Below are 71221 nucleotides of genomic sequence, written 5' to 3'. Positions count from 1 at the left end.
GTGAAGGATCTGGTAACAGAAGCATCCATGAGGCATCCAGGGAGCCGCATTGTAGCAGGTCCACCATTACCCACTGTGCCCCATTCAATGTATCTAATATAGATAATACTCCATGAGCTAAATAGCCAGGACTCCATCTCTCACCTCCACTGATACATTGTAACAAACTGGCACTTCTCATTATATAACCATTAAAGTTGTCGTCTGGTTTGGAAAGCTCAAGAGGACCCAACACGTTCATGCGTTACATATACAGCACAGAAATTTAGTTGGAACTGTGTAATAATTTATTTCCCCTTTAGAGGTGCTGTAGGCAAATGAAACACTTGTAGCCGGGTTTCCCCACAAATTACGGGGCTCCTCTAACAAAAACAGATTGTAAAAAGCTGACCACTCCTGTAAGGCTCTGTTTCCACCACATTTGGGCTTTACATCTGACACAGTGGCGTAGCTATAGGGGTCGCAGCGGTCGAAGTTGCGACCGGGCCCGTAAGCCAGGGGGGCCCGTAGGCCCCCTCGCCACACTAACGCTAACTGCAGGGCCGGGCAGCCTATCTGGCAAATGCCAGATGCCGGTGTATGTAGTGTGCTGCTGCTGCTGCCCGCCCACCTATTTATCCCCAGCGGCGGGCCCTGCCCTGTAGTCTGACACATTTCCCCACCCTGAGCAGCGCACAGCCCACTTGCTGGACGCTATACTACGCAGCCTGCTGCAGTCCAGCCAATTAGCGTGGGTCATACTGATTGGCTGGGCTGCACTAGGCTGTGTACACAGCGGCCAGCATGTAGACTGTGCACTGCATAGGGGGGAATTGTCGTGGTCCTAGGAGCAGCAGGAGGTGCCTCATGAGTCGTCGACTGACCTTTACCACTTCCACTCCCCCGGCCCCATCATATTACATCTTGTACCTGCTCTGCATAAGTAGGTATGTCCAGCCACCCGCCCACATTCATCCTCGGGGGACAGAGTGCCGGCTACATCATGGCTCACAGAGCTGAGCAGAGACATAGGCAGCACTGCAGCAGCTAATAAGAAAAAAGTGTGTCCCCAGTACTTTGCAAAGAAACTACTGTCTGTTATGCCCTTCCCCTGCATGGGGAACTATAACTCTAATCCTATCATGTGTGATACTGTCTGCTGAGCCTTATATCTAATCCAATCATGTGTGATACTGTCTGCTGAGCCTTATATCTAATCCAATCATGTGTGATACTGCCTGCTGAGCTGCTGTATCTAATCCTATCATGTGTGATACTGTCTGCTGAGCTGCTGTATCTAATCCTATCATGTGTGATACTGTCTGCTGAGCCTTATATCTAATCCAATCATGTGTGATACTGTCTGCTGAGCCTTATATCTAATCCAATCATGTGTGATACTGCCTGCTGAGCTGCTGTATCTAATCCTATCATGTGTGATACTGTCTGCTGAGCTACTGTATCTAATCCAATCATGTGTGATACTGTCTGCTGAGCTACTGTATCTAATCCTATCATGTGTGATACTGTCTGCTGAGCCGCTGTATCTAATCCTATCATGTGTGGTACTGTCTGCTGAGCCACTGTATCTAATCCAATCATGTATGATACTGTCTGCTGAGCCTTATATCTAATCCAATCATGTGTGATACTGCCTGCTGAGCTGCTGTATCTAATCCTATCATGTGTGATACTGTCTGCTGAGCCTTATATCTAATCCAATCATGTGTGATACTGTCTGCTGAGCTGCTGTATCTAATCCTATCATGTGTGATACTGTCTGCTGAGCTACTGTATCTAATCCTATCATGTGTGATACTGTCTGCTGAGCCACTGTATCTAATCCTATCATGTGTGATACTGTCTGCTGAGCTACTGTATCTAATCCTATCATGTGTGATACTGTCTGCTGAGCCTTATATCTAATCCAATCATGTGTGATACTGTCTGCTGAGCCTTATATCTAATCCTATCATGTGTGATACTGTCTGCTGGGCCACTGTATCTAATCCTATCATGTGTGATACTGTCTGCTCAGCCACTGTATCTAATCCTATCATGTGTGATACTGTCTGCTCAGCCACTGTATCTAATCCTATCATGTGTGATACTGTCTGCTCAGCCACTGTATCTAATCCTATCATGTGTGATACTGTCTGCTCAGCCACTGTATCTAATCCTATCATGTGTGATACTGTCTGCTGGGCCACTGTATCTAATCCTATCATGTGTGATACTGTCTGCTCAGCCACTGTATCTAATCCTATCATGTGTGATACTGTCTGCTGGGCCACTGTATCTAATCCTATCATGTGTGATACTGTCTGCTCAGCCACTGTATCTAATCCTATCATGTGTGATACTGTCTGCTCAGCCACTGTATCTAATCCTATCATGTGTGATACTGTCCGCTGAGCAAATGTATCTAATCCTATCCATAGTTTATAGGGTCGTAGCGCTATAGATATGCTATGCTGTCTCCTATACACACATATTTTTTTTGGGGGGGACGACGACGACACATATGTATTGGGGCTATTTCCCCTGACATTTTAAGCCCTTAGTGACGCCCCTGGCTGCTAGTGCTGCATTGTTGGGTCACTTAGGTGACCCAGCGATGCAGCTGAAGGCTGCGGACCATCGGCCATGAGAAGTTTGCGGGGGGGGACCCAATAAGAACTTTTGCATCGGGGCCCCTGAGCCTTTAGCTACGCCCCTGATCTGACAAATACCTTTGAATGGGTAAAACCTGGAGAATATACAACATTTATTACATAGACGTCCAATGGGAATAAAAACAAGCACAAAGATGTAGGGGGTAAAAGGAGAATTTTATTTATAGATAAGCGGGGAAATTATATTTTATTATTAGGAAATTATTATATAAGTATTGAGATTACTATTATTATTATTATTATTATTATATACTGTGTATATGTGTCATCTATTTATCTATTATACTAAACCTAGCTAAAGGCCGTGTTGATCCAGAGGAAGGCGAAAACCCCCTGTGAGGAATGAGCCAATTGTCCTCATATTAGGGGGGGAAATTCCTTCCTGACCCCAAATATGGCGGTCGGCATAAATCCCAGGATCAAAGGCTGATGTGTAATATAGGGAAAAATTCTTAGGTTTTTTTTTTATTATTATTTTTAATTAACTACTGTATTTATATATGTGTAAACTATAAATTGTATTAAATTAAGAATTATTTTTGTTAAATTATTTTTCTATATTTATATTATGTTACTTATGTGTGTTACTACTTATTACTCTATAATCCTAAACCTATTTAAGGCCGTGTTGATCCAGAGGAAGGCGAAAACCCCCTTTGAGGAATGAGCCAATTGTCCTCATATTAAGGGGGGAAAATTCCTTCCTGACCCCAAATATGGCGATCAGAATAATCCCAGGATCAAAGGCTAAAGTCTAATCTAAATGTACTATGTGTCTATATGGGGGTGTCTATACTTATCATGTAGTGCGGTGTCTATACATATTATGTAGTGCGGTGTCTAATCTTATCATGTAGTGTGGTGTCTATACTTAATATGTAGTGTGGTGATGTAGGTGATGTGGGTGATGAGGGTGGTGTGGGTGCATTACTTACCTGGCCTGTGCTGAGGTGAGATCAGGTATAATGGCCGCTCCGGCCCCAGGACTACAACATGCGGCTATTATTCCTGATCTCTACAGATGGAAACTAAGCACAGGCCGCTCCTGGGGGGTGTAGAGGATCTTCAGGCTGGAGTGATGTCAGATGCCAGCCCGGGATTGGAGGATGGCAAGTCAAGGCCCTGGTGCAGCAGCAAGATGGCAGAGGTGCGGCATGAAGATGTTACGGAGAGAGATGATGGTCTGGGCAGCCGAGGTGACATACAGCAGCAGAGACATGAGGCGCGGGTCAGGAGGCGTGAAGTTCTGGGCCCTTGTCCTAAGATCTTATAGGGTCCAGCTTGGTGACATGAAGCTGAACCCGGCCAAGGGGTGAAGGGCTTTGTTATTCTCTGGCCACTTCAGATGTTGGTTCTCCAGAACGGGCACAAATGGTGTAAAAGGTGGCCGTGCCCTCCTCTCCTGCAGTTCCTCCCAGCCGATGGTGGAGAAGAATGGATGCGCTCTGATGTTCCCGCACACACCGAGGCGCCTCTCAGAATTTTTACGGACCAGTCTCTTGGTCAGATGTTTCACGTCAGGATTAAGCCAAGTTGGAAATTTAGGCTTCGCGGTGGTGATGGCTTTGAAAGCCATTCGACTGACGGGGCCGCTGTAAAAGGGGGAGCGTCCTGCTGCCATCCTGGACACCACAATCCCCAGGCTCCACCAGTCAACTGCCGTGCCGTATTTTTTTCTAAGAAGCACCTCGGGGGCCATGTAATCCAACGTTCCCGTCACTCCACTGATCTTATTGGAGGCGGTGACGCCATCTTGGGCCAGTCCCAGGTCGATGATACGGACGTGGCCATCTGCATCCAACATTATATTCTCCGGCTTTAGATCTCTGCAAAGAAATAAGACGAGAGAATGACAAATCCGCCCAGTGATCCAGGAGACGGGGGATGAATCACTGCACCTACAAGCAGAATAGCCACTCAGGAGTGTAGGAAAGCTGGGTGCATTATTTATAGCATGTAATGGAGACGGAGAAAATGGGGAAGTTCTGCTTACCGGTGGACGATGTTGTGTCCATGGAGGAACTGGAGGCCACATATCATCTCTGCTGTGTAGAATCTGATGGGGAGAACAGAGCGGAGTCTCAATGTCATGAAATCTTCCTCTATCAATTCCCTAATATCATGTTATGATGGAGTGTGTGTGGTCTCTATCAGAGAAGAGGCGCTGATTATGGCAGCCTGTATTCTGCATTCTCTGCATTGTCCTTCATCTGACCTCTCCCTCACCTTTTCTTCTGTCCACCCCCCTCAGTCTCCTGATTATTTACTCGCCTTACGTTGCCGATGTTCAAGCAGCCGCACATCCTGATCAAAGCCTCCAGGCTGCCACCGGACAGATACTCCGTGATAAAATATGCCCGTTCCTCAGACTGATGTGCGGCATAGAGGTGGCATAGGAACGGGCAGTGTCTGGCCGCCAGGAGTATCCGCCGCTCTCTCATAATTTCGTCCGCATTGTCCCGTTTGGTGATAATTTTTACGGCCATGTAGGTGTTTCGGCCGGGGACTGATGCCAGTACCACCTGAGGAAAACAAATGGAGAATCTTTATGAGAAGTAGAAGGAAAATGAGTGGACTTAGAGGTCGGTCAGCCGGGTAGTGCCCAGGACCCTACAGCAGAACAAAGCTGAGCTACCGGCATAATGCAGTAATGCAGTGTCTGCTGTTGGGTGCTGTATGGAGAGGTCTTCACGTCTTACTGACATCTGACGTAAATGTACATTTGAGCGCATAGATGTCGCGTCAATAGAGACTAGAAGCTCAATATAGAGTGAGATGTAACTATCACAGTGTATTGTACCAGCAATCAAATGATCACAAGTTCAAGTCTCCTAGTGGGACTAAAAAATAAAAAGTAAATGTTTAAACTAATATACAAAATAAAATATTAAGGCGGGATTCACACGACAGGGTTTCCCGGCCGGGTGCCGGCCGTTCATAAATCGGCCGGCACCCGGCTGCATTAGGAATAATAGACCCCTAATGGGGCTATTCACACGACCGATTTTTTGACGGCCGGGAAAACCGGCCGTCAAAAAATAGGACATGCTCTATTTTCGCCCGGGTGCCCGGCCGCCCGGCTCCCATAGAAGTCTATGGGGCCGGGTAACACCCGGCCATCACCGGAATGTGTCCCGAGTGATGGCCGGGTCTACCGTCGCTCGCGCACTCTCTCTCCTCCTCCTCACAGTGCAGAGTGCATGTGAGGAGGAGGAGGAGGGTCTTTTATTGCTCGCTGTAGGAGTCGGAATCCCCAATCCCCGGCCGGGGATTGGGGATTCCGCTACAGGAGAAGTGCGTGACTACACTGTCCAGATATGGACACAGCGAAGTCACTCACTTCTGCAGCGGAATCCCCGACTCTATGGCCGGGGATGCCGCTACAGGAGAAGTGCATGACTACACTGTCCATATATGGACACAGCGAAGTCACGCACTTCTGCAGCGGAATCCCCGACTCTATGGCCGGGGATGCCGCTACAGGAGAAGTGCATGACTACATTGTCCATATATGGACACAGCGAAGTCACGCACTTCTGCAGCGGAATCCCCGACTCAATGGACGGGGATGCCGCTACAGGAGAAGTGCATGACTACACTGTCCATATATGGACACAGCGAAGTCACGCACTTCTGCAGCGGAATCCCCGACTCTATGGCCGGGGATGCCGCTACAGGAGAAGTGAGTGACTACACTGTCCATATATGGACATTGAAGTCAGTGACTTCTCCTGGAAGGGGGGGGGATGGGTGTAACCTACAGGGGGCTGTGTGGGATCACCTACAGGGGGCAGGGTGGCATCACCTACAGGGGGCAGGGTGGCATCACCTACAGGGGGCAGGGTGGCATCACCTACAGGGGGCAGGGTGGCATCACCTACAGGGGGGCTGGGTGGCATCGCCTACAGGGGGCTGGGTGGAATCACCTACAGGGGGCAGGGTGGCATCACCTACAGGGGGCTGGGTGGCATCACCTACAGGGGGCTGGTGGGTGGCATTACCTACAGGGGGCTGGGTGGCATTACTTACAGGGGGCTGGGTGGCATTACCTACAGGGGGCTGTGTGGCATCACCAGCAGGGGGCTGGGTGGCATTACCTACCAGGGGGGCTGTGGCATTATCTACAAAGGGCTGTGTGTGGCAACAAATTTAAATGAAATTCATCCGATTTTAAAACGGACAGGGAAAAAAACGGATGCAAATCGGCCAGTAAAAACGGCAACTCGGCCCGGAACGGAATCGGAACGGATGCAAATCGGATGCAAACCGGCCGGGAAAATCGGCCAAAAACGGCCAATTTTCCCGGCCGGCACTCGGACCCTGTCGTGTGAATGAGGCCTAAAAGCTTATTTTTCTTAATGTATAAAAAATATAAAATAAATAAACATAATGAATGTAGCAGCGTCTGTAAAAGTCCGAACTATATAACATTATTTACCCGCAGGGTGAGCACCGTAAAAAATAAAAATAAAGCTAGAACTACTGATTTAATGGGACCAATAAAATCTGCAGCTCGTCCCCCCAAAAAACAAGTCCTCACACCGCTCCACCATCCAAAAAGTCATTGGTCTCAGAATATGGAGACACAAAACCCAGAAGTTTTTTTTACAAATTGTTTTTATTTTATAAATGTAGTAAAAGGAACAATATAAACTTGGTATCGTTGTATTCGGACTGATCCGCAGGATAAAGTTCATATGTTGTTTTTACTGCTCCATAAACGCCAATAAAACGAAACCCAAAAAATAATGCATGAATTGCTATTTTTTTCCCAATTCTACAACAGAAAATAATTTGTAATGTTTCCCAGTACATTATATTGGCACATACATTAAATGGTGCCGTCAGATCAGGCATCGCATAGAAGAACACTACACCCATCATCCATCCAGCATAACATGGTGATAGCAGAGAACAATTGATGGAGATAAAATGGAAACTTTAGGTTTACTGCCCCTTTAAAATGTAATATTTAGATATTATACTCACTTTGCCAAAGCTGCCCCTACCCAGGACCTGGTGGATGGTAAAGCGGCTGATGGTAAGCCTGGCATAGGGGCTGGATGTTCCAGGGTCTCCGCTGCTCCCAGGTCTTGGCTCCTCATCCTCCAATCCCCTGTCCTTGGCTCCTCTCCTCTTCTTCGTGATCTTCTTGAATCCGGTGACGCTGTCCTCCTCCCTCTTCCTCTTCTCGTCTTCTCTCTTCTCACTGTCTTCTCCATGTCCATTGGACGCCATTTTCTCCAATATCTTCCTACCTGTAGACTCCAGTCCGATCGCTGCCGTCGACAGTTGAAAGTAAACGGCAGTTGGTCGCGTGCAGGTCACATGATGTCAGAGGTCATGGAATCCTCAGGTGGCACCAGCCTGGCAGTAACCTGCTCTGCCATGTCTGATGTGGGCATCATGAGAGCCAGTCTAGTTTCAAGAGAAATGAGCGAGAGCTTCATGGCGGATCTTCTATTGCTGGATTATTAGTAGATGGGGGATGGGGCAGGTGATGGGACAGGTATATCGGGGCTGGCAGTGGTGCCCATAGTTCATCAGAAACTGTACTGTAATGTTCTAATAAGCGCAGTTGTTCGTAAATTCTAGCGAATGGGGGAGGGGAGAAACTATTAATTGTACCTGCTGGTAATGGATGAGTTGATAATAACTCGTGAGGGGCAGATTTCTCCGATATTCAGATGATATTGTATAATTCATGTTCCTGGGTTTTTTCTACTTTCGTATCTGTAATTAATATATTTATAATCGGTACATGGAAATATCAGAATGCACAGATTATACTGAGATAAGCGGCGCCACATCTACACCACTTATCCCTCTTATAACAGAAGTAAACTCTTACACTCCTAATGGGGGCACTGACTAGTTGCCACTTTTTATAGGGGCGCTGGACCAGATTGTTGTAAATATTGGAAAGAGGTTGCTTTGCTGCTGTCCCCAGCTGGTCTCTTTAAAGGGCCAACAAACGTTCTGTGTATACTGTGCTATATATCTGCTGTGTAGTGATATTCCCATGGGCCGTGATCCAAAGGGCAAAAGAAGGCCAGCGTCTCATGACTATTGACCACAGAGGGATCTAGAAGGTAAAAGGTAATGACCAGCCTCCGCTAATACCCGCCGGTGCCCGTAGGGAAGGGGAAAGGTATTGAGTAAGGTGCAGCAGGAACAGGGTGCTACCTCAAAGCCCTATTGGGGGTGGTAGTGGTGGTCTTCATAGTGACCCCAATATGCAGAAGTTGCTGACAACCTTGGTTGTATTGTGCGCTAGATCTAGGGGACTCCGGCATGGTTGAGGTTTCCTTCCTCGCTGCTGAACATTCCCCCACGTCCGATTGTTAATGGTGTGTCATGCAGACATATAAGAAGATAAGAAGTAGTAGCGGTTTTCCCACTGAAAGTTATCCGTAGATTGAGCAATCAGATTTGATATCAAAATGTAGATTACCAGAAAATCATCATAATTTTTATCCGGGATGAAGTTGAGCTAGGGCAGTTTTTGTCAACCGCCAGGCCATGGGTGGGTGATCTGAATAGAGGTTCCCTCCGCCCTGGATGTGTATAGGCGTCATTGACTACTGTACACGCAATTTCACGCTTATGTATATTTCTATTCATAAGACTAAATCGAAACACCACAACGCTACACTAAAAAGCCGCCTGAACAGGAGAGTTAATTAAAAAGCTCCTTACTCGCAGCCAATGGTACGCGACGACAAGTAAGGTGTTTTCTATTTGACAAGCAGAAGATTGGACAGTTTGAGCAGACTGCCAGAGAATAAGCATTGAGGCGAGAGAGAGTTGTTGAGAACATCGCGGTGCCATGATCAATGTTCTTGCTGGTGACCGGTAAGCAGCCTCCTGTAAGCCTGACTGTCACAATGCGGGGTGTGGACCCACTGGGTCAATTAGTTCAGTGAGGGTACCTGAGGCAATCGTAGGCAGAAGCGAGGCAGGCACGTCCAGGACCAGGCGGCGGGAAGTCGTCAGGTGAGGCGTGGCAGATCAAGCGTAGACTGGAGCACAGCACGACAATAGCACAGCACGGCAATAGCAATAGGTAGCGCGGAAACAGAATACGGGATACAGGAGCAAGGTACACTGGGAGACTGGAAGACACTGGGAGACCATAAGCATGACAAACAACGCTCTGGCAAAGAGCAAGAGGACAGAGCCCTTTTTATAGCCCAGGGCATCCTGGGCTAGATTGCAGACTTCCTGCAAAAATGTGCTCACTGGCCCTCTAAGGCCGTGTACGTGCGGGCGCGCTCACCCGCCGGAGACACTCGAGGTCCGGAAGTGAGTGCCGGCGCCTGACAGAAGGACAATGCTGCAGCGAGGTAAGATGTCCATGGCCACGGCCGTCGAGGTTAACGATCGAACGACGGACCATGGCCATACACGTTACACTGACACTGTATATATCTTGGCCATAGCGGTGTCTGCGTCCATGATTCACCTCTGACTACCACATACAGTATTTTGGGCTTTGTGGTTGGATGATACTGTATTGGGGACACTTTATCTAAATGTTAGTGTATTGAGGGCATTGGGGCTGAGTTATACTGTATTGGGTTCACTGTGGCTGAATGATGCTGTATTGGGGTACTATGGCTTAATTGTACTATATTATAGTCCCTGTGGCTTGAAGCCAATGTTTTAGGGGGACTGTGGCTGAAATATACTATAGTATGGTCTCTATGGCTGAAATATATTGTATTATGGTCCCTGCGGTTGGATGATACTGTATTGGGATCACTGTGTCTGGATGCTAGTAGATTTGGGGCACTGTGGCTGGATGATACTGCATTGGGGCCACTATGGCTGTATGCTTTTTTTCTTGGGGGCATAGTGGTTGGATTATATTATATTTGGGTCACTGTGGCTGGATTATTCTGTGCTAGGGTCCCTGTGGCTAGATGTTAGTGTATTTAAGTCATTGCGGTTGGATGATGTTGTTTTGGGGTCAGTGTGGCTGGATGCTAGTGTCTTGGGGGCACTGCAGCTAGATGATACTCTATTGGGGGCATTGTTGCTGGATACTAATATGTTAAGGTCATTGTTGCTGAATTATACTGTTGTAAAGGATCTACCAGTGTTAGGGATCTGCCAGGTACTTCATCTAGGTATACTCCTGGGATTAATCAATCCACACCTGAGGCCAGACCTGTTCGACTGACACCATCTCCCACCAACCAGGGTGGCAGGCTTCGGAGTGGGAGAGCCTATCGCGGCCTGGTCTGTCGGAGTTAGCTCCGCCCCCTGTCCTTTATTACCTGCCCTGTTCTCTCCCTCAGCGCTTGTAATTCGTTTGGATTCCTGGCCCCACTGCTGCTTGCTCCAGCCTGCTTCTGCCGTGCTTCTGCCTTGCTGCAGTTCTGCTTGACCTGCTTTGCTTTGCCCCTGGCTTGCTTCTGTCTCCGTGCCCGCTTGGGTGTACTCACTTCGTCCTGGTCCTGACTGTTCGTTCGCCGCTCCGTTTCCTCGTGGCGTTCCGTGGCTACTGCCCCTTCCCTTGCGTGTTCCCTGTTTGTTTTCCTGTGCACTTAGACAGCGTAGGGACCGCCGCCCAGTTGTACCTCGTCGCCTAGGGCGGGTCGTTGCAAGTAGGCAGGGACAGGGCGGTGGGTAGATTAGGGCTCACTTTCCCTTCACCTCCTTCCTGCCATTACAACCAGACACAGCTTCTGTGTCGACACCCGTGGGTAATCAGTCTGCGCCTGCTCCTAAGTCTGAGAGAGTGACACGATCTTCTACCAGTCAGGCTGGGAGGCTGAGGAGTGGTAGAGCCTATCACAGCCTGGCCAGATGGAGCTAGCTCCCGCCCTCTGTCTATTTATTTATACCTGCATTTCCTGCTCCTCCTTTGCCTGTGATTCTTTTCTGTTTCCTGGCTCTGCTGCTCCTGCTATGATTATTGAACTTGCTTCTTTTTTGACCCTGGCTTTACTGACTACGCTCCTGCTCTGCGATTTGTACCTCGTGCACTCCTGGTTTTACTCGGCTCGTTCACTACTCTTGTTGCTCACTGTGTTGCCGTGGGCAACTGCCCCATTTCCCTTAGCTTCTGTGTACCCTTGTCTGTTTGTCTGTCGTGCACTTATTGAGCGTAGGGACCGTCGCCCAGTTGTACGCCGTCGCCTAGGACGGGCCGTTGCAAGTAGGCAGGGACTGAGTGGCGGGTAGATTAGGGCTCACCTGTCTGTCTCCCTACCCCGTCGTTACAACTGTATTGGGGTCAATGTAACTAAATGCTAGTGTATTGAGAGCACTGTGGCTGGATGATACTGTATTGTGAGCACTGTGGCTGAATGCTACTCTAACATGGTCACTGTGGCTGAATGCTAGTTTATTGAGGCCACTGTCGCTGAATTATACTGTATAGGAGTCATTGTGGCTGGATGCTGCTGTATTGGAGCACAGTGGCTAAATCACTGATCACCAGACTCTAGATGCTATATGTACCACTGACCACCAGACTCTGGATAATATAGGTACCACTGGCCACCAGACTCAGGACACTATATGTACCGCTAACCACAAGAGTCTAGATACTATATGTACCACTGTCCACCAGACTCTGGATTCTATATATACCACTGTTTTCCAGACTCTGGATTCTATATGTACCACTGTCCACCATACTCTGGATACTAAGTGTAGCACTGGCAACCAGACTATGGATACTATGTGTATTACCGACCACCAGAATCTGGATACTATATGTACCACTGACCACCAGACTCTGGATAAAATATGTACCACTGACCACCAGACTCTGGATATTAACTGTACCACTGACCACCAGACTCTGGATACTATGTGTACCACTGACCACCAGACTCTGGATACTATGTGTACCACTGACCAGACTATGGATACTATATATGCCACTGACAACCAGATTCTGGATACTATCTGTACTACTGACCACCAGACTTTGGATACTATCTATACGAATGACCACAAGACTCTGGATACTATATGTACAACTGACCAGCAGACTCTGGATACTATAGGTATTACTGACCACCAGACTCTGAATACTATAGGTATTACCGACCACCAGACTCAGGACACTATATGTACCACTAACCACAAGATTCTGGATACTATATGTACCACTGGCCACCAGACTCTGGATATTAACCGTACCACTGACCACCAGACTCTGGATACTATGTATACCACTGACCACCAGACTCTGGATACTATATATACCACTGACCAGACTGGATACTATATATGCCACTGACAACCAGACTCTGGATACTATCTGTACCACTGACCACAAGACTGTGGATACTATATGTACCACTGACCAGCAGACTCTGGATACTATAGGTATTACTGACCACTAGACTTTGGATACTATATATACCACTGACCACAAAACTCTGGATACTATCTGTACCACTGACCACCAGGCTCTGGATACTTTATGTACCACTGACCACCAGACTCTGAATACTTTAGGTATTACTGACCACCATACTCTGGATACTATATGTACCACTGACCACAAGACTTTGGATACTATATGTACCACTGACCACCAGACGCTGGATACTATATGTACCACTGACCACCAGACGCTGGATACTATAGGTATTACTGACCACTAGACTCTGAATTCTATAGGTATTACTGACCACCAAACTTTGGATACTATCGTTACCACTGACCACCAGATGCTGGATACTATATGTACCACTGACCACCAGACTCTGGATACTATGTGTACGACTGACCACCAGGGAATGTAGATAGTATTGTTCCATAAGTGTACCATATAGATAAAGTGGGGGAGTATTCATCCTCAGTGCGCAGGGTGGCATGGACTATAAATATGCCACCGGATATGAAGACTCCTTGTATAGACCATTCCTATTGGATCTCCCGGTGTGGATGTCTCTACAGGGGTTTATCCTTCTTCATGAATGTTGCTCCCTGATGTGACGTATCCATGAGGTGATGGCCCTGACTGCAGGGGGAAGCATTGTAGCAGATCCACCTTCCCTCACTGTGACCCATTCAGTGTATCCAGTCTAGATAATCCTCCATGAACTAAATGGTCTGGACTCTAGCTCTCACCTGCACTGATACATTGTAACAAACTATTCACATTGTTTAACACCATTTAACCATTAAAGTTGTTGTGTGGTTTGCAAAGCCCAGGAGGACCCAACATGTTCAGGCATTACATAGATAACCCCAAAAAAATTGTTGGAATTGTGTAATGCTTCATTTTCCCTTTAGAGACGCTGTAGGGAAATTAAACACTTGCAGCTGGGTTTCTCCACAGATTACGAGGCCCCTCTAAGAAAAATGGATTGTAAAAAGCTAACAACCCCTGTAAGGCTCTTATTACAATACAACCTTTGGGCTTTACATCTGACATATACCTTTGAATGCGTAAAACCTGGAGAATATAAAACATTTATTGAGGCGAGAGAGAGTTGTGGAGAACACCGCGGTGCCATGATCAATGTTCTTGCTGGTGACCGGTAAGCAGCCTCCTGTAAGCCTGACACTGTACATATCTTGACCATAGCGGTGTCTGCGTCCATGATTCACCCAAGATCTGACTACCACATACAGTATTTTTGGCTTTGTGGTTGGATGATACTGTATTGGGGATACTTTGGCTAAATGTTAGTGTATTGAGGGCACTGTGGCTCAGTTATACTGTATTGGAGTCACTGTGGCTGAATGATACTGTATTGGGGCACTGTGGCTTAATTGTACTATATTATAGTCCCTGTGGCTTGAAGCCAATGTTTTAGGGGGACTGTGGCTGAAATATACTGTAGTATGGTTCCTGTGGCTGAAATATATTGTATTATGGTCTCTGCTGTTGGATGATATTGTATTGGGGTCACTGTGTCTGGATGCTAGTAGATTTGGGGCACTGTGGCTGGATGATACTGCATTGGGGCCACTGTGGCTGAATGCTTTTTTATTGGGGGCATAGTGGTTGGATTATATTATATTAGGGTCACTGTGGCTGGATTATTCTGTGCTAGGCTCCCAGTGGCTAGATGTTAGTGTATTTCAGTCATTGCGGTTGGATGATGTTGGTTTGGGGTCAGTGTGGCTGGATGCTAGTGTTTTGGGGCACTGTGGCTAGATTATATTCTATTGGGGGCATTGTTGCTGGATACTAATGTGTTGGGTCATTGTTGATGAATTATACTGTATTGGGGTCAATGTAACTAAATGCTAGTGTATTGGGAGCACTGTGGCTGGATGATACTGTAGTGGGAGCACTGTCGCTGAATGCTACTCTCATGGTCACTGTGGCTGGATGCTAGTTTATTGAGGTCACTGTCACTGAATTATACTGTATAAGAGTCCTTGTGGCTGGATGCTACTGTATTGGAGCACAGTGGCTAAATCACTGATCACCAGACTCTAGATGCTATATGTACCACTGACCACCAGACTCTGGATAATATAGGTACCACTGACCACCAGACTCTGGATAATATAGGTACCACTGGCCACCAGACTCTGGATAATATAGGTACCACTGGCCACCAGACTCTGAACACTATGTGTAGCACTGGCCACCAGACTCTGGATAATGTAGGTATTACCGACCACCAGACTCTGGACACTATATGTTCCATAAGTGTACCATATAGATAAAGTGGGGGAGTATTCATCCTCCGTGCCCAGGGTGGCATGGACTATAAATATGCCACCGGATATGAAGACTCCTTGTATAGACCATTCCTATTGGATCTCCCGGTGTGGACGTCTCTACAGGGGTTTTTCCTTCTTCATGAATGTTGCTCCCTGATGTGACGTATCCATGAGGTGATGGCCCTGACTGCAGGGGGCAGCATTGTAGCAGATCCACCTTCCCTCACTGTGACCCATTCAGTGTATCCAGTCTAGATAATCCTCCATGAACTAAATGGTCTGGACTCTAGCTCTCACCTGCACTGATACATTGTAACAAACTATTCACATTGTTTAACACAATTTAACCATTAAAGTTGTTGTGTGGTTTGCAAAGCCCAGGAGGACTCAACATGTTCAGACATTACATAGATAACCCCAAAAAAATTGTTGGAATTGTGGAATGCTTCATTTTCCCTTTAGAGACGCTGTAGGGAAATTAAACACTTGCAGCTGGGTTTCTCCACAGATTACAGGGCCCCTCTAAGAAAAATGGATTATAAAAAGCTAACAACCCCTGTAAGGCTCTTTTCACAATACCACATTTGGGCTTTACATCTGACATATACCTTTGAATGGGTAAAACCTGGAGAATATACAACATTTATTACATAGACGTCCAATTGGAATAAAAACAAGCACAAAGATGTAGGGGGTAAAAGGAGAATTTTATTTATAGATAAGGGAAGGTTATATTTTATTATTAGGAAATTATTATATAAGTATTAAGACTACTATTATTATATACTGTGTATATGTATGTGTCATCTATTTATCTATTATACTAAACCTAGCTAAAGGCCGTGTTGATCCAGAGGAAGGCGAAAACCCCCTGTGAGGAATGAGCCAATTGTCCTCATATTAGGGGGGAAAATTCCTTCCTGACCCCAAATATGGCGGTCGGAATAAATTCCAGGATCAAAGGCTGATGTGTAATATGGGGGAAAATACAAAAATTAACACTTTTTTTTTTATTTTTTTATTATTATTTTTCTATATTTCTATTATGTTACTTATGTGTCTCTCTACTTATTAATATATCTCCCTAAACCTATTTAAGCCCGAGTTGATCCAGAGGAAGGCGAAAACCCCCTTTGAGGAATGAGCCAATTGTCCTCATATTAGGGGGGAAAATTCCTTCCTGACCCCAAATATGGCGGTCGGCATAAATCCCAGGATCAAAGGCTGATGTGTAATATAGGGAAAAAATTCTTAGTTTATTTATTTTTTTATTATTATTTTTAATTAACTACTGTATTTATATATGTGTAAACTATAAATTGTATTAAATTAAGAATTATTTTTGTTAAATTATTTTTCTATATTTATATTATGTTACTTCTGTGTGTTACTACTTATTACTCTATAATCCTAAACCTATTTAAGGCCGTGTTGATCCAGAGGAAGGCGAAAACCCCCTTTGAGGAATGAGCCAATTGTCCTCATATTAAGGGGGGAAAATTCCTTCCTGACCCCAAATATGGCGATCAGAATAATCCCAGGATCAAAGGCTAAAGTCTAATCTAAATGTACTATGTGTCTATATGGGGGTGTCTATACTTATCATGTAGTGCGGTGTCTATACATATTATGTAGTGCGGTGTCTAATCTTATCATGTAGTGTGATGTCTATACTTATCATGTAGTGTGGTGTCTATACTTATTATGTACTGCGGTGTCTATACTTAATATGTAGTGTGGTGATGTAGGTGATGTGGGTGATGTTAGTGATGTGGGTGCATTACTTACCTGGCCTGTGCTGAGGTGAGATCAGGTATAATGGCCGCTCCGGCCCCAGGACTACAACATGCGGCTATTATTCCTGATCTCTCCAGATGGAAACTAAGCACAGGCCGCTCCTGGGGGGTGTAGAGGATCTTCAGGCTGGAGTGATGTCAGATGCCAGCCCGGGATTGGAGGATGGCAAGTCAAGGCCCTGGTGCAGCAGCAAGATGGCAGAGGTGCGGCATGAAGATGTTACGGAGAGAGATGATGGTCTGGGCAGCCGAGGTGACATACAGCAGCAGAGACATGAGGCACGGGTCAGGAGGCGTGAAGTTCTGGGCCCTTGTCCTGAGATCTTATCAGGTCCAGCTTGGTGACATGAAGCTGAACCCGGCCAAGGGGTGAAGGGCTTTGTTATTCTCTGGCCACTTCAGATGTTGGTTCTCCAGAACGGGCACAAATGGTGTAAAAGGTGGCCGTGCCCTCCTCTCCTGCAGTTCCTCCCAGCCGATGGTGGAGAAGAATGGATGCGCTCTGATGTTTCCGCACACACCGAGGCGCCTCTCAGAATTTTTACGGACCAGTCTCTTGGTCAGATGTTTCACGTCAGGGTTAAGCCAAGTTGGAAATTTAGGCTTCGCGGTGGTGATGGCTTTGAAAGCCATTCGACTGACGGGGCCGCTGTAAAAGGGGGAGCGTCCTGCTGCCATCCTGGACACCACAATCCCCAGGCTCCACCAGTCAACTGCCGTGCCGTATTTTTTTCTAAGAAGCACCTCGGGGGCCATGTAATCCAACGTTCCCGTCACTCCACTGATCTTATTGGAGGCGGTGACGCCATCTTGGGCCAATCCCAGGTCGATGATACGGACGTGGCCATCTGCATCCAGCATTATATTCTCCGGCTTTAGATCTCTGCAAAGAAATAAGAAGAGAGAATGACAAATCCGCCCAGTGATCCAGGAGACGGGGGATGAATCACTGCACCTACAAGCAGAATAGCCACTCAGGAGTGTAGGAAAGCTGGGTGCATTATTTATAGCATGTAATGGAGACGGAGAAAATGGGGAAGTTCTGCTTACCGGTGGACGATGTTGTGTCCATGGAGGAACTGGAGGCCACATATCATCTCTGCTGTGTAGAATCTGATGGGGAGAACAGAGCGGAGTCTCAATGTCATGAAATCTTCCTCTATCAATTCCCTAATATCATGTTATGATGGAGTGTGTATGGTCTCTATCAGAGAAGAGGCGCTGATTATGGCAGCCTGTATTCTGCATTCTCTGCATTGTCCTTCATCTGACCTCCGCCCTCACCTTTTCTTCTTTCCACCCCCCTCAGTCTCCTGATTATTTACTCGCCTTACGTTGCCGATGTTCAAGCAGCCGCACATCCTGATCAAAGCCTCCAGGCTGCCACCGGACAGATACTCCGTGATAAAATATGCCCGTTCCTCAGACTGATGTGCGGCATAGAGGTGGCATAGGAACGGGCAGTGTCTGGCCGCCAGGAGTATCCGCCGCTCTCTCATAATTTCGTCCGCATTGTCCCGTTTGGTGATAATTTTTACGGCCATGTAGGTGTTTCGGCCGGGGACTGATGCCAGGACCACCTGAGGAAAACAAATGGAGAATCTTTATGAGAAGTAGAAGGAACAGGAGTGGACTGAGAGGTGGGTCAGCCGGGTAGTGCCCAGGACCCTACAGCAGAACAAAGCTGAGCTACCGGCATAATGCAGTAATGCAGTGTCTGCTGTTGGGTGCTGTATGGAGAGGTCTTAACCTCTTACCGACATTTGATGTAAATGTACATTTCAGCGCATAGATGCCGCGGTCAATAGAGACTAGAAACTCAATATAGAGTGAGATGTAACTATCACAGTGTATTGTACCAGCAATCGAATGATCACAAGTTCAAGTCTCCTAGTGGGACTAAAAAATAAAAAGTAAATGTTTAAACTAATAAACAAAATAAAATATTAAAAGCTTATTTTTCTTAATGTATAAAAAATATAAAATAAGCATACCGTATTTTTCGGACTATAAGACTCAGTTTTTAGCAAGAATAAATCTTGCTAAAAAGTCCCTGCGTCTTATAGTCCGCAGTCAAGGGACCCGGCATCGCCGGTCCCCATGAACGCGTCATTACTTAAAGAGGCTCTGTCACCAGATTTTGCAACCCCTATCTGCTATTGCAGCAGATCGGCGCTGCAATGTAGATTACAGTAACGTTTTTCTTTTTAAAAAACGAGGATTTTTAGCCAAGTTATGACCATTTTTGGATTTATGCAAATGAGGCTTGCAAAAGTCCAAGTGGGCGTGTTTAAAGTAAAAGTCCAAGTGGGCGTGTATTATGTGCGTACATCGGGGCGTGTTTACTACTTTTACTAGCTGGGCGTTCTGACGAGAAGTATCATCCGCTTCTCTTCAGAACGCCCAGCTTCTGGCAGTGCAGACACAGCCGTGTTCTCGAGAGATCACGCTGTGACGTCACTCACAGGTCCTGCATCGTGTCAGACGAGCGAGGACACATCGGCACCAGAGGCTACAGTTGATTCTGCAGCAGCATCGGCGTTTGCAGGTAAATCGATGTAGCTACTTACCTGCAAACGCTGATGCTGCTGCAGAATCAACTGTAGCCTCTGGTGCCGATGTGGCCGACACGATGCAGGACCTGGTGCAGGAAGTGAGTGATGTCACAGCGTGATCTCTCGAGAACACGCTGTGTCTGCACTGCCAGAAGCTAGGCGTTGTGAAGAGAAGCGGATGATACTTCTCGTCAGAACGCCCAGCTAGTAAAAGTAGTAAAAACGCCCCGATGTACGCACATAATACACGCCCACTTGGACTTTTGCAAGCCTCATTTGCATAAATACAAAAATGGTCATAACTTGGCCAAAAATGCTCGCTTTTTAAAAATAAAAACGTTACTGTAATCTACATTGCAGCGCCGATCTGCTGCAATAGCAGATAGGGGTTGCAAAATCTGGTGACAGAGCCTCTTTAACCCCTTTCCGACCCATGATGTGCCGGCACATCATGGAGCTGGAGGGGGATGATGTATGGAGCGTGCTCACGTGCTGAGCCCGCTCCATACACTGCAGGTGTCCGCTTCTGACACGCTGCTCTAACGGCCAGGAACAGCAATTTCGCTGTTCATGGCAGTTAAAAGGGGTTGCACCATAAAACACACGTATCCCCTATCCACAGGATGGGGGATACATGTGTGATCGGAAAGGAGAACGGGGACCGAAAGTTACCAAGAGCGCTGCATGAGAAGATGTGACTTCCGCGTTCTGTGTCCGGCAGCTTCATAGAGATGAATGGGATTCTTCTGCGCATGCGCGAGCGGCTCTCCAGTGATCTCTATGGAGCTACAGAACAGATATGCCGGACACAGAACCCAGAAGTTCAGGCTTCTCATGTACCGCTTTGAGTGGTCCCCTGTTTTCCTTATCGCTGGGGGTCCCAGCGGTCCCCCCCCCCCCAGTGATCTCACATGTAGCCCCTATCCTGTGGATAGGGGATAAATCTGTTTTATGGCAAAATCGTAAGTACCAAAAAATGGTGCCAATAAAACTACAGCTCGTCCTGCAAAAAATAAAATTTGGCTCTCCGAATGTGGTGAAACAGAATAAATTATTTTGTAACAAATATTTTTTTTCCTATTTTCTGTTGTCTAAAACCTGGGTGCGTCTTATAGTCCGAAAAATACGGTAATTAATATCACAGCGTCTGTAAAAGTCCGAACTATATAACATTATTTACCCGCAGGGTGAGCACCGTAAAAAATAAAAATAAAGCTAGAACTACTAATTTAATGGGACCAATAAAATCTGCAGCTCATCCCCCCAAAAAACAAGTCCTCACACCGCTCCACCATCCAAAAAGTCATTGGTCTCAGAATATGGAGACACAAAACCCAGAAGTTTTTTTTACAAATTGTTTTTATTTTATAAATGTAGTAAAAGGAACAATATAAACTTGGTATCGTTGTATTCGGACTGATCCGCAGGATAAAGTTCATATGTTGTTTTTACTGCTCCATAAACGCCAATAAAACGAAACCCAAAAAATAATGGATGAATTGCTATTTTTTTCCCAATTCTACAACAGAAAATAATTTGTAATGTTTCCCAGTACATTATATTGGCACATACATTAAATGGTGCCGTCAGATCAGGCATCGCATAGAAGAACACTACACCCATCATCCATCCAGCATAACATGGTGATAGCAGAGAACAATTGATGGAGATAAAATGGAAACTTTAGGTTTACTGCCCCTTTAAAATGTAATATTTAGATATTATACTCACTTTGCCAAAGCTGCCCCTACCCAGGACCTGGTGGATGGTGAAGCGGCTGATGGTAAGCCTGGCATAGGGGCTGGATGTTCCAGGGTCTCCGCTGCTCCCAGGTCTTGGCTCCTCATCCTCCAATCCTCTGTCCTTGGCTCCTCTCCTCTTCTTCATGATCTTCTTGAATCCGGTGACGCTGTCCTCCTCCCTCTTCCTCTTCTCTTCTTCTCTCTTCTCACTGTCTTCTCCATGTCCATTGGACGCCATTTTCTCCAATATCTTCCTACCTGTAGACTCCAGTCCGATCGCTGCCATCGACAGTTGAAAGTAAACGGCAGTTGGTCTTGTGCAGGTCACGTGAAGTCAGAGGTCATGGAATCCTCAGGTGGCATCAGCCTGGCAGTAACCTGCTCTGCCATGTCTGATGTGGGCATCATGAGAGCCAGTCTAGTTTCAAGAGAAATGAGCGAGAACTTCATGGCGGATCTTCTATTGCTGGATTATTAGTAGATGGGGGATGGGGCAGGTGATGGGACAGGTATATCGGGGCTGGCAGTGGTGCCCATAGTTCATCAGAAACTGTACTGTAATGTTATAATAAGCGCAGTTGTTCGGAAATTCTAGCGAATGGGGGAGGGGAGAAACCATTAATTGTACCTGCTGGTAATGGATGAGTTGATAATAACCCGTGAGGGGCAGATTTCTCCAATATTCAGATGATATTGTATAATTCATGTTCCTGGGTTTTTTCTACTTTCGTATCTGTAATTAATATATTTATAATCGGTACATGGAAATATCAGAATGCACAGATTATACTGAGATAAGCGGCGCCACATCTACACCACTTATCCCTCTTATAACAGAAGTAAACTCTTACACTCCTAATGGGGGCACTGACTAGTTGCCACTTTTTATAGGGGCGCTGGTCCAGATTGTTGTAAATATTGGAAAGAGGTTGCTTTGCTGCTGTCCCCAGCTGGTCTCTTTAAAGGGCCAACAAACGTTCTGTGTATACTGTGCTATATATCTGCTGTGTAGTGATATTCCCATGGGCCGTGATCCAAAGGGCAAAAGAAGGCCAGCGTCTCATGACTATTGACCACAGAGGGATCTAGAAGGTAAAAGGTAATGACCAGCCTCCGCTAATACCCGCCGGTGCCCGTAGGGAAGGGGAAAGGTATTGAGTAAGGTGCAGCAGGAACAGGGTGCTACCTCAAAGCCCTATTGGGGGTGGTAGTGGTGGTCGTGGTGGTCTTCATAGTGACCCCAATATGCAGAAGTTGCTGACAACCTTGGTTGTATTGTGCGCTAGATCTAGGGGACTCCGGCATGGTTGAGGTTTCCTTCCTCGCTGCTGAACATTCCCCCACGTCCGATTGTTAATGGTGTGTCATGCAGACATATAAGAAGTAGTAGCGGTTTTCCCACTGAAAGTTATCCGTAGATTGAGCTACTCAGATTTGATATCAAAATGTAGATTACCAGAAAATCATAATTTTTATCCGGGATGAAGTTGATCTAGGGCAGTTTTTGTCAACCGCCAGGCCATGGGTGGGTGATCTGAATAGAGGTTCCCTCCGCCCTGGATGTGTATAGGCGTCATTGACTACTGTACACGCAATTTCACGCTTATGTATATTTCTATTCATAAGACTAAATCGAAACACCATAACGCTACACTAAAAAGCCGCCTGAACAGGAGAGTTAATTAAAAAGCTCCTTACTCGCAGCCAATGGTACGCGACGACAAGTAAGGTGTTTTCTATTTGACAAGCAGAAGATTGGACAGTTTGAGCAGACTGCCAGAGAATAAGCATTGAGGCGAGAGCGAGTTGTTGAGAACATCGCGGTGCCATGAGCAATGTTCTTGCTGGTGACCGGTAAGCAGCCTCCTGTAAGCCTGACTGTCACGATGCGGGGTGTGGACCCACTGGGTCAATTAGTTCAGTGAGGGTACCTGAGGCAATCGTAGGCAGAAGCGAGGCAGGCACGTCCAGGACCAGGCGGCGGGAAGTCGTCAGGTGAGGCATAGCAGATCAAGCGTAGACTGTAGCACAGCACGACAATAGCACAGCACGACAATAGCAATAGGTAGCGCGGAAACAGAATACGGGATACAGGAGCAAGGTACACTGGGAGACTGGAAGACACTGGGAGACCATAAGCACGACAAACAACGCTCTGGCAAAGAGCAAGAGGACAGAGCCCTTTTTATAGCCCAGGGCATCCTGGGCTAGATTGCAGACTTCCTGCAAAAATGTGCGCACTGGCCCTCTAAGGCCGTGTACGTGCGGGCGCGCTCACCCGCCGGAGACACTCGAGGTCCGGAAGTGAGTGCCGGCGCCTGACAGAAGGACAATGCTGCAGCGAGGTAAGATGTCCATGGCCACGGCCGTCGAGGTTAACGATCGAACGACGGACCATGGCCATACACGTTACACTGACACTGTATATATCTTGGCCATAGCGGTGTCTGCGTCCATAATTCACCTCTGACTACCACATACAGTATTTTGGGCTTTGTGGTTGGATGATACTGTATTGGGGACACTTTAGCTAAATGTTAGTGTATTGAGGGCATTGGGGCTGAGTTATACTGTATTGGGTTCACTGTGGCTGAATGATGCTGTATTGGGGTACTATGGCTTAATTGTACTATATTATAGTCCCTGTGGCTTGAAGCCAATGTTTTAGGGGGACTGTGGCTGAAATATACTATAGTATGGTCCCCATGGCTGAAATATATTGTATTATGGTCCCTGCGGTTGGATGATACTGTATTGGGATCACTGTGTCTGGATGCTAGTAGATTTGGGGCACTGTGGCTGGATGATACTGCATTGGGGCCACTATGGCTGTATGCTTTTTTTCTTGGGGGCATAGTGGTTGGATTATATTATATTTGGGTCACTGTGGCTGGATTATTCTGTGCTAGGGTCCCTGTGGCTAGATGTTAGTGTATTTCAGTCATTGCGGTTCGATGATGTTGTTTTGGGGTCAGTGTGGCTGGATGCTAGTGTCTTGGGGGCACTGCAGCTAGATGATACTCTATTGGGGGCATTGTTGCTGGATACTAATATGTTGGGGTCATTGTTGCTGAATTATACTGTTGTAAAGGATCTGCCAGACACAGCTTCTGTGTCGACGCCCGTGGGTAATCAGTCTGCGCCTGCTCCTAAGCAGGGCCGCCATCAGGAATTTCTGGGCCCCATACAGCCATGATGTCTGGGCCCCCCCCCCCCATTACCGGGGTGGGCAACGGAAAGTGTGGCGCTCACGTGTTTACGTTATTCGCATTAAATGATTTGGTGCTGATGTCAATTACAGTGAAGGAAACCATGGAGCCGGCAGTGACCGGTTCATGCTCCGGATTTTGATCTATTTAGCTAAAACGTATCCGACTGTATGGCATATAGTGGTATACGTCGCCTGGGGAATGGCCCAGGGGAAACTACTGAAGTCACTGTCTATGAACAGGGCTGGAGCCTTCTACTAGCGCTCTGCCCAGGGACTATGGCGCTGCTCCTGATGTCCATATACATAAAGTGACGTCCGAAGCTGCACAAAGCCTGAGTACACGGCCGGAGCGTCGGCAACATTCTGGCCAGGGATTCCGGCCCTGGAGAATCCCCTGATGTCACTTTACATATATGGACAGTGATGTCAGGAGCTCCCAGGGACAAAGTCCACGGGTAGAGCACTTGTGATGCTGCCTGGGGACTCCGGAATAACAAAGTTTACTACACCATTTCATCCTTCAAAAAGAAGGTAAACCGACGTCCACCAGCCCGACGGAGGCTGAAAGGACATAATGGAGCCCTGTGAATTATCGTCTACGTTGTTTATACTGTAAGGTAGAAGATTTCCTGACTACACGATAAACTTAGGGCAACAATACGATGTGAAGGGGCCTTAAAGAGGCTCTGTCACCAGATTTTCAAACCCCTATCTCCTATTGCAGCAGATCGGCGCTGCAATGTAGATAACAGTAAGGTTTTTTTTTTCTTCAAAAACAAGCATTTTTGGCCAAGTTATGAGCATTTTTATATTTATGCAAATGAGCCTTTCTTAAGTACAACTGGGCGTGTTTAAAGTTATGTCCAAGTGGGCGTGTATTATGTGTGTACATCTGGGCGTTTTTACTTCTTTTACTAGCTGGGCGTTGTGAATGGGAGTGTAAGATGCTGACGAATCAGCATCATCCACTTCTCTTCGTTACCACCCAGCTTCTGGCAGTGCATAGACACACAGCGTGTCCTCGCTTATCCGACGCAATGAAGTTCCTGTGGGAGGAAGTGAGTGACGTCACAGCGTGATCTCTCGAGGACACGCTGTGTGTCTGTGCACTGCCAGAAGCTGGGTGGTAACGAAGAGAAGTGGATGAGCAAACACGAGTTTGCTTAAAAAACTTCTGAAAATCAGGAGCTGTTTTCCCTTGAATATCTCTGTATTTTCAGACTGTTTTTGCTAATTGTGTGAACATACCCTAAGGCCTTATTCACACGACAGTGTCCCGCCGTTTTTCCCAGCCGGTTTGTATTCGTTTTGCATCCGTTCCGGGCCGGGAATATCTGGACAGTGACATCAGGGACAACTCCTGAAGGGGAATCCCCATGTGGCCGGTGATTCCACTTCAGGAAAAGCCCCTGTCGTCTGTGTCCATTTATGGACACTGAACGTTCCTGGCTTCTCCTGGTGTGGAATCCCCGGTCACAGAGTGTTCGGGGATTCTGCTTCAGGAGTTTCCCCTGATGTCACTGCCCAGATATGGACAGAGACATCAAGCGCTCTGTCCAGGAGCGGAATCCCCGAACACACAGGGATTCCGCTCCTTCAGGGAGCTAAAGTGGGGCTAGCACATAGCAGAGCAGGGACGATGCTACAGCAGTAGCAGCCGCAGCAGCTGCTAGCGGCGCCATCGGCCATGGTAGGTGTCGCCGCTAGCAGCCGCTATGGCTGCTATAGCTGTAGCGATGCCTGAAGAAGCGCCAGGGCGGAAAGGAGGCTGATTCGCCGGGCCAGGGCGATTTGGGAAGGGAGCCAGCGCAGCGCCCCCTTCCACCTGCTGTACACCCCAGCCCTGCCACACAGTACCCCTGCACATAGCAGAGCAGGGACGTCGCTACAGCAGTACCCCCACAGTGTTACCTCCAGCATAGAGCGCTTCTTCTGAATGAGATACACTCCTCCTCCTCACATGCACTCTGCGTTGTGAGGAGAGAGAGAGCGAGCGACGGTAGACACGGCCATCACTCGGGACACATTCCGGTGATGGCCGTGTATTACCCGGCCCCATAGACTTCTATGGGAGCCGGGCGGCCGGGTAAACGGCCGAAAATAGGGCATGTCCCATTTTTTGACGGCCGGTTTTCCCCGCCCGTCAAAAAATTGGTCGTGTGAATAGCCCTTTCTATTGTTCCTACTGCAGCCGGGTGACGGCTGATTTATGAACGGCCGTCACCCGGCCGGGAAACCCTGTCATGTGAATAAGGGCTAATAGGCATGCAGCTTATTTAAGCCCTTCCCTCCTCCTTGGCACCATTTATTGTACCGCATAATGTACTGGGAAGCTGAAAAAAAATTATTTGTGGGGTGAAATGCTGCACGTGCATGACGTTCTGACAAACCCCATTCACATTAGTTGGGGCTTATTCAGACTAACGTGTTAATCGTCCGTGTGAAGGACGTTTTTTTAATGGCCGTCACACGGCTGCATGTATTTCTATGGGGCTATTCACACGGTTGTTGTTCTAACAGATCGTGTGAAGGGCCTGTAAAAAAATAGGACATGTCCTATTTTTGTGCGTTTTCACAGATCCCTCAATAGACTCAAGTCTGTGAAAACGGGTCCCGCACGGCTGCAAATCGGCCACAAAAAACGGCCGTTCTTCACGTCTGATTTCACACACGTTGGTCTGAATATCGCCTTAGGCTTTATTCACACGAACGTGTCCGTTTTGCACGCGCAAAAAACGCTGCATTTTGCCCGAGCAAAAGCTGTGTGGCGTCAGCATATGGTGCGCGGCTGCGTTATTTTCACGCAGCCGGCATCATTGTGACACTCTATTTTGATGTTACAACACAGTAAAGAAGGGGGGGCTTTTACGTTTCCCTTCACTTCTTTACCTACTGTAGTGCGAATCACGCGCGTCACGTGCTTCCGTGTGCCGTGCACGATTTGCACGCACCCAATGACTTCAATGGGTGCGTGCTGCGCGAAACACGGGCAAGTATAGGACATGTCGTGAGTTTTACACAGCGCACACACGCCGCATGAAACTCACTGACGGCCCCATTCACTAACATAAGTCCGTGCGACGTAATAAGTATCACGGACGTATAACACGTTCGTGTGAATAAGGCCTTATATTGTAATTTGTAGTGAATTTTCAGTGCGCAATCCACACCAAAAATAGGAGGCAAGTAAGTGGCTTATTCAGATGTCCATGTTCGGTCTGTGATATAAGGACCGTGTATCGGCCATATTTCCCGGACCGACCACAGTTCAGGGAGCCGGGTTTCTAGCATCACAGTTATCTATGATCATAGTCCCTCCGTTCCCGTGGGAATACTGTCCCCGGTCCCGTACTGAAAGCATCATTACAGTATGGGACAGTATTCCCGCAGAGAGGCAGGGACTCCCAGCAACACTGATAACTATGATGCTAGGAGTCCGGCTCCATGAATTGTGATCAGCCTGGGAAATACGGCCGATACACGCTCCGTATGTCACGGTCCGAACGCGGCCGTCTGAATAAGACCTTAGTCTAGTTACACAGTGCGGTGAAATCCCATTTTTTTGCCACAATTTTTGCAAAAACGTGACTTGACCGCACTGTGAGAATATAGCCTAACAGCACTTTTCATGTTTTGTATCTTTTTTTTTATGCAATTTTCGTAAATGCGGCACAAATCACGCGGTTTTGCCGCGATTTTTATATAATCGCGGCAAAACTGCGCCATTTTTGCCGCGATTACGAAAATCGCGGCAAAAAAACGCTAGGCAAACGAAAAAATACCCAAAGACTTTTTAACCAACTTTATACAATCTACAAATGGGGTCAGGGGGATGGGAAGCAGGATGGATAGGGGAACATACTCACCAGCCTGCAGGTCCGGTCGGCAGTGTAGAGGAGCTGGGGGGCGGGATCTCCACACGCAGCTTCAGCACATGCTGCATCTTCCCCGTCCAGTGAAGCTACAACAGGTATGCAGGGGCTGCCGCGAGTGTCGCTAGGGGGGTGTCGCTAGGGGGGTGCCGCGGGCGTTGCGAGGGGGGGGCCCGTGAGCGTTGCGAGGGGGGGGCCTGTGAGCGTTGCGAGGGGGGGCCCGTGAGCGTTTTCGAGGGGGGGCCCGTGAGCGTTTTCGAGGGGGGGGGGCGACGGCAGCCCGGCGGGCCCCTTTTTTTCATCCATGTGGCCGGGCCCCTGACGGGAGTACCAGTGATACCCCCCTGATGGCGGCCCTGCTCCTAAGTCTGAGAGAGTGACACGATCTTCTACCAGTCAGGCTGGGAGGCTGAGGACTGGGAGAGCCTATCACAGCCTGGCCAGACGGAGCTAGCTCCCGCCCTCTGTCTATTTATTTATACCTGCATTTCCTGCTCCTCCTTTGCCTGTGATTCTTTTCTGTTTCCTGGCTCTGCTGCTCCTGCTATGATTATTGAACTTGCTTCTTTTTTGACCCTGGCTTTACTGACTACGCTCCTGCTCTGCGATTTGTACCTCGTGCACTCCTGGTTTGACTCGGCTCGTTCACTACTCTTGTTGCTCACTGTGTTGCCGTGGGCAACTGCCCCATTTCCCTTAGCTTCTGTGTACCCTTGTCTGTCTGTCTGTCGTGCACTTATTGAGCGTAGGGACCGTCGCCCAGTTGTACGCCGTCGCCTAGGACGGTCCGTTGCAAGTAGGCAGGGACTGAGTGGCGGGTAGATTAGGGCTCACCTGTCTGTCTCCCTACCCCGTCGTTACAACTGTATTGGGGTCAATGTAACTAAATGCTAGTGTATTGAGAGCACTGTGGCTGGATGATACTGTATTGGGAGCACTGTGGCTGAATGCTACTCTAACATGGTCACTGTGGCTGAATGCTAGTTTATTGAGGCCACTGTCGCTGAATTATACTGTATAGGAGTCATTGTGGCTGGATGCTGCTGTATTGGAGCACAGTGGCTAAATCACTGATCACCAGACTCTAGATGCTATAGGTACCACTGGCCACCAGACTCAGGACACTATATGTACCGCTAACCACAAGAGTCTAGATACTATATGTACCACTGTCCACCAGACTCTGGATTCTATATGTACCACTGTCGACCATACTCTGGATACTAAGTGTAGCACTGGCAACCAGACTCTGGATACTATGTGTATTACCGACCACCAGAATCTGGATATTATATGTACCACTGACCACCAGACTCTGGATAAAATATGTACCACTGACCACCAGACTCTGGATATTAACTGTACCACTGACCACCAGACTCTGGATACTATGTGTACCACTGACCAGACTATGGATACTATATATGCCACTGACAACCAGATTCTGGATACTATCTGTACTACTGACCACCAGACTTTGGATACTATCTATACGAATGACCACAAGACTCTGGATACTATATGTACGACTGACCAGCAGACTCTGGATACTATAGGTATTACTGACCACCAGACTCTGAATACTATAGGTATTACCGACCACCAGACTCAGGACACTATATGTACCTCTAACCACAAGTTTCTGGATACTATATGTACCACTGGCCACCAGACTCTGGATATTAACCGTACCACTGACCACCAGACTCTGGATACTATGTATACCACTGACCACCAGACTCTGGATACTATATGTACCACTGACCAGACTGGATACTATATATGCCACTGACAACCAGACTCTGGATACTATCTGTACCACTGACCACAAGACTGTGGATACTATATGTACCACTGACCAGCAGACTCTGGATACTATAGGTATTACTGACCACTAGACTTTGGATACTATATATACCACTGACCACAAAACTCTGGATACTATCTGTACCACTGACCACCAGGCTCTGGATACTTTATGTACCACTGACCACCAGACTCTGAATACTTTAGGTATTAGTGACCACCATACTCTGGATACTATATGTACCACTGACCACAAGACTCTGGATACTATATGTACCACTGACCACAAGACTCTGGATACTATATGTACCACTGACCACCAGACTCTGGATACTATATGTACCACTGACCACAAGACTTTGGATACTATATGTACCACTGACCACAAGACTTTGGATACTATATGTACCACTGACCACAAGACTTTGGATACTATATGTACCACTGACCACCAGACGCTGGATACTATATGTACCACTGACCACCAGACGCTGGATACTATAGGTATTACTGACCACTAGACTCTGAATTCTATAGGTATTACTGACCACCAAACTTTGGATACTATCGTTACCACTGACCACCAGATGCTGGATACTATATGTACCACTGACCACCAGACTCTGGATACTATGTGTACGACTGACCACCAGGGAATGTAGATAGTATTGTTCCATAAGTGTACCATATAGATAAAGTGGGGGAGTATTCATCCTCAGTGCGCAGGGTGGCATGGACTATAAATATGCCACCGGATATGAAGACTCCTTGTATAGACCATTCCTATTGGATCTCCCGGTGTGGATGTCTCTACAGGGGTTTATCCTTCTTCATGAATGTTGCTCCCTGATGTGACGTATCCATGAGGTGATGGCCCTGACTGCAGGGGGAAGCATTGTAGCAGATCCACCTTCCCTCACTGTGACCCATTCAGTGTATCCAGTCTAGATAATCCTCCATGAACTAAATGGTCTGGACTCTAGCTCTCACCTGCACTGATACATTGTAACAAACTATTCACATTGTTTAACACCATTTAACCATTAAAGTTGTTGTGTGGTTTGCAAAGCCCAGGAGGACCCAACATGTTCAGGCATTACATAGATAACCCCAAAAAAATTGTTGGAATTGTGTAATGCTTCATTTTCCCTTTAGAGACGCTGTAGGGAAATTAAACACTTGCAGCTGGGTTTCTCCACAGATTACGAGGCCCCTCTAAGAAAAATGGATTGTAAAAAGCTAACAACCCCTGTAAGGCTCTTATTACAATACAACCTTTGGGCTTTACATCTGACATATACCTTTGAATGCGTAAAACCTGGAGAATATAAAACATTTATTGAGGCGAGAGAGAGTTGTGGAGAACACCGCGGTGCCATGATCAATGTTCTTGCTGGTGACCGGTAAGCAGCCTCCTGTAAGCCTGACACTGTACATATCTTGACCAAAGCGGTGTCTGCGTCCATGATTCACCCAAGATCTGACTACCACATACAGTATTTTTGGCTTTGTGGTTGGATGATACTGTATTGGGGATACTTTGGCTAAATGTTAGTGTATTGAGGGCACTGTGGCTCAGTTATACTGTATTGGAGTCACTGTGGCTGAATGATACTGTATTGGGGCACTGTGGCTTAATTGTACTATATTATAGTCCCTGTGGCTTGAAGCCAATGTTTTAGGGGGACTGTGGCTGAAATATACTGTAGTATGGTTCCTGTGGCTGAAATATATTGTATTATGGTCTCTGCTGTTGGATGATACTGTATTGGGGTCACTGTGTCTGGATGCTAGTAGATTTGGGGCACTGTGGCTGGATGATACTGCATTGGGGCCACTGTGGCTGAATGCTTTTTTATTGGGGGCATAGTGGTTGGATTATTTTATATTAGGGTCACTGTGGCTGGATTATTCTGTGCTAGGCTCCCAGTGGCTAGATGTTAGTGTATTTCAGTCATTGCGGTTGGATGATGTTGGTTTGGGGTCAGTGTGGCTGGATGCTAGTGTTTTGGGGCACTGTGGCTAGATTATATTCTATTGGGGGCATTGTTGCTGGATACTAATGTGTTGGGGTCATTGTTGATGAATTATACTGTATTGGGGTCAATGTAACTAAATGCTAGTGTATTGGGAGCACTGTGGCTGGATGATACTGTAGTGGGAGCACTGTCGCTGAATGCTACTCTCATGGTCACTGTGGCTGGATGCTAGTTTATTGAGGTCACTGTCACTGAATTATACTGTATAAGAGTCCTTGTGGCTGGATGCTACTGTATTGGAGCACAGTGGCTAAATCACTGATCACCAGACTCTAGATGCTATATGTACCACTGACCACCAGACTCTGGATAATATAGGTACCACTGACCACCAGACTCTGGATAATATAGGTACCACTGGCCACCAGACTCTGGATAATATAGGTACCACTGGCCACCAGACTCTGAACACTATGTGTAGCACTGGCCACCAGACTCTGGATAATGTAGGTATTACCGACCACCAGACTCTGGACACTATATGTTCCATAAGTGTACCATATAGATAAAGTGGGGGAGTATTCATCCTCCGTGCCCAGGGTGGCATGGACTATAAATATGCCACCGGATATGAAGACTCCTTGTATAGACCATTCCTATTGGATCTCCCGGTGTGGACGTCTCTACAGGGGTTTTTCCTTCTTCATGAATGTTGCTCCCTGATGTGACGTATCCATGAGGTGATGGCCCTGACTGCAGGGGGCAGCATTGTAGCAGATCCACCTTCCCTCACTGTGACCCATTCAGTGTATCCAGTCTAGATAATCCTCCATGAACTAAATGGTCTGGACTCTAGCTCTCACCTGCACTGATACATTGTAACAAACTATTCACATTGTTTAACACAATTTAACCATTAAAGTTGTTGTGTGGTTTGCAAAGCCCAGGAGGACACAACATGTTCAGGCATTACATAGATAACCCCAAAAAAATTGTTGGAATTGTGGAATGCTTCATTTTCCCTTTAGAGACGCTGTAGGGAAATTAAACACTTGCAGCTGGGTTTCTCCACAGATTACAGGGCCCCTCTAAGAAAAATGGATTATAAAAAGCTAACAACCCCTGTAAGGCTCTTTTCACAATACCACATTTGGGCTTTACATCTGACATATACCTTTGAATGGGTAAAACCTGGAGAATATACAACATTTATTACATAGACGTCCAATTGGAATAAAAACAAGCACAAAGATGAAGGGGGTAAAAGGAGAATTTTATTTATAGATAAGGGAAGGTTATATTTTATTATTAGGAAATTATTATATAAGTATTAAGACTACTATTATTATATACTGTGTATATGTATGTGTCATCTATTTATCTATTATACTAAACCTAGCTAAAGGCCGTGTTGATCCAGAGGAAGGCGAAAACCCCCTGTGAGGAATGAGCCAATTGTCCTCATATTAGGGGGGAAAATTCCTTCCTGACCCCAAATATGGCGGTCGGAAGAAATTCCAGGATCAAAGGCTGATGTGTAATATGGGGGAAAATACAAAAATTAACACTTTTTTTTTTATTTTTTTATTATTATTTTTCTATATTTCTATTATGTTACTTATGTGTCTCTCTACTTATTAATATATCTCCCTAAACCTATTTAAGCCCGAGTTGATCCAGAGGAAGGCGAAAACCCCCTTTGAGGAATGAGCCAATTGTCCTCATATTAGGGGGGAAAATTCCTTCCTGACCCCAAATATGGCGGTCGGCATAAATCCCAGGATCAAAGGCTGATGTGTAATATAGGGAAAAATTCTTAGTTTATTTATTTTTTTATTATTATTTTTAATTAACTACTGTATTTATATATGTGTAAACTATAAATTGTATTAAATTAAGAATTATTTTTGTTAAATTATTTTTCTATATTTATATTATGTTACTTCTGTGTGTTACTACTTATTACTCTATAATCCTAAACCTATTTAAGGCCGTGTTGATCCAGAGGAAGGCGAAAACCCCCTTTGAGGAATGAGCCAATTGTCCTCATATTAAGGGGGGAAAATTCCTTCCTGACCCCAAATATGGCGATCAGAATAATCCCAGGATCAAAGGCTAAAGTCTAATCTAAATGTACTATGTGTCTATAGGCGGGTGTCTATACTTATCATGTAGTGTGGTGTCTATACATATTATGTAGTGCGGTGTCTAATCTTATCATGTAGTGTGGTGTCTATACTTATCATGTAGTGTGGTGTCTATACTTATTATGTACTGCGGTGTCTATACTTAATATGTAGTGTGGTGATGTAGGTGATGTGGGTGATGTTAGTGATGTGGGTGCATTACTTACCTGGCCTGTGCTGAGGTGAGATCAGGTATAATGGCCGCTCCGGCCCCAGGACTACAACATGCGGCTATTATTCCTGATCTCTCCAGATGGAAACTAAGCACAGGCCGCTCCTGGGGGGTGTAGAGGATCTTCAGGCTGGAGTGATGTCAGATGCCAGCCCGGGATTGGAGGATGGCAAGTCAAGGCCCTGGTGCAGCAGCAAGATGGCAGAGGTGCGGCATGAAGATGTTTCGGAGAGAGATGATGGTCTGGGCAGCCGAGGTGACAAACAGCAGCAGAGACATGAGGCACGAGTCAGGAGGCATGAAGTTCTGGGCCCTTGTCCTGAGATCTTATCAGGTCCAGCTTGGTGACATGAAGCTGAACCCGGCCAAGGGGTGAAGGGCTTTGTTATTCTCTGGCCACTTCAGATGTTGGTTCTCCAGAACGGGCACAAATGGTGTAAAAGGTGGCCGTGCCCTCCTCTCCTGCAGTTCCTCCCAGCCGATGGTGGAGAAGAATGGATGCGCTCTGATGTTTCCGCACACACCGAGGCGCCTCTCAGAATTTTTACGGACCAGTCTCTTGGTCAGATGTTTCACGTCAGGATTAAGCCAAGTTGGAAATTTAGGCTTCGCGGTGGTGATGGCTTTGAAAGCCATTCGACTGACGGGGCCGCTGTAAAAGGGGGAGCGTCCTGCTGCCATCCTGGACACCACAATCCCCAGGCTCCACCAGTCAACTGCCGTGCCGTATTTTTTTCTAAGAAGCACCTCGGGGGCCATGTAATCCAACGTTCCCGTCACTCCACTGATCTTATTGGAGGCGGTGACGCCATCTTGGGCCAGTCCCAGGTCGATGATACGGACGTGGCCATCTGCATCCAACATTATATTCTCCGGCTTTAGATCTCTGCAAAGAAATAAGACGAGAGAATGACAAATCCGCCCAGTGATCCAGGAGACGGGGGATGAATCACTGCACCTACAAGCAGAATAGCCACTCAGGAGTGTAGGAAAGCTGGGTGCATTATTTATAGCATGTAATGGAGACGGAGAAAATGGGGAAGTTCTGCTTACCGGTGGACGATGTTGTGTCCATGGAGGAACTGGAGGCCACATATCATCTCTGCTGTGTAGAATCTGATGGGGAGAACAGAGCGGAGTCTCAATGTCATGAAATCTTCCTCTATCAATTCCCTAATATCATGTTATGATGGAGTGTGTATGGTCTCTATCAGAGAAGAGGCGCTGATTATGGCAGCCTGTATTCTGCATTCTCTGCATTGTCCTTCATCTGACCTCCGCCCTCACCTTTTCTTCTTTCCACCCCCCTCAGTCTCCTGATTATTTACTCGCCTTACGTTGCCGATGTTCAAGCAGCCGCACATCCTGATCAAAGCCTCCAGGCTGCCACCGGACAGATACTCCGTGATAAAATATGCCCGTTCCTCAGACTGATGTGCGGCATAGAGGTGGCATAGGAACGGGCAGTGTCTGGCCGCCAGGAGTATCCGCCGCTCTCTCATAATTTCGTCCGCATTGTCCCGTTTGGTGATAATTTTTACGGCCATGTAGGTGTTTCGGCCGGGGACTGATGCCAGGACCACCTGAGGAAAACAAATGGAGAATCTTTATGAGAAGTAGAAGGAACAGGAGTGGTCTGAGAGGTGGGTCAGTCGGGTAGTGCCCAGGACCCTACAGCAGAACAAAGCTGAGCTACCGGCATAATGCAGTAATGCAGTGTCTGCTGTTGGGTGCTGTATGGAGAGGTCTTAACCTCTTACCGACATTTGATGTAAATGTACATTTCAGCGCATAGATGCCGCGGTCAATAGAGACTAGAAACTCAATATAGAGTGAGATGTAACTATCACAGTGTATTGTACCAGCAATCGAATGATCACAAGTTCAAGTCTCCTAGTGGGACTAAAAAATAAAAAGTAAATGTTTAAACTAATAAACAAAATAAAATATTAAAAGCTTATTTTTCTTAATGTATAAAAAATATAAAATAAGCATACCGTATTTTTCGGACTATAAGACTCAGTTTTTAGCAAGAATAAATCTTGCTAAAAAGTCCCTGCATCTTATAGTCCGCAGTCAAGGGACCCGGCATCGCCGGTCCCCATGAACGCGTCATTACTTAAAGAGGCTCTGTCACCAGATTTTGCAACCCCTATCTGCTATTTAAATATCAGGACTTACCAGGTTAGGTAAAAGGTTAGGCGCCATAGGCAAGTGTCCAATGCGCCTCATTATATATAAATAATGTAGCAAGACTTCATGTAATCATGAAAGACTGAGAGGAAAAGAAGTCGTTACGCCACAAATAAAGTAGAAAAAATGACAAAATTTATTAGGACATACAATACACAATATTGGTACATAAAATTCAAAAATGGATCCGGATAAAAAAAGCAGTGTGGTGGCCACAAGAATGTTGGAAAATAGGATGTGGCGCCCACCATGAACACACAATCCTTGGCAAAAGATCACTGTCCAGTGGAGGTCACAGGTAACACAGTCTAACAAATATGGTGTCAGTATAGAAGTAAACTAATGATAAGAAACACACATGTTAAGAATTCACCGCAACACAGATCCAGCTCAATTAGCCCTGTTGCTTGTAAAGTTGCTAGAAAGTAGCACATTAGTGATCATGGTTTCTTTGCGCATTATAAAAGTAGACAAGCGGACCTGGACAAAAATATCAGAGTAGGACTAAAACTGCCAAAGACACGTTCAAGTATGTAATACCCATGTTGAGTCACAAAGGGTCTCTATCAAATATGGAGAGTATGTAGTTGGGCTTACCCATCAAGATGAATGTAGTGTGGCCCCGCACTGCAGCCTGAAAATATTGCGCCCCGACGCGCGTTTCGCCAATATGGCTTCCTCAGGGGGTAGACTACCCCCTGAGGAAGCCATATTGGCGAAACGCGCGTCGGGGTGCAATATTTTCAGGCTGCAGTGCGGGGCCACACTACATTCATCTTGATGGGTAAGCCCAACTACATACTCTCCATATTTGATAGAGACCCTTTGTGACTCAACATGGGTATTACATACTTGAACGTGTCTTTGGCAGTTTTAGTCCTACTCTGATATTTTTGTCCAGGTCCGCTTGTCTACTTTTATAATGCGCAAAGAAACCATGATCACTAATGTGCTACTTTCTAGCAACTTTACAAGCAACAGGGCTAATTGAGCTGGATCTGTGTTGCGGTGAATTCTTAACATGTGTGTTTCTTATCATTAGTTTACTTCTATACTGACACCATATTTGTTAGACTGTGTTACCTGTGACCTCCACTGGACAGTGATCTTTTGCCAAGGATTGTGTGTTCATGGTGGGCGCCACATCCTATTTTCCAACATTCTTGTGGCCACCACACTGCTTTTTTTATCCGGATCCATTTTTGAATTTTATGTACCAATATTGTGTATTGTATGTCCTAATAAATTTTGTCATTTTTTCTACTTTATTTGTGGCGTAACGACTTCTTTTCCTCTCAGTCTTCCCTATCTGCTATTGCAGCAGATCGGCGCTGCAATGTAGATTACAGTAACGTTTTTCTTTTTAAAAAACGAGAATTTTTGGCCAAGTTATGACCATTTTTGGATTTATGCAAATGAGGCTTGCAAAAGTCCAAGTGGGCGTGTATTATGTGCGTACATCGGGGCGTGTTTACTACTTTTACTAGCTGGGCGTTCTGATGAGAAGTATCATCCGCTTCTCTTCCGAACGCCCAGCTTCTGGCAGTGCAGACACAGCCGTGTTCTCGAGAGATCACGCTGTGACGTCACTCACAGGTCCTGCATCGTGTCAGACGAGCGAGGACACATCGGCACCAGAGGCTACAGTTGATTCTGCAGCAGCATCGGCGTTTGCAGGTACCTGCAAACGCTGATGCTGCTGCAGAATCAACTGTAGCCTCTGGTGCCGATGTGGCCGACACGATGCAGGACCTGGGTCAAGGAAGTGAGTGATGTCACAGCGTGATCTCTCTAACACTCTGTGTGTCTGCACTGCCAGAAGCTGGACGTTGTGAAGAGAAGTGGATGATACTTCTCATCAGAGCGCCCAGCTAGTAAAAGTAGTAAAAACGCCCCAATGTACGCACATAATACACGCCCACTTGGACTTTTACTTTTAAACACGCCCACTTGGACTTTTGCAAGCCTCATTTGCATAAATACAAAAATGGTCATAACTTGGCCAAAAATGCTCGCTTTTTAAAAATAAAAACGTTACTGTAATCTACATTGCAGCGCCGATCTGCTGCAATAGCAGATAGGGGTTGCAAAATCTGGTGACAGAGCCTCTTTAACCCCTTTCCGACCCATGATGTGCACGCACATCATGGAGCTGGAGGGGGATGATGTATGGAGCGTGCTCACGTGCTGAGCCCGCTCCATACACTGCAGGTGTCCGCTTCTGACACGCTGCTCTAACGGCCAGGAACAGCAATTTCGCTGTTCCTGGCAGTTAAAAGGGGTTGCACCATAAAACACACGTATCCCCTATCCACAGAATTTTTTTTTACAAATTGTTTTTATTTTATAAATGTAGTAAAAGGAACAATATAAACTTGGTATCGTTGTATTCGGACTGATCCGCAGGATAAAGTTCATATGTTGTTTTTACTGCTCCATAAACGCCAATAAAACGAAACCCAAAAAATAATGGATGAATTGATATTTTTTTCCCAATTCTACAACAGAAAATAATTTGTAATGTTTCCCAGTACATTATATTGGCACATACATTAAATGGTGCCATCAGATCAGGCATCGCATAGAAGAACACTACACCCATCATCCATCCAGCATAACATGGTGATAGCAGAGAACAATTGATGGAGATAAAATGGAAACTTTAGGTTTACTGCCCCTTTAAAATGTAATATTTAGATATTATACTCACTTTGCCAAAGCTGCCCCTACCCAGGACCTGGTGGATGGTGAAGCGGCTGATGGTAAGCCTGGCATAGGGGCTGGATGTTCCAGGGTCTCCGCTGCTCCCAGGTCTTGGCTCCTCATCCTCCAATCCTCTGTCCTTGGCTCCTCTCCTCTTCTTCATGATCTTCTTGAATCCGGTGACGCTGTCCTCCTCCCTCTTCCTCTTCCTCTTCTCTTCTTCTCTCTTCTCACTGTCTTCTCCATGTCCATTGGACGCCATTTTCTCCAATATCTTCCTACCTGTAGACTCCAGTCCGATCGCTGCCGTCGACAGTTGAAAGTAAAGGGCAGTTGGTCGTGTGCAGGTCACATGATGTCAGAGGTCATGGAATCTTCAGGTGGCACCTGCCTGGCAGTAACCTGCTCTGCCATGTCTGATGTGGGCATCATGAGTGCCAGACACGTGTCCAGAGAAATGAGCAAGAACTTCATGGCGGATCTTCTATTGCTGGATTATTAGTAGATGGGGGATGGGGCAGGTGATGGGACAGGTATATCGGGGCTGGCAGTGGTGCCCATAGTTCATCAGAAACTGTACTGTAATGTTATAATAAGCGCAGTTGTTCGGAAATTCTAGCGAACGGGGGAGGGGAGAAACCATTAATTGTACCCGCTGGTAATGGATGAGATTATAAAGAGTTCTGAGGGGCAAATTTCTCCGATATTCAGTAATGTGTGTGTGTGTATATATATATGTCAGTGGAGTGTGCCTTCTTATATGTATGTAAATATTATTTGTATAATTCATGTTCCTGGGTTTTTTCTACTTGTGTCTGTAAATAATAAATTTATAATCGGTACATGGAAATATCAGAATGCACAGATTATACTGAGATAAGCGGTGCAGCATTTATTCCGCTAATCCCTCTTATAACAGAACTAAACTCATACACTCCTAATGGGGGCACTACATGCTAACCATGTTTATAGGGGTGCTCTGGTACTAATTATAGGGGCACAATGGCACAGTTATAATCAGCACTCTGACACTGCTTATGAGGTCACTCTGGTACTGTATATAGGGATCCTCTGGTACTATTTAGAGTGCTCTGGTACTGTTTATAGGAGCGCTTTGGTCCTGTTTATCAGCGCACTCTGGCACTGTTTATGGAGGTTTCCTGGCACTGTCTATAGGGGCACTCTGGCACTGTTTATAGGTCATTCTGGCATTGTTTATCATACCATTCTGCCACTGTTTATAGGGGTGCTCTGGCATTTTTTTTATACGGACACTGCTACTATTTATAGGGCATACTGGCCACTAGTACTGCCTATGAGGAATACTCTGGCACTCTTTATAGGGGCACTCTGGCACTGTTTATAGGAGCACTCTGGCACTGTTTATAGGGGCACTCTGGCACTATTAATGGGGAACCTCTGGCACTGTAAATAGGGACTTTCTGGCACTGTTTATGTGGGCACTCTGGCAGAATTTGTATCAGTAATTAGGCACTGTTTATCAGGGCACCCTTGCACAATTATTATCGGCACTCTGGCAATGTTTATAGGGCACTCTGGCACAGTTATTATCAGCACTCTGGCACTGCTTATCAGGGCACTCTGGCACTGTTTATAGGTGCGCTCTGGTACTGCATAGAGGGGCTCTCCTAGCACCCCTATATACAGTACCAGAGAGCCCCTGCTCTCTGATACTGTATATAGGGGTGCTCTGGTACTGTTTAGAGGGTGCTTTGGTAATGTTTATAGGAGTGATCTGGCACTGTTTATAGGAGGCCTCTGGCATAGTTTATGATAGCATTCTGGCACTGTTTATAGGGGTATTCTGGTATGTTTTTAAAGGGACAATCTGCCGCTATTCATGCGGTATTGTTGGACTGTGTCACTTGTTCACTGGTACTGCTTATCAGGAATACTCTGGCACTGTTTATAGGTGCACCCTGGCACTGTTTATAAGGCCACTCTAGCACATTTATAGGGGCACTCTGGCACTGTTTATATGGGCACTCTGGCACTGTTTACACGGGCACTCTGGCACTGTTTACACGGGCACTCTGGCACTGTTTACACAGGCACTCTGGCACTGTTCATATCGGCAATCTGGCACTGTTTATAGGGACACTCTGGCACAATTATTATCGGCACTCTGGCACTGTTTATAAGGCAATCTGGCAGTGTTATTATCAGCACCCTGGCACTGTTTACAGGGACACTGTGGCACTGTTTAGAGGTGCACTATCATTGCACTAGGAATGTGTATATAAAGGAGTGAAGATTGACCTGGCATTGTTATGGCTGGCATTGGTATATCTGGAGTACAGACGATACTGTTGTGACATCGGTGAGACACTTTATATTTGTAGATTGGCAGGAGTTAATAGTTATACTCCGCTCTGCTATTCCTTCTTCACTAGGACTGGCAGCCCTCTCACAGAGGTGACAGGGACACTTTGAGACTTTCCTCTTGACTGTTCTAATGCCTGTAGGTAGATATCCGCACAGTGTTTCCTGTGGAGCAGATGGGTACAGGACGTTGACGTCGGGTCGGGACAGTAGCTTCATTTTCCTTTTATTCCAATTCATTTCTTCTCTAAAGGCAATGAAAATAATCACGGAACCTAGATCCTTGCCGCATCATAATCCTAGAACCTGTTGCATCATAAGCATAATATCTAGAACCCCATTATGATGATAATTTCTAGAACCCTGCCAAATCATAATCATAGAACCTGACGTATCATAATCATAGAACCTGCAGCATCATAATCATAAATCCGGAGGTATCATAATTATAGAACCGGACGCATCATAATCATAGAACCGGACGTATCATAATCATAGAACCTGCAGCAACATAAACATAAAACCGGAGGTATCATAATCATAAAGCCGGACGTATCATAATTATAGAACCGGACACTTCATAATCATAGAACCGGACGCATCATAATCATAGAACCGGACGCATCATAATCATAGAACCGGACGTATCATGATCATAGAACCTGCAGCAACATAAACATAAAACCGGAGGTATCATAATCATAGAACCGGACGCATCATAATCATAGAACCGGACGCATCGTAATCCGAACCGGACGCCTCGTAATCGTAGAACCGGACGCCTCGTAATCGTAGAACCGGACGCCTCGTAATCGTAGAACCGGACGCCTCGTAATCGTAGAACCGGACGCATCGTAATCGTAGGACCGGACGCATCGTAATCGTAGAACCGGACGCATCGTAATCGTAGGACCGGACGCATCGTAATCGTAGAACCGGACGCATCGTAATCGTAGAACCGGACGCATCGTAATCGTAGGACCGGACGCATCGTAATCGTAGGACCGGACGCATCGTAATCGTAGGACCGGACGCATCGTAATCGTAGAACCGGACGCATCGTAATCGTAGAACCGGACGCATCGTAATCGTAGAACCGGACGCATCATAATCGTAGAACCGGACGCATCATAATCATAATCATCACCTGCTGCGTCATTTTACATTGTGCTCATCTCCCGGGTGTTGGCGACGTGTTTCAGCATTTCTTGTTGATCGGTGAGAGGAGTCAGACGTGTTTTCTTGGAGCTGTCAAGCATCTCTAGAACATCAACAGGACATTATTTTCTTCTTAAAGTGTCAAATCACACTCTGTGTTAAGCCACGCCCACAAAACCACACCCCTTTTTACTGTGTTCGATATTTTTGGGTAACCTGACAAGGACCATGGAGACTTCGATAAATCTTGTCCCACACGCTGGAAAGTATCTGCTCACAACTTCATGTATATCTGAAAGTCCATGGAAACCGTAAGAATATAAATAAGAAAGATGACAGAAGTCAGGAAGAGCTCGAATGTAGAGTCCAAGGGGCGTACCCCAAGAAAGGGGCCGGTGACGCAGATTACCATCTGCGCCCCCCTGAACATCAGCCGCTGACCAGACCTCGTCCTCTGCATGAAGAACTCAATGATGTTCTGCTCCTCCATAGTGGTGACAACCTGAATCTCCAGCCGAACACGTTGTCAGGGAGAAGTCAAACAGACTTCTGACATGTCACTATGACTAAGGCCTCATGCACACGAACTTATTTTTTTCCTCCCGTAAATACTGGCGTAAATACGGGTCCTTGGTCACACGTATTCGACCCGTATTGCATCAGTATTTACGGACCCGTGCCCGTAATTACGGGTCCGGTGTCACCAGTATTTCACCCGTATTTACGGGCACGTTTTCGTTGCAAAATTGCACTGCACTAATCGGCAGCCCCTTCTCTCTATCAGTGCAGGATAGAGAAAAGGGACAGACTTTTCCGCAGTAAAAGTAAAAGAAATTCATACTTACATGGCCGTTGCCTTGGTGACACGTCCCTCTTTCGACATCCAGCCCGACCTTCCTGGATGACGCGGCAGTCCATGTGACCGCTGCAGCCAGTGATTGGCCTGTGATTGGCTGCAGCGGTCACATGGGCTGAAACGTCATCACAGGAGGCCGGACTGGAGGAAGAAGCAGGGAGTTCTGGGTAAGTATGAACGTCTTTTTTTTTTTTTTTTTTTTACAGGTTGATGTATATTGTGATCGGTAGTTTCTGTCCCGGGTGCTGAAACAGTTACTGCCGATCGTTTAACTCTTTCAGCACCCTGGACAGTGACTATTTACTGACGTCGCCTAGCAACGCTCCCGTAATTACGGGTGCACACACAGTCACCCGTAATTACGGGAGCCCCATAGACTTCCATGGGCCTGCCCGTGATGTTATTACGGCCTGAAATAGGACATGTTCTATATTTTTCAACGGCAATGGGCACCTTCCCGTAAGCATACGGGGAGGTACCCGTGGCCAAAGAAGTCCATGGGCTCGTAAAAACGTGCCGCAATTACGGGCGTTTTTACGTTCGTGTGCATGGGGCCATAGCAAAAGTTTTTTAAGAGTTTAGTTACCCATTAAGGCCTCATTCACACGACAGGGTCCGAGTGTCGGCCGGGAAAATCGGCCGTTTTTGGCCGATTTTCCCGGCCGGTTTGCATCCGATTTGCATCCGTTCCGATTCCGTTCCGGGCCGAGTTGCCGTTTTTTCTGGCCGATTTGGACCCGATTTGCATCCGTTTTTTTCCCTGTCCGTTTTAAAATCGGATGAATTTCATTTAAATTTGTTGCCACACACAGCCCTTTGTAGATAATGCCACAGCCCCCCTGGTAGGTAATGCCACCCAGCCCCCTGTTGGTGATGCCACACAGCCCCCTGTAGGTAATGCCACCCAGCCCCCTGCAGGTAATGCCACCCAGCCCCCTGTAGGTAATGCCACCCAGCCCCCTGTAGGTGATGCCACACAGCCCCCTGTTGGTGATGCCACCCTGCCCCCTGTAGGCGATGCCACACTGCCCCCTGTAGGCGATGCCACACAGCCCCCTGTAGGCGATGCCACACAGCCCCCTGTAGGCGATGCCACACAGCCCCCTGTAGGCGATGCCACACAGCCCCCTGTAGGCGATGCCACCCTGCCCCCTGTAGGCGATGCCACACAGCCCCCTGTAGGCGATGCCACCCTGCCCCCTGTAGGCGATGCCACCCACCCTGCCCCCTGTAGGTGATGCCACCCACCCTGCCACCTGTAGGTGATGCCACCCTGCCCCCTGTAGGTGATGCCACCCTGCCCCCTGTAGGTGATGCCACCCACCCTGCCCCCTGTAGGCGATGCCACCCACCCTGCCCCCTGTAGGTGATGCCACCCACCCTGCCCCCTGTAGGTGATGCCACCCACCCTGCCACCTGTAGGTGATGCCACCCTGCCCCCTGTAGGTGATGCCACCCTGCCCCCTGTAGGTGATGCCACCCTGCCCCCTGTAGGTGATGCCACCCTGCCCCCTGTAGGTGATGCCACACAGTCCCCTGTAGGTTGCACCCATCCCCCCCCCCTTCCAGGAGAAGTCACTGACTTCAATGTCCATATATGGACAGTGTAGTCACTGACTTCTCCTGAAGAGGAATTCCCTGCCACAGGTCGGGAATTCCGCTTCAGAAGTGAGTGACGTCACTGTGTCCATATATGGACAGTGTAGTCACTCACTTCTCCTGTAGCGGAATCCCTGGCCATAGAGTCGGGGATTTCGCTGCAGAAGTGAGTGACTTCGCTGTGTCCATATATGGACAGTGTAGTCACTCACTTCTCCTGTAGCGGAATCCCCGGCCATAGAGTCGGGGATTCCGCTGCAGAAGTGAGTCACTTCGCTGTGTCCATATATGGACAGTGTAGTCACTCACTTCTCCTGTAGCGGCATCCCCGGCCATAGAGTCGGGGATTCCGCTGCAGAAGTGCGTGACTTCGCTGTGTCCATATATGGACAGTGTAGTCACTCACTTCTCCTGTAGCGGAATCCCCGGCCATAGAGTCGGGGATTCCGCTGCAGAAGTGCGTGACTTCGCTGTGTCCATATATGGACAGTGTAGTCACTCACTTCTCCTGTAGTGGAATCCCCGGCCATAGAGTCGGGGATTCCGCTGCAGAAGTGAGTGACTTCGCTGTGTCCATATATGGACAGTGTAGTCACTCACTTCTCCTGTAGCGGCATCCCCGGCCATAGAGTCGGGGATTCCGCTGCAGAAGTGCGTGACTTCGCTGTGTCCATATATGGACAGTGTAGTCACTCACTTCTCCTGTAGCGGAATCCCCAATCCCCAGCCGGGGATTGGGGATTCCGACTCCTACAGCGAGCAATAAAAGATCCTCCTCCTCACATGCACTCTGCACTGTGAGGAGGAGGAGAGAGAGTGCGCGAGCGACGGTAGACCCGGCCATCACTCGGAACACATTCCGGTGATGGCCGTGTATTACCCGGCCCCATAGACTTCTATGGGAGCCGGGCGGCCGGGCACCCGGCTGAAAATAGAGCATGTCCTATTTTATGACGGGCGGTTTTCCCGGCCGTCAAAAAATCGGTCGTGTGAATAGCCCCATTAGGGGTCTATTATTCCTAATGCAGCCGGGTGCCGGCCGATTTATGAACGGCCGGCACCCGGCCGGGAATCCCTGTCGTGTGAATTCCGCCTTAGGGCTTATTCAGACGAAAGGGATATACGTCTGTGCAACGCACGTGACTTTCACACGCGACGCACGGATCTATATTAGTCTATGGGGCCGTGCAGACATGTGCGTGATTTTTACGCAGCGTTGGTCCGTTGCGAAAAATTTACGACATGTCCGTTCTTTCTGCGTATTTCACGCATCACGCACCCATTGAAGTCAATGGGTGCGTGAAAACCACGCATGCCACACGGAAGAACTTCCGTGCGAACTAGGTTTTTCACGCAAGACTTGTTAAGTCTATGGAAATGAGTTGACAAAACTTGCCCAAACACGCATACACCAGGAAGTAGATTCTCACTTGTTGGGCACATGCTTGCTGTGGACACCGACAACTGCTGGAATGCCTAGCGCCTGTGACGTAGAGAAGCTAATCTGCCTGGTCCAGGAGAGGCCTACCACGACCGCACGGGCAAGGAGGTTGCATGGGAAGAGGTAGCGCAGACCCCCTTCAACCATGAGTGGGCTAAAGCCAGCACACGGGACCGCAAGAGCATTGGTAAGTACATTGTTTTATATATGCCCTGGAAAACACACATGCTGTAGTGTATCCTTGTGTTTAATAACATGTTCCAAATGGCCAACGTAGCGTGTGTGTCACAGCATCATTGAGCTTGTGTATAATGTATCTTGGTGTGTAAGGGACTGGTAAAGTTTCCACCAAGTGCAGATTTCGGTTATGTCACCTGGTGTCAGTTTAAAATTTAGTTTTTTGGTTCCTTTCTACAGTTGATGATGTCAAAACCCGGTGGAGGAGCTGCCGGGAGTATTCATCCTCCGTGCCCAGGGTGGCATGGACTATAAATATGCCACCGGATATGAAGACTCCTTGTATAGACCATTCCTATTGGATCTCCCGGTGTGGACGTCTCTACAGGGGTTTTTCCTTCTTCATGAATGTTGCTCCCTGATGTGACGTATCCATGAGGTGATGGCCCTGACTGCAGGGGGCAGCATTGTAGCAGATCCACCTTCCCTCACTGTGACCCATTCAGTGTATCCAGTCTAGATAATCCTCCATGAACTAAATGGTCTGGACTCTAGCTCTCACCTGCACTGATACATTGTAACAAACTATTCACATTGTTTAACACAATTTAACCATTAAAGTTGTTGTGTGGTTTGCAAAGCCCAGGAGGACCCAACATGTTCAGGCATTACATAGATAACCCCAAAAAAATTGTTGGAATTGTGGAATGCTTCATTTTCCCTTTAGAGACGCTGTAGGGAAATTAAACACTTGCAGCTGGGTTTCTCCACAGATTACAGGGCCCCTCTAAGAAAAATGGATTATAAAAAGCTAACAACCCCTGTAAGGCTCTTTTCACAATACCACATTTGGGCTTTACATCTGACATATACCTTTGAATGGGTAAAACCTGGAGAATATACAACATTTATTACATAGACGTCCAATTGGAATAAAAACAAGCACAAAGATGAAGGGGGTAAAAGGAGAATTTTATTTATAGATAAGGGAAGGTTATATTTTATTATTAGGAAATTATTATATAAGTATTAAGACTACTATTATTATATACTGTGTATATGTATGTGTCATCTATTTATCTATTATACTAAACCTAGCTAAAGGCCGTGTTGATCCAGAGGAAGGCGAAAACCCCCTGTGAGGAATGAGCCAATTGTCCTCATATTAGGGGGGAAAATTCCTTCCTGACCCCAAATATGGCGGTCGGAAGAAATTCCAGGATCAAAGGCTGATGTGTAATATGGGGGAAAATACAAAAATTAACACTTTTTTTTTTATTTTTTTATTATTATTTTTCTATATTTCTATTATGTTACTTATGTGTCTCTCTACTTATTAATATATCTCCCTAAACCTATTTAAGCCCGAGTTGATCCAGAGGAAGGCGAAAACCCCCTTTGAGGAATGAGCCAATTGTCCTCATATTAGGGGGGAAAATTCCTTCCTGACCCCAAATATGGCGGTCGGCATAAATCCCAGGATCAAAGGCTGATGTGTAATATAGGGAAAAATTCTTAGTTTATTTATTTTTTTATTATTATTTTTAATTAACTACTGTATTTATATATGTGTAAACTATAAATTGTATTAAATTAAGAATTATTTTTGTTAAATTATTTTTCTATATTTATATTATGTTACTTCTGTGTGTTACTACTTATTACTCTATAATCCTAAACCTATTTAAGGCCGTGTTGATCCAGAGGAAGGCGAAAACCCCCTTTGAGGAATGAGCCAATTGTCCTCATATTAAGGGGGGAAAATTCCTTCCTGACCCCAAATATGGCGATCAGAATAATCCCAGGATCAAAGGCTAAAGTCTAATCTAAATGTACTATGTGTCTATAGGCGGGTGTCTATACTTATCATGTAGTGTGGTGTCTATACATATTATGTAGTGCGGTGTCTAATCTTATCATGTAGTGTGGTGTCTATACTTATCATGTAGTGTGGTGTCTATACTTATTATGTACTGCGGTGTCTATACTTAATATGTAGTGTGGTGATGTAGGTGATGTGGGTGATGTTAGTGATGTGGGTGCATTACTTACCTGGCCTGTGCTGAGGTGAGATCAGGTATAATGGCCGCTCCGGCCCCAGGACTACAACATGCGGCTATTATTCCTGATCTCTCCAGATGGAAACTAAGCACAGGCCGCTCCTGGGGGGTGTAGAGGATCTTCAGGCTGGAGTGATGTCAGATGCCAGCCCGGGATTGGAGGATGGCAAGTCAAGGCCCTGGTGCAGCAGCAAGATGGCAGAGGTGCGGCATGAAGATGTTTCGGAGAGAGATGATGGTCTGGGCAGCCGAGGTGACAAACAGCAGCAGAGACATGAGGCACGAGTCAGGAGGCATGAAGTTCTGGGCCCTTGTCCTGAGATCTTATCAGGTCCAGCTTGGTGACATGAAGCTGAACCCGGCCAAGGGGTGAAGGGCTTTGTTATTCTCTGGCCACTTCAGATGTTGGTTCTCCAGAACGGGCACAAATGGTGTAAAAGGTGGCCGTGCCCTCCTCTCCTGCAGTTCCTCCCAGCCGATGGTGGAGAAGAATGGATGCGCTCTGATGTTTCCGCACACACCGAGGCGCCTCTCAGAATTTTTACGGACCAGTCTCTTGGTCAGATGTTTCACGTCAGGATTAAGCCAAGTTGGAAATTTAGGCTTCGCGGTGGTGATGGCTTTGAAAGCCATTCGACTGACGGGGCCGCTGTAAAAGGGGGAGCGTCCTGCTGCCATCCTGGACACCACAATCCCCAGGCTCCACCAGTCAACTGCCGTGCCGTATTTTTTTCTAAGAAGCACCTCGGGGGCCATGTAATCCAACGTTCCCGTCACTCCACTGATCTTATTGGAGGCGGTGACGCCATCTTGGGCCAGTCCCAGGTCGATGATACGGACGTGGCCATCTGCATCCAACATTATATTCTCCGGCTTTAGATCTCTGCAAAGAAATAAGACGAGAGAATGACAAATCCGCCCAGTGATCCAGGAGACGGGGGATGAATCACTGCACCTACAAGCAGAATAGCCACTCAGGAGTGTAGGAAAGCTGGGTGCATTATTTATAGCATGTAATGGAGACGGAGAAAATGGGGAAGTTCTGCTTACCGGTGGACGATGTTGTGTCCATGGAGGAACTGGAGGCCACATATCATCTCTGCTGTGTAGAATCTGATGGGGAGAACAGAGCGGAGTCTCAATGTCATGAAATCTTCCTCTATCAATTCCCTAATATCATGTTATGATGGAGTGTGTATGGTCTCTATCAGAGAAGAGGCGCTGATTATGGCAGCCTGTATTCTGCATTCTCTGCATTGTCCTTCATCTGACCTCCGCCCTCACCTTTTCTTCTTTCCACCCCCCTCAGTCTCCTGATTATTTACTCGCCTTACGTTGCCGATGTTCAAGCAGCCGCACATCCTGATCAAAGCCTCCAGGCTGCCACCGGACAGATACTCCGTGATAAAATATGCCCGTTCCTCAGACTGATGTGCGGCATAGAGGTGGCATAGGAACGGGCAGTGTCTGGCCGCCAGGAGTATCCGCCGCTCTCTCATAATTTCGTCCGCATTGTCCCGTTTGGTGATAATTTTTACGGCCATGTAGGTGTTTCGGCCGGGGACTGATGCCAGGACCACCTGAGGAAAACAAATGGAGAATCTTTATGAGAAGTAGAAGGAACAGGAGTGGTCTGAGAGGTGGGTCAGTCGGGTAGTGCCCAGGACCCTACAGCAGAACAAAGCTGAGCTACCGGCATAATGCAGTAATGCAGTGTCTGCTGTTGGGTGCTGTATGGAGAGGTCTTAACCTCTTACCGACATTTGATGTAAATGTACATTTCAGCGCATAGATGCCGCGGTCAATAGAGACTAGAAACTCAATATAGAGTGAGATGTAACTATCACAGTGTATTGTACCAGCAATCGAATGATCACAAGTTCAAGTCTCCTAGTGGGACTAAAAAATAAAAAGTAAATGTTTAAACTAATAAACAAAATAAAATATTAAAAGCTTATTTTTCTTAATGTATAAAAAATATAAAATAAGCATACCGTATTTTTCGGACTATAAGACTCAGTTTTTAGCAAGAATAAATCTTGCTAAAAAGTCCCTGCATCTTATAGTCCGCAGTCAAGGGACCCGGCATCGCCGGTCCCCATGAACGCGTCATTACTTAAAGAGGCTCTGTCACCAGATTTTGCAACCCCTATCTGCTATTTAAATATCAGGACTTACCAGGTTAGGTAAAAGGTTAGGCGCCATAGGCAAGTGTCCAATGCGCCTCATTATATATAAATAATGTAGCAAGACTTCATGTAATCATGAAAGACTGAGAGGAAAAGAAGTCGTTACGCCACAAATAAAGTAGAAAAAATGACAAAATTTATTAGGACATACAATACACAATATTGGTACATAAAATTCAAAAATGGATCCGGATAAAAAAAGCAGTGTGGTGGCCACAAGAATGTTGGAAAATAGGATGTGGCGCCCACCATGAACACACAATCCTTGGCAAAAGATCACTGTCCAGTGGAGGTCACAGGTAACACAGTCTAACAAATATGGTGTCAGTATAGAAGTAAACTAATGATAAGAAACACACATGTTAAGAATTCACCGCAACACAGATCCAGCTCAATTAGCCCTGTTGCTTGTAAAGTTGCTAGAAAGTAGCACATTAGTGATCATGGTTTCTTTGCGCATTATAAAAGTAGACAAGCGGACCTGGACAAAAATATCAGAGTAGGACTAAAACTGCCAAAGACACGTTCAAGTATGTAATACCCATGTTGAGTCACAAAGGGTCTCTATCAAATATGGAGAGTATGTAGTTGGGCTTACCCATCAAGATGAATGTAGTGTGGCCCCGCACTGCAGCCTGAAAATATTGCGCCCCGACGCGCGTTTCGCCAATATGGCTTCCTCAGGGGGTAGACTACCCCCTGAGGAAGCCATATTGGCGAAACGCGCGTCGGGGTGCAATATTTTCAGGCTGCAGTGCGGGGCCACACTACATTCATCTTGATGGGTAAGCCCAACTACATACTCTCCATATTTGATAGAGACCCTTTGTGACTCAACATGGGTATTACATACTTGAACGTGTCTTTGGCAGTTTTAGTCCTACTCTGATATTTTTGTCCAGGTCCGCTTGTCTACTTTTATAATGCGCAAAGAAACCATGATCACTAATGTGCTACTTTCTAGCAACTTTACAAGCAACAGGGCTAATTGAGCTGGATCTGTGTTGCGGTGAATTCTTAACATGTGTGTTTCTTATCATTAGTTTACTTCTATACTGACACCATATTTGTTAGACTGTGTTACCTGTGACCTCCACTGGACAGTGATCTTTTGCCAAGGATTGTGTGTTCATGGTGGGCGCCACATCCTATTTTCCAACATTCTTGTGGCCACCACACTGCTTTTTTTATCCGGATCCATTTTTGAATTTTATGTACCAATATTGTGTATTGTATGTCCTAATAAATTTTGTCATTTTTTCTACTTTATTTGTGGCGTAACGACTTCTTTTCCTCTCAGTCTTCCCTATCTGCTATTGCAGCAGATCGGCGCTGCAATGTAGATTACAGTAACGTTTTTCTTTTTAAAAAACGAGAATTTTTGGCCAAGTTATGACCATTTTTGGATTTATGCAAATGAGGCTTGCAAAAGTCCAAGTGGGCGTGTATTATGTGCGTACATCGGGGCGTGTTTACTACTTTTACTAGCTGGGCGTTCTGATGAGAAGTATCATCCGCTTCTCTTCCGAACGCCCAGCTTCTGGCAGTGCAGACACAGCCGTGTTCTCGAGAGATCACGCTGTGACGTCACTCACAGGTCCTGCATCGTGTCAGACGAGCGAGGACACATCGGCACCAGAGGCTACAGTTGATTCTGCAGCAGCATCGGCGTTTGCAGGTACCTGCAAACGCTGATGCTGCTGCAGAATCAACTGTAGCCTCTGGTGCCGATGTGGCCGACACGATGCAGGACCTGGGTCAAGGAAGTGAGTGATGTCACAGCGTGATCTCTCTAACACTCTGTGTGTCTGCACTGCCAGAAGCTGGACGTTGTGAAGAGAAGTGGATGATACTTCTCATCAGAGCGCCCAGCTAGTAAAAGTAGTAAAAACGCCCCAATGTACGCACATAATACACGCCCACTTGGACTTTTACTTTTAAACACGCCCACTTGGACTTTTGCAAGCCTCATTTGCATAAATACAAAAATGGTCATAACTTGGCCAAAAATGCTCGCTTTTTAAAAATAAAAACGTTACTGTAATCTACATTGCAGCGCCGATCTGCTGCAATAGCAGATAGGGGTTGCAAAATCTGGTGACAGAGCCTCTTTAACCCCTTTCCGACCCATGATGTGCACGCACATCATGGAGCTGGAGGGGGATGATGTATGGAGCGTGCTCACGTGCTGAGCCCGCTCCATACACTGCAGGTGTCCGCTTCTGACACGCTGCTCTAACGGCCAGGAACAGCAATTTCGCTGTTCCTGGCAGTTAAAAGGGGTTGCACCATAAAACACACGTATCCCCTATCCACAGAATTTTTTTTTACAAATTGTTTTTATTTTATAAATGTAGTAAAAGGAACAATATAAACTTGGTATCGTTGTATTCGGACTGATCCGCAGGATAAAGTTCATATGTTGTTTTTACTGCTCCATAAACGCCAATAAAACGAAACCCAAAAAATAATGGATGAATTGATATTTTTTTCCCAATTCTACAACAGAAAATAATTTGTAATGTTTCCCAGTACATTATATTGGCACATACATTAAATGGTGCCATCAGATCAGGCATCGCATAGAAGAACACTACACCCATCATCCATCCAGCATAACATGGTGATAGCAGAGAACAATTGATGGAGATAAAATGGAAACTTTAGGTTTACTGCCCCTTTAAAATGTAATATTTAGATATTATACTCACTTTGCCAAAGCTGCCCCTACCCAGGACCTGGTGGATGGTGAAGCGGCTGATGGTAAGCCTGGCATAGGGGCTGGATGTTCCAGGGTCTCCGCTGCTCCCAGGTCTTGGCTCCTCATCCTCCAATCCTCTGTCCTTGGCTCCTCTCCTCTTCTTCATGATCTTCTTGAATCCGGTGACGCTGTCCTCCTCCCTCTTCCTCTTCCTCTTCTCTTCTTCTCTCTTCTCACTGTCTTCTCCATGTCCATTGGACGCCATTTTCTCCAATATCTTCCTACCTGTAGACTCCAGTCCGATCGCTGCCGTCGACAGTTGAAAGTAAAGGGCAGTTGGTCGTGTGCAGGTCACATGATGTCAGAGGTCATGGAATCTTCAGGTGGCACCTGCCTGGCAGTAACCTGCTCTGCCATGTCTGATGTGGGCATCATGAGTGCCAGACACGTGTCCAGAGAAATGAGCAAGAACTTCATGGCGGATCTTCTATTGCTGGATTATTAGTAGATGGGGGATGGGGCAGGTGATGGGACAGGTATATCGGGGCTGGCAGTGGTGCCCATAGTTCATCAGAAACTGTACTGTAATGTTATAATAAGCGCAGTTGTTCGGAAATTCTAGCGAACGGGGGAGGGGAGAAACCATTAATTGTACCCGCTGGTAATGGATGAGATTATAAAGAGTTCTGAGGGGCAAATTTCTCCGATATTCAGTAATGTGTGTGTGTGTATATATATATGTCAGTGGAGTGTGCCTTCTTATATGTATGTAAATATTATTTGTATAATTCATGTTCCTGGGTTTTTTCTACTTGTGTCTGTAAATAATAAATTTATAATCGGTACATGGAAATATCAGAATGCACAGATTATACTGAGATAAGCGGTGCAGCATTTATTCCGCTAATCCCTCTTATAACAGAACTAAACTCATACACTCCTAATGGGGGCACTACATGCTAACCATGTTTATAGGGGTGCTCTGGTACTAATTATAGGGGCACAATGGCACAGTTATAATCAGCACTCTGACACTGCTTATGAGGTCACTCTGGTACTGTATATAGGGATCCTCTGGTACTATTTAGAGTGCTCTGGTACTGTTTATAGGAGCGCTTTGGTCCTGTTTATCAGCGCACTCTGGCACTGTTTATGGAGGTTTCCTGGCACTGTCTATAGGGGCACTCTGGCACTGTTTATAGGTCATTCTGGCATTGTTTATCATACCATTCTGCCACTGTTTATAGGGGTGCTCTGGCATTTTTTTTATACGGACACTGCTACTATTTATAGGGCATACTGGCCACTAGTACTGCCTATGAGGAATACTCTGGCACTCTTTATAGGGGCACTCTGGCACTGTTTATAGGAGCACTCTGGCACTGTTTATAGGGGCACTCTGGCACTATTAATGGGGAACCTCTGGCACTGTAAATAGGGACTTTCTGGCACTGTTTATGTGGGCACTCTGGCAGAATTTGTATCAGTAATTAGGCACTGTTTATCAGGGCACCCTTGCACAATTATTATCGGCACTCTGGCAATGTTTATAGGGCACTCTGGCACAGTTATTATCAGCACTCTGGCACTGCTTATCAGGGCACTCTGGCACTGTTTATAGGTGCGCTCTGGTACTGCATAGAGGGGCTCTCCTAGCACCCCTATATACAGTACCAGAGAGCCCCTGCTCTCTGATACTGTATATAGGGGTGCTCTGGTACTGTTTAGAGGGTGCTTTGGTAATGTTTATAGGAGTGATCTGGCACTGTTTATAGGAGGCCTCTGGCATAGTTTATGATAGCATTCTGGCACTGTTTATAGGGGTATTCTGGTATGTTTTTAAAGGGACAATCTGCCGCTATTCATGCGGTATTGTTGGACTGTGTCACTTGTTCACTGGTACTGCTTATCAGGAATACTCTGGCACTGTTTATAGGTGCACCCTGGCACTGTTTATAAGGCCACTCTAGCACATTTATAGGGGCACTCTGGCACTGTTTATATGGGCACTCTGGCACTGTTTACACGGGCACTCTGGCACTGTTTACACGGGCACTCTGGCACTGTTTACACAGGCACTCTGGCACTGTTCATATCGGCAATCTGGCACTGTTTATAGGGACACTCTGGCACAATTATTATCGGCACTCTGGCACTGTTTATAAGGCAATCTGGCAGTGTTATTATCAGCACCCTGGCACTGTTTACAGGGACACTGTGGCACTGTTTAGAGGTGCACTATCATTGCACTAGGAATGTGTATATAAAGGAGTGAAGATTGACCTGGCATTGTTATGGCTGGCATTGGTATATCTGGAGTACAGACGATACTGTTGTGACATCGGTGAGACACTTTATATTTGTAGATTGGCAGGAGTTAATAGTTATACTCCGCTCTGCTATTCCTTCTTCACTAGGACTGGCAGCCCTCTCACAGAGGTGACAGGGACACTTTGAGACTTTCCTCTTGACTGTTCTAATGCCTGTAGGTAGATATCCGCACAGTGTTTCCTGTGGAGCAGATGGGTACAGGACGTTGACGTCGGGTCGGGACAGTAGCTTCATTTTCCTTTTATTCCAATTCATTTCTTCTCTAAAGGCAATGAAAATAATCACGGAACCTAGATCCTTGCCGCATCATAATCCTAGAACCTGTTGCATCATAAGCATAATATCTAGAACCCCATTATGATGATAATTTCTAGAACCCTGCCAAATCATAATCATAGAACCTGACGTATCATAATCATAGAACCTGCAGCATCATAATCATAAATCCGGAGGTATCATAATTATAGAACCGGACGCATCATAATCATAGAACCGGACGTATCATAATCATAGAACCTGCAGCAACATAAACATAAAACCGGAGGTATCATAATCATAAAGCCGGACGTATCATAATTATAGAACCGGACACTTCATAATCATAGAACCGGACGCATCATAATCATAGAACCGGACGCATCATAATCATAGAACCGGACGTATCATGATCATAGAACCTGCAGCAACATAAACATAAAACCGGAGGTATCATAATCATAGAACCGGACGCATCATAATCATAGAACCGGACGCATCGTAATCCGAACCGGACGCCTCGTAATCGTAGAACCGGACGCCTCGTAATCGTAGAACCGGACGCCTCGTAATCGTAGAACCGGACGCCTCGTAATCGTAGAACCGGACGCATCGTAATCGTAGGACCGGACGCATCGTAATCGTAGAACCGGACGCATCGTAATCGTAGGACCGGACGCATCGTAATCGTAGAACCGGACGCATCGTAATCGTAGAACCGGACGCATCGTAATCGTAGGACCGGACGCATCGTAATCGTAGGACCGGACGCATCGTAATCGTAGGACCGGACGCATCGTAATCGTAGAACCGGACGCATCGTAATCGTAGAACCGGACGCATCGTAATCGTAGAACCGGACGCATCATAATCGTAGAACCGGACGCATCATAATCATAATCATCACCTGCTGCGTCATTTTACATTGTGCTCATCTCCCGGGTGTTGGCGACGTGTTTCAGCATTTCTTGTTGATCGGTGAGAGGAGTCAGACGTGTTTTCTTGGAGCTGTCAAGCATCTCTAGAACATCAACAGGACATTATTTTCTTCTTAAAGTGTCAAATCACACTCTGTGTTAAGCCACGCCCACAAAACCACACCCCTTTTTACTGTGTTCGATATTTTTGGGTAACCTGACAAGGACCATGGAGACTTCGATAAATCTTGTCCCACACGCTGGAAAGTATCTGCTCACAACTTCATGTATATCTGAAAGTCCATGGAAACCGTAAGAATATAAATAAGAAAGATGACAGAAGTCAGGAAGAGCTCGAATGTAGAGTCCAAGGGGCGTACCCCAAGAAAGGGGCCGGTGACGCAGATTACCATCTGCGCCCCCCTGAACATCAGCCGCTGACCAGACCTCGTCCTCTGCATGAAGAACTCAATGATGTTCTGCTCCTCCATAGTGGTGACAACCTGAATCTCCAGCCGAACACGTTGTCAGGGAGAAGTCAAACAGACTTCTGACATGTCACTATGACTAAGGCCTCATGCACACGAACTTATTTTTTTCCTCCCGTAAATACTGGCGTAAATACGGGTCCTTGGTCACACGTATTCGACCCGTATTGCATCAGTATTTACGGACCCGTGCCCGTAATTACGGGTCCGGTGTCACCAGTATTTCACCCGTATTTACGGGCACGTTTTCGTTGCAAAATTGCACTGCACTAATCGGCAGCCCCTTCTCTCTATCAGTGCAGGATAGAGAAAAGGGACAGACTTTTCCGCAGTAAAAGTAAAAGAAATTCATACTTACATGGCCGTTGCCTTGGTGACACGTCCCTCTTTCGACATCCAGCCCGACCTTCCTGGATGACGCGGCAGTCCATGTGACCGCTGCAGCCAGTGATTGGCCTGTGATTGGCTGCAGCGGTCACATGGGCTGAAACGTCATCACAGGAGGCCGGACTGGAGGAAGAAGCAGGGAGTTCTGGGTAAGTATGAACGTCTTTTTTTTTTTTTTTTTTTACAGGTTGATGTATATTGTGATCGGTAGTTTCTGTCCCGGGTGCTGAAACAGTTACTGCCGATCGTTTAACTCTTTCAGCACCCTGGACAGTGACTATTTACTGACGTCGCCTAGCAACGCTCCCGTAATTACGGGTGCACACACAGTCACCCGTAATTACGGGAGCCCCATAGACTTCCATGGGCCTGCCCGTGATGTTATTACGGCCTGAAATAGGACATGTTCTATATTTTTCAACGGCAATGGGCACCTTCCCGTAAGCATACGGGGAGGTACCCGTGGCCAAAGAAGTCCATGGGCTCGTAAAAACGTGCCGCAATTACGGGCGTTTTTACGTTCGTGTGCATGGGGCCATAGCAAAAGTTTTTTAAGAGTTTAGTTACCCATTAAGGCCTCATTCACACGACAGGGTCCGAGTGTCGGCCGGGAAAATCGGCCGTTTTTGGCCGATTTTCCCGGCCGGTTTGCATCCGATTTGCATCCGTTCCGATTCCGTTCCGGGCCGAGTTGCCGTTTTTTCCGGCCGATTTGGACCCGATTTGCATCCGTTTTTTTCCCTGTCCGTTTTAAAATCGGATGAATTTCATTTAAATTTGTTGCCACACACAGCCCTTTGTAGATAATGCCACAGCCCCCCTGGTAGGTAATGCCACCCAGCCCCCTGTTGGTGATGCCACACAGCCCCCTGTAGGTAATGCCACCCAGCCCCCTGCAGGTAATGCCACCCAGCCCCCTGTAGGTAATGCCACCCAGCCCCCTGTAGGTGATGCCACACAGCCCCCTGTTGGTGATGCCACCCTGCCCCCTGTAGGCGATGCCACACTGCCCCCTGTAGGCGATGCCACACAGCCCCCTGTAGGCGATGCCACACAGCCCCCTGTAGGCGATGCCACACAGCCCCCTGTAGGCGATGCCACACAGCCCCCTGTAGGCGATGCCACCCTGCCCCCTGTAGGCGATGCCACACAGCCCCCTGTAGGCGATGCCACCCTGCCCCCTGTAGGCGATGCCACCCACCCTGCCCCCTGTAGGTGATGCCACCCACCCTGCCACCTGTAGGTGATGCCACCCTGCCCCCTGTAGGTGATGCCACCCTGCCCCCTGTAGGTGATGCCACCCACCCTGCCCCCTGTAGGCGATGCCACCCACCCTGCCCCCTGTAGGTGATGCCACCCACCCTGCCCCCTGTAGGTGATGCCACCCACCCTGCCACCTGTAGGTGATGCCACCCTGCCCCCTGTAGGTGATGCCACCCTGCCCCCTGTAGGTGATGCCACCCTGCCCCCTGTAGGTGATGCCACCCTGCCCCCTGTAGGTGATGCCACACAGTCCCCTGTAGGTTGCACCCATCCCCCCCCCTTCCAGGAGAAGTCACTGACTTCAATGTCCATATATGGACAGTGTAGTCACTGACTTCTCCTGAAGAGGAATTCCCTGCCACAGGTCGGGAATTCCGCTTCAGAAGTGAGTGACGTCACTGTGTCCATATATGGACAGTGTAGTCACTCACTTCTCCTGTAGCGGAATCCCTGGCCATAGAGTCGGGGATTTCGCTGCAGAAGTGAGTGACTTCGCTGTGTCCATATATGGACAGTGTAGTCACTCACTTCTCCTGTAGCGGAATCCCCGGCCATAGAGTCGGGGATTCCGCTGCAGAAGTGAGTCACTTCGCTGTGTCCATATATGGACAGTGTAGTCACTCACTTCTCCTGTAGCGGCATCCCCGGCCATAGAGTCGGGGATTCCGCTGCAGAAGTGCGTGACTTCGCTGTGTCCATATATGGACAGTGTAGTCACTCACTTCTCCTGTAGCGGAATCCCCGGCCATAGAGTCGGGGATTCCGCTGCAGAAGTGCGTGACTTCGCTGTGTCCATATATGGACAGTGTAGTCACTCACTTCTCCTGTAGTGGAATCCCCGGCCATAGAGTCGGGGATTCCGCTGCAGAAGTGAGTGACTTCGCTGTGTCCATATATGGACAGTGTAGTCACTCACTTCTCCTGTAGCGGCATCCCCGGCCATAGAGTCGGGGATTCCGCTGCAGAAGTGCGTGACTTCGCTGTGTCCATATATGGACAGTGTAGTCACTCACTTCTCCTGTAGCGGAATCCCCAATCCCCAGCCGGGGATTGGGGATTCCGACTCCTACAGCGAGCAATAAAAGATCCTCCTCCTCACATGCACTCTGCACTGTGAGGAGGAGGAGAGAGAGTGCGCGAGCGACGGTAGACCCGGCCATCACTCGGAACACATTCCGGTGATGGCCGTGTATTACCCGGCCCCATAGACTTCTATGGGAGCCGGGCGGCCGGGCACCCGGCTGAAAATAGAGCATGTCCTATTTTATGACGGGCGGTTTTCCCGGCCGTCAAAAAATCGGTCGTGTGAATAGCCCCATTAGGGGTCTATTATTCCTAATGCAGCCGGGTGCCGGCCGATTTATGAACGGCCGGCACCCGGCCGGGAATCCCTGTCGTGTGAATTCCGCCTTAGGGCTTATTCAGACGAAAGGGATATACGTCTGTGCAACGCGCGTGACTTTCACACGCGACGCACGGATCTATATTAGTCTATGGGGCCGTGCAGACATGTGCGTGATTTTTACGCAGCGTTGGTCCGTTGCGAAAAATTTACGACATGTCCGTTCTTTCTGCGTATTTCACGCATCACGCACCCATTGAAGTCAATGGGTGCGTGAAAACCACGCATGCCACACGGAAGAACTTCCGTGCGAACTGGGTTTTTCACGCAAGACTTGTTAAGTCTATGGAAATGAGTTGACAAAACTTGCCCAAACACGCATACACCAGGAAGTAGATTCTCACTTGTTGGGCACATGCTTGCTGTGGACACCGACAACTGCTGGAATGCCTAGCGCCTGTGACGTAGAGAAGCTAATCTGCCTGGTCCAGGAGAGGCCTACCACGACCGCACGGGCAAGGAGGTTGCATGGGAAGAGGTAGCGCAGACCCCCTTCAACCATGAGTGGGCTAAAGCCAGCACACGGGACCGCAAGAGCATTGGTAAGTACATTGTTTTATATATGCCCTGGAAAACACACATGCTGTAGTGTATCCTTGTGTTTAATAACATGTTCCAAATGGCCAACGTAGCGTGTGTGTCACAGCATCATTGAGCTTGTGTATAATGTATCTTGGTGTGTAAGGGACTGGTAAAGTTTCCACCAAGTGCAGATTTCGGTTATGTCACCTGGTGTCAGTTTAAAATTTAGTTTTTTGGTTCCTTTCTACAGTTGATGATGTCAAAACCCGGTGGAGGAGCTGCCGGGATCAATTCCGCCGTAAATATGGCGCCAGAGGGCGCAGTGGTGACGGTGCCAGCAAAAAACGCAAATACATATACACCCAGCAGCTGATGTTCCTCAAGGACATTATGGAGATGCGGCCGTAAGTAATGAGTGTACTTTGAAGAAATGTCTGTGTTCACATGTCATTCAACCAAAACAGGTTGTGTGTCCCTTGTGGCAATGTTACGAATCTAACTGGACATTTTTATTACAGATGCAGTGACAATTTTCTTGACACTGAAGAGGAGGCTGGCCATGAGGAGGCGCAGGCGCCACAAGAAGAACATCCCGTGCTGCCCTTAACCCCAAAGGCGACTGCACCAGAACCAGCCCACAGGCGTGCAGCCAACCCCAGGTGCCACGGGACCGAGCGCATGAAACGACAGCAGCAGCCGGGCGCAGCCACGTTGGTTCCGCAGGTGCCCAGGTGGACTCCAGGGTACTCGAGTACCTGCCGCGCTGCGCCGAGGAGGACGGCTGGGACGCCTTTCGCCACAGCATTGCGCCGCTACTCCGGCGAGTACCCGAGCACCGTATGGCGCGCCTCCAAGGCTCCATACTCGGCCTAATCGACTCGGCCACACCTCCTAACAATTCACGCCAGTGCTTCCAGGCAATTGAGCATTGGCGTGGATTGCCGAAGCCATCGGTGCCCTACACTGCACCTGACTCTTCCCAGCCTGCCACCCCCTTGCCACGCCAACAGTACCAGCGCCCAATGCCGTCCCGCATGTCACCTGGTCATGTGCCGGTGCGGGACCAGCCTTTACCACCCTACAGCCGACCTGTAAAGGATCTGCCAGGCACAGCTTCTGTGTCAACGCCCATAGGTAATCAGTCTGCACCTGCTTCTATGTCTGTGAGACTGACTCCATCTTCAGGATGTCAGGCTTAGGAGTGGGAGAGCCTATCATAGCCTGGCCAGACGGAGCTAGCTCCCACCCTCTGTCTATTTATACCTGCCTTTCCTGTTCCTCCTTGCTTGTGATTCTTCTCGTTTGGTTTCCTGGCCCTGCTGCAGCTTCTGAACTATTTGACCCTGCTTCATATTGACCCTGGCTTACTGACTGCTCTGCGTTTGGTACCTCGTACACTCCTGGTTTGACTCGGCTTGTTCACTACTCTCCTGCTCTGCGTTTGGTACCTCGTACACTCCTGGTTTGACTCGGCTCGTTCACCACTCTTGTTGCTCACGGTGTTGCCGTGGTCAACTGCCCCATTTCCCTTAGCTTCTGTGTACCCTTGTCTGTTTGTCTGTCGTGCACTTATTGAGCGTAGGGACCGTCGCCCAGTTGTACCCCGTCGCCTAGGGCGGGTCGTTGCAAGTAGGCAGGGACCGAGTGGCGGGTAGATTAGGGCTCACTTGTCTGTCTCCCTACCCCCCATCATTACACGACCCCTGGAAAACTTTCCACACGGCCCACCTGCAGGCTACCACACTCAGCATCAGCACCACTATGCTGTTGAGGAACATCCTCTGCAGGCCCATGTACAGCATAGTGGTGCTGAAATGGGCAGCTACAACTCCCCAGGCCACCGATATCAGCAGTTGTAGTGCTGTGGGCGCAGCATCGTTGTGGTTCGGAATTTTTGCCTAATTTTAATTCATGTATCGCAATTGTGCATCATGTGGGTGCGTTGTTCTGTTCTTTTTTTTATATATGTTGTTTCAAGTGTTCTGTTGGCCCATTACACAATAAAGTGTTGATTTCTGGAGCAACAAAAGTGTGTGTGTTTCCCTACATATATGTGGTGTACCAATCTTTCCCAAACATGTCCTTAGGTAACGTTGCAACATGCAGGCCAGGGCCCAAGATAGTTGCATGCCATAATTGAGGTATTAGTCTATCTTTTGGGGTTTTGCTCAAATCTAAAAAAAACTTTTCTGAGGACTTGCAGTGCTATAATAAAGGACACACGAAGGGCATTTGTGATTATATTTGTGAACATTGGATATGCCAATGTGGTTCACATACAATTAGTTGTTTTGCAGCAAAACAATACGGCGAAACCCCAAAAGATATAAGCTCGCAACCCACGTCAAGGGTCCTCATATCTTGCGAGTCCCTAATACTAAACTCCCCCCCAAAATTACTATCTTTTCCCTCACTACTGATAAATTGTGGCAATAATCTCCACAAAGCCACCCTTCACAGAGCATGGTCCTGCCCTGGCAGTGCTCCATCGGGGCTGTCAAAATATTCGGCAAAAATGTTGCGCACTCGGATACCAGATGTTTGTGCCCTTCCTAGTGGAATTTGGCCCGGAATGGTTGATGTGGTAGCATTTCTTCGAATATATTCAGCATCAAAACCTGCGTCATGTATGCGGCTAAAGTTATGAAGAACGACAGAAGCTTGTATGACACGGGTGACATTCTGCGGCGTCAGTTGCATCTTTGTGAGAAAGACCCTCCATTTCGTTGTCATAATGCCAAACGCACATTCAACACATCTTCGAGCTCGGCTTATCCGGTAATTGAAGATGCGCCTACGGTCATCCAAGCCCCTTCTTGCAAATGTACGCATTACTTGGCTTGTGAGGCCAAAACCCTCATCTGCAACGATGACATATGGGACTGGTGGTCCTCGCGAGCCAGGCAGGAGGCTCGGTACCGGCACAGAAAGTTGATTGCTCATAAGACGATGGCCCATTCGGGATGAGCGAAATATGCGGGCATCCGCAGAGCTACCATACGACCCTATGTGTACTATTGTAAAACAATCATTACTGTCGGCCAAGCCCAACAAGACGATGGAAAAATACTGTTTGTAATTATAGTATCTGGAGCCAGAGTGGGGGGCTTCTTCACACGAATGTGCTTCCCGTCTAGGGCACCAATACAATGAGGAAATTGGGTGGCGGCCAGAAAATCTTCGGAAATACTAAGCCAGTGTTCTGCCGTGGACTGAGGCATCACTGTGGCCTTTAATCTCTGCCAAAGCACGACACAGGTGCCAGTCACAATGCCAGAAATGGTGCTGACTCCCAGAAGGAATTCAAAATGTAACGAATGGTAGCTATTTCCGGTTGCAAGAAATCTACAAGGGTGAGAAAAAAAGCACACAAACAAATATACACTTTATGTAGGACATGACACCCACACACCATCCTGTAAGCACTAATTGTATAAAACACACATACCCCAAGGTCACAAGGAGTCGCTCCTCGGGGGAAATGCAGCGCCGCATGTTTGTGTCCTGGTAGGTGATTCCTGTACGAATTTGGCCCAGCAGAATATCAAACGTGGCTACAGTCATACGGCAAAACGACCTAAATTTTTCAGGGTGACGGCGGAGGTCATCATAGAGGGTATGAAAGTGCCCTTTGGAGGTGCGCTGTGCCACAAGAGGATGAACCCAAATCCTCCCTCTTCTCCGCGTTCCCTCCTGAAGCATGGGTCGCCGCTCGCCAAATCGCCGAGAAACCATCCACCATAGCAGCACACAGCCCAGTGGAGTCAACGGCATAATTTGCCTTTTATAGACGCCAACAAGCCAAGAAACACTGTAAACGACCCAAAGTATTTTGCAACGTGCAAAAAGGATGAGAACATGTGCTCACATCAAGCAGGTGTTTGAGAAGGGTGCCTTTTTGTAGGCTGCCCTCTACATTACTCCACCCTCCGTTTTTTTAACCCGCGTGAAAAACGCATGTCATGCGCGCGTAAAAAACACAAACGCAGCAAAAATGCATACCTCACGGAACTACAATCCGCGCAAAACGTCGCGTTTTTTACGCGCGCAAAAACCACACGCTCGTGTGAATCCGGCCTTAGATTGTTTTTTAAAGCGGATGTCTGGTCAGCCGGTCACATAAGATGTCTGGGATAAACAGGGATAATCAACCCTAACATCCTGTCTTTATTCTCGATCCTGGGAATAGTCATGGCACTAGTGTAAATGTTGTAGTCAATGAGTCCACAGTCTAGTGCAAATGCTGGAGTTGCAATGTGGCCGTAACTGCACCTGTGACTTTTAGGCTGGATTCACACGAGCATGTTCGGTCCGTAAAGGACGTAACGTATTTCGGCCGCAAGTCCCGGACCGAACACACTGCAGGGAGCCGGGCTCCTAGCATCATAGTTATGTACGGAGCTAGGAGTCCCTGCCTCTCCGTGGAACTACTGTCCCGTACTGAAAACATGATTACAGTACGGGACAGTTGTCCCACAGCAAGGCCGGGACTCCTAGCATCTTACATAACTATGATGCTAGGAGCCCGGCTCCCTGCAGTGTGTTCGGTCCGGGACTTGCGGCCGAAATACGTTCCGTCCTTTACGGACCGAACATGCTCGTGTGAATCCAGCCTTAGTGTCCAGCAGTCCCACTACTGTCAGCCGCCCCACTGCCTGCCCGCCGGCTTCCCCAGCCAACCAGGCCAGACCAACATTCTGGGAACAGAGCAGCCGAAGCCGAGCAGGATCTAACTGCTGACTGCCGCCTGCCTGCCCTGAACAGGTACGCACACGGAGAGGCTCCATAACTAAAGCAGATGCCAACTCACAGAGAGAGACATCCGCACTGGTCAGTCTTCTCTTCCTTCCATACTGCGCGCTCCTGACTGACTACACTCCCCCGCCAGTGTGATGGAAGGAGGAGTATGAGGTCCCGATCCTGTCACAGGGGCAGGAGGAGAATCCAGCTCCGGCTCTCTAGTCTCCTACCATCCCTACCTGGCCCACCACCCTGAATTAATGCACAATTAAACAAGCACCAATGTATTCTAGCAAAACTACTGGTAATGAATATTGCCAGTACAAATTAAATACCAGCACCGGCCTCCCGGTTGTAATATTGGCTGTGCCAGTGGTTTACCATACAGGTGGCAACCAGAAGTCCTAGAGATGGATCCCCCACCTATCAGAAAATGATGGCATGTGCTATCGATATACCCCTTTAAAGGAGCCCTTTGGCTATGACTGATGCATTGTGTTATGACTAGGCCAGGCCCTCTAAGGCCTACCATAACAGTACCAGCTACACGCGCCCGCATTATAACAGTACCAGACACATTTAACACCATTATAACAGTACCAGCCACTCAGTGCCTCCTATAACAGTAAGCCACACAGTGCCCCCTTATAACAGTCACACAGAGCCCCATTATAACAGTATCAGCCACAAAGTGCCGCCTTATAACAGTACCTGCACACATTCCCCCCTTTATAACATTACCAGCCACAAAGTGCCCCCGTATAACAGTATCAGCCACACAGTGCCCCCTTATAACAGTACCAGCCACACAGTACCCCCTTATAATTGTACCAGCCACACAGTGCCCCCTCATGGCACTACCAGCCACACAGTGCCCCTAATAATGGAACTGTTCTCTTCATCAGAAGGATGTTTTTCTGTTTGAAGTGTGTCCCGATGGTTGAAGGTCGCATTCGCATAGTGGAGTATGGCGGGCCGCATCTGGTCTAGAGTCTTACTACTTTCTTTAATATATAGATGAACCAGTCCATCACTTGAGAAAACACATTTTCTAAATCGGAAGACTAAAAAGTTGACTTGATTGACCTTTCATCTCTTACTTTACTCTTCTCTGGAGTCTTCGGCTGCTACTTAAGGCTCTTCCTCTCTCCTGTTTGCATGCACTCTCTCGCCGAGCCTTTGATAGTCTTCCATACACTATCAACCCAGTGCTTTAAATCTGCGGCCTCCCTTCCCACGCTGTCTGACTGAGGCCAGCTGGAAATGCATTAAGATACTTCTCTCACTGGTCTATTGATTCAACATTCGCAAAGTTTTACAGCAAAAAGTTTGACTTTTTAAGTTCTATCTAAGGAATGTTTAACCCATTCTCTACTGGACCTATGGACTTTACATATAGGAGTAAATCTATAAAGACCATCACAACCATTCCAATGTCATTATGTTCCCTCCTAGGACATGGCCCACCAAGAAAGGTATGGTAGATACCAAATGAAAAGTCTCATTGGGAAGGGCCACCAAAGGAAGGCAGGATAAGCTTTGTTGGTTATTGGCATGTCTATAGTTTTATTTCTAGTACTTCCTTTGTCCAGTGAGGATACACTATATGGCCAAAAGTATGTGGACACCCCTCCTAATTATTGAGATCAGGTGTTTCAGCCACAATCATTAATGTTAGCGCAGGTCAGTCTTCCCCTTCTTACCTACCGCACGCTCCTGACTATGCTCCCCTGGCAGTGTGTAATGGAAGAAGGAGTCTGAGGTCCCGCTCCTGTCAAAGGGGAAGGAGGAGAGTAAATCTCTTGTTCTATTGGAGGCCCTGCCCCCATCCACTAAACCACGCCCCATTTTCACGCTACTTTTGGAAAGTGGCGAGAGAACTAAAGCAACTATGACTCTTTTACGGCAGAAAACTGGTCTGAACCGTTTAATATATTGCCCTCATTGATCATATATACTGTTCTGATGTGAATCGTGACAAAGGACAAACTCAAATCTGATGCATGTGTAAACTCAGCTCAGCTGCATTCATAGTGATGTCATTATGAGTTGTGACAAATTAATCTGGGGTTTGTAAGTATAAAAAGTTGAACTTGATGTACTGAGGGTGTCCCTACATAGTAGTTACAAGTCAGCCAAACCAAGTTTACTATCTGTTGTGTGTGGGGGTGTCCCGACCCTTCCTTAACGACATGTCGGGCAAAGAACGACTGGGTATGTTGGATTTCAACATGCCCAATTCATTTTCCCCCTATCCCCATTGAGAACACATGCCGATCATGAGTGTTTGGGGAGTCTGGAGTTATAGCTGCTATTGTAAGTGTATTGACAGCTTTAGGTCTTTTTTCAACCCACTGACTATGTAAATCTGCTACATCTTTCATGATATCACAATAACTAGTGCTAAATTACAAACTCAGCTTTACTACATATGCAGTGATCTCACCATAACTTGTCAGCTATACTACACTGACAAGCTGAACTCTGCTACATCTGCAGAAGTATCATCATAACCTGTCAGCTCCACTCCCTGGACAAACTCCGCTCTGCTACATCACCAGAGATATCCTCATAACTTGTCAGCCCTGAAACACTGCCAAACTGAGCTCCGCTACATTTGAAGATGCCATCATAACTTATCATCTCTGCTGCACTGACAAACTGAACTCTGCTACATCTACAGAAATATCATCATAACCTGTCAGCTCTTACACCGATAAATTTAGCTCTGCTACATCTGCAGCAAAGGTATCATCCAAGCTCCATAATTTGTAATGACAAACTCAGCTCTGCTACAACAGAATTATTTAGAACCCATGCTAAAGCTAGTTTTATACATAGGCTTTTTGATTTGATGTTTGGATAAATATGCTTTTGTGTTTTTGAATTACAGGTATGAAGCCTCTAATCGCTTTATTGACGGGTCCGCTGAACACGCTGGAGTGCAGACAATTCTTTATTGCTTTGTGTATTTTGATTAAGCGATGTAATAGAAGGCGCTATTGACCTGTACGTGTGTTAAACAAGTGTAAAGGAGAGCGCTTCCTATTGACCCGATCGTTTTAGTCTAACAAGTGGAAAAGTAGAAAATAACACAGCACTCGCCATTCACAAACGCCAACCTCAGAGCCGTTGTCTTGAGTACCCTGAGGGCTATACAGGACCCGTGTGGATTTGACCTGCTTGAGTCAATAGGAAGATTATGCCACACTAAAAAGAGCTATGCGGGTCTGTAAAAGGTTTTCTTGTATACAGGGACAATAACTAGTTGTCAATTCAAATAGATCAAGGTCTATAGGGCCCCATAGCATATTAAATGGGTTGTCTGGTCTAGAAAATGTATTTTCATATACCCTTTTGGGGGTTCCTCTATTCAGGGTCCTCATCTCTCTGGAGGACCTGTCCTGTCCTGCATTACACAGACAACTCATTGATTTGAATGGGCAATGTGTAAAGCTTCACTTCGCCTGTGGTGGCGCTGCAGGGAAATTGAACACTTACTGCCAGGTTTCCTCACAGATTGAAGCTGATCGCTGGAGGTCACAGCAGGGGGACACTTTGTGATCAGCTTATTGTCAAGGGAGTCTTCTAACAAGTAGGGATTATCTAAAGCGGCCAAACCCTTTAAGAGGACTTTGTTATTTTCAGGGTTCACAGTGTAAGAATTTTCAGCAAAAGTTAGAAGCAAACGACATCTGGGAGGTAAACTCTGCAGAGAAGTCATCATGGCGGTCTGGACCAGATGGAGGAGAAAAGGAAAGTGAGCAACTCCAGTCAGAGAAGATGTCACCTGTAAGTCACTGAATGTAGATATTTATTCTGCCTCTGACTGTGTCTGATCAGTGCTGTAGTCACCCGTATGAACTACTTCGTGGATATGGGTGGTAGCGATGGAGGAGGCCCAAATCTGACTTTTGCTATGAGACCCTATGATTTCTATATACACCCCTATGTATAGTATAGCCATACAGCACTAAAATAAATAATATCACCATACATTGCCCAAACACAGTGGCATATATTTTGACAAAGATTTCTCTATACAATGCCAACTAATAAGTGCCAAGGGAAGAGTGCCACATAGTACCTATATGGCACTCTTATACATACTATATTTCACAATTACCACCCTCAATACTGCTTTCCGTCCACTGGAATTTCCATTCTTTCTATACTTTGTGGCTACTGTGCACCTCAGTTTGGAAAGCATTTAGACCTGTGAGACCTCTCCCTACTGGTCCATTGCCCCATAGCGAGTAACTGGGACAGGGTGCAACTTTCTGAAAAACTCCCCAACCCTACTCTGCCACTCCACAGTAATCACGGGGCTTGTAGGGGCAGTTGTGCAAGAGAGCACTACCCATACTTGCCTTCTTTGACCTCCCCCCCCCCCCATTATAACAGTCATAGTACCTCCATCAATTGTTTAATTCTGTCTGCCTGCAGCCACCACAAGGGGGAGCTCACTGCACACATATTTATACAGGTCCCATTTAAGTCAACGGGAGCACTATGAAGACACATACAGTAAGCTCCCCCTTGTGGTCACTGCCAGACTTGGGGGGGGGGGGACTCAAGAACAATCTGGGAAAGAAGTATGAAAGTAGAGGACCCCTTTAAGGTGTTCCCAGGTGTAAAGAAAGACAATGAGATTTGGGAGTCTTGATAGTTCCTTCATTTGCATTTTCTTTCTAATTATGAATGATTTACCATAGAGTCTCAGGCCAGCACGTAAGCAGCGCTCACAGAAAGACGCCGATAATAGCTTATTACAATGCGGCATTCATTATTTTGCTTGTTTTATAACATTTAATTAAAACTGACAACGTTCTGCTTCAGTTATGAGTTACTCTGCATCCCAGAATGCAT

At 47.0% G+C, this 71221-nt stretch overlaps 6 protein-coding genes across 8 annotated transcripts; all 6 read right to left on the bottom strand.

Moving 5' to 3' along the window:
* Window positions 1–2834: 2834 nt before the first annotated feature.
* On the bottom strand, window positions 2835–7935 carry LOC142665651 (protein kinase C delta type-like). Of its 3 annotated transcripts, none has more exons than XM_075845373.1 (3): window positions 7644–7935; window positions 4648–5176; window positions 2835–4480 (listed from the first exon to the last, which is right to left on the bottom strand). In XM_075845373.1, exons 2-3 carry the CDS (start codon window positions 4743–4745, stop codon window positions 3922–3924), a joined length of 657 nt encoding a protein of 218 aa, XP_075701488.1. In that variant the 5' UTR covers window positions 4746–5176; window positions 7644–7935; the 3' UTR covers window positions 2835–3921. The 3 variants fall into 2 exon arrangements, 2 of the variants coding, with proteins under 2 accessions (XP_075701488.1, XP_075701489.1); XM_075845374.1 differs by lacking the exon at window positions 2835–4480 and having other exon boundaries at window positions 4490–5176.
* An 8673-nt stretch (window positions 7936–16608) lies between these two features.
* LOC142665621 (protein kinase C delta type-like) lies at window positions 16609–18424 on the bottom strand. Its single transcript, XM_075845336.1, has 2 exons — window positions 18155–18424; window positions 16609–17987 (listed from the first exon to the last, which is right to left on the bottom strand). The coding sequence occupies exons 1-2, from the start codon at window positions 18250–18252 to the stop codon at window positions 17432–17434; spliced, it is 654 nt and encodes a 217-aa protein (XP_075701451.1). The 5' UTR covers window positions 18253–18424; the 3' UTR covers window positions 16609–17431.
* LOC142665539 (protein kinase C epsilon type-like) lies at window positions 18385–21687 on the bottom strand. The gene is made up of 2 exons (XM_075845246.1): window positions 21391–21687; window positions 18385–18684 (listed from the first exon to the last, which is right to left on the bottom strand). The coding sequence occupies exons 1-2, from the start codon at window positions 21685–21687 to the stop codon at window positions 18385–18387; spliced, it is 597 nt and encodes a 198-aa protein (XP_075701361.1).
* An 11847-nt stretch (window positions 21688–33534) lies between these two features.
* Window positions 33535–35739, bottom strand: LOC142665601 (protein kinase C delta type-like). Its single transcript, XM_075845309.1, has 2 exons — window positions 35681–35739; window positions 33535–35513 (listed from the first exon to the last, which is right to left on the bottom strand). The coding sequence occupies exons 1-2, from the start codon at window positions 35725–35727 to the stop codon at window positions 34958–34960; spliced, it is 603 nt and encodes a 200-aa protein (XP_075701424.1). The 5' UTR covers window positions 35728–35739; the 3' UTR covers window positions 33535–34957.
* Window positions 35740–35910: 171 nt separating this feature from the next.
* Window positions 35911–39836, bottom strand: LOC142665538 (protein kinase C-like 1). Its single transcript, XM_075845245.1, has 2 exons — window positions 39531–39836; window positions 35911–36210 (listed from the first exon to the last, which is right to left on the bottom strand). The coding sequence occupies exons 1-2, from the start codon at window positions 39783–39785 to the stop codon at window positions 35911–35913; spliced, it is 555 nt and encodes a 184-aa protein (XP_075701360.1). The 5' UTR covers window positions 39786–39836.
* Window positions 39837–48061: 8225 nt separating this feature from the next.
* LOC142665537 (protein kinase C delta type-like) lies at window positions 48062–54363 on the bottom strand. Its single transcript, XM_075845244.1, has 4 exons — window positions 54058–54363; window positions 50442–50737; window positions 50208–50270; window positions 48062–50040 (listed from the first exon to the last, which is right to left on the bottom strand). The coding sequence occupies exons 1-4, from the start codon at window positions 54310–54312 to the stop codon at window positions 49485–49487; spliced, it is 1170 nt and encodes a 389-aa protein (XP_075701359.1). The 5' UTR covers window positions 54313–54363; the 3' UTR covers window positions 48062–49484.
* Between the last annotated feature and the right edge of the window lie 16858 nt (window positions 54364–71221).

The sequence above is a fragment of the Rhinoderma darwinii genome, chromosome 13 (genome assembly GCF_050947455.1).
Source record: "Rhinoderma darwinii isolate aRhiDar2 chromosome 13, aRhiDar2.hap1, whole genome shotgun sequence".
Classification (NCBI taxonomy): domain Eukaryota; kingdom Metazoa; phylum Chordata; class Amphibia; order Anura; family Rhinodermatidae; genus Rhinoderma; species Rhinoderma darwinii.
This window is presented reverse-complemented; position numbering and strand designations above follow the sequence as displayed.

What these genes read in the sequence shown, in the direction of transcription:
- LOC142665651 (XM_075845373.1), bottom strand. Translation starts at nt 4,745, where the DNA reads ATGACATTGAGACTCCGCTCTGTTCTCCCCATCAGATTCTACACAGCA. An exon ending in GGACACAACATCGTCCACCG is followed by an intron (nt 4,481 to 4,647) that starts GTAAGCAGAACT and finishes ATTTCTTTGCAG; the next exon opens with AGATCTAAAGCCGGAGAATA.
- LOC142665621 (XM_075845336.1), bottom strand. Translation starts at nt 18,252, where the DNA reads ATGACATTGAGACTCCGCTCTGTTCTCCCCATCAGATTCTACACAGCA. An exon ending in GGACACAACATCGTCCACCG is followed by an intron (nt 17,988 to 18,154) that starts GTAAGCAGAACT and finishes ATTTCTTTGCAG; the next exon opens with AGATCTAAAGCCGGAGAATA.
- LOC142665539 (XM_075845246.1), bottom strand. Translation starts at nt 21,687, where the DNA reads ATGGCAGCGATCGGACTGGAGTCTACAGGTAGGAAGATATTGGAGAAA. An exon ending in GTAGGGGCAGCTTTGGCAAA is followed by an intron (nt 18,685 to 21,390) that starts GTGAGTATAATA and finishes TGTTTTCCTCAG; the next exon opens with GTGGTCCTGGCATCAGTCCC.
- LOC142665601 (XM_075845309.1), bottom strand. Translation starts at nt 35,727, where the DNA reads ATGATATGTGGCCTCCAGTTCCTCCATGGACACAACATCGTCCACCG. An exon ending in GGACACAACATCGTCCACCG is followed by an intron (nt 35,514 to 35,680) that starts GTAAGCAGAACT and finishes ATTTCTTTGCAG; the next exon opens with AGATCTAAAGCCGGAGAATA.
- LOC142665538 (XM_075845245.1), bottom strand. Translation starts at nt 39,785, where the DNA reads ATGGCGTCCAATGGACATGGAGAAGACAGTGAGAAGAGAGAAGAAGAG. An exon ending in GTAGGGGCAGCTTTGGCAAA is followed by an intron (nt 36,211 to 39,530) that starts GTGAGTATAATA and finishes TGTTTTCCTCAG; the next exon opens with GTGGTCCTGGCATCAGTCCC.
- LOC142665537 (XM_075845244.1), bottom strand. Translation starts at nt 54,312, where the DNA reads ATGGCGTCCAATGGACATGGAGAAGACAGTGAGAAGAGAGAAGAAGAG. An exon ending in GTAGGGGCAGCTTTGGCAAA is followed by an intron (nt 50,738 to 54,057) that starts GTGAGTATAATA and finishes TGTTTTCCTCAG; the next exon opens with GTGGTCCTGGCATCAGTCCC. An exon ending in GGACACAACATCGTCCACCG is followed by an intron (nt 50,041 to 50,207) that starts GTAAGCAGAACT and finishes ATTTCTTTGCAG; the next exon opens with AGATCTAAAGCCGGAGAATA.